The 60948-nt window shown below is 46.8% G+C and overlaps 1 protein-coding gene across 1 annotated transcript; it reads right to left on the bottom strand.

The window, feature by feature from the left end:
* Positions 1–3639: 3639 nt before the first annotated feature.
* On the bottom strand, positions 3640–25165 carry LOC144115198 (UPAR/Ly6 domain-containing protein crok-like). Its single transcript, XM_077649468.1, has 3 exons — positions 24784–25165; positions 9420–9578; positions 3640–7727 (listed from the first exon to the last, which is right to left on the bottom strand). Exons 1-3 carry the CDS (start codon positions 24842–24844, stop codon positions 7489–7491), a joined length of 459 nt encoding a protein of 152 aa, XP_077505594.1. The 5' UTR covers positions 24845–25165; the 3' UTR covers positions 3640–7488.
* Positions 25166–60948: the final 35783 nt, after the last annotated feature.

Genomic DNA, 60948 nt, shown 5'->3' with positions numbered 1-60948 from the left:
CCCTGAAGAACGACCTACAGGCAATACAAATCTTATAGAGAGTCTATAGACAATCTGTCGATATATGGCCATACACTTGAAGTAGACTTTTGTCTATATACAGTCTATAGACTATTAATAAACAAAAAGAAATATTTATAAGAAGGCAATAGAGTCTATAAGAAGTCTGTTTACTGTCTATAGACCATTTTTGCAAGGGCAGGTTGTGTATACTATAGAAGCAGAGATTTCAAACCAGTTCAAAGGCTGAAAGCACGCGACGAAGTCCCCGCGTGGCTTTGTACTGATCATGATACCGATGAGGAGGGCGAAAAATCACAATACTAGCTTTTCTGAACTCACCATTCCGTCATTGTAACTGACAGCTTGTTTCGCTGCATACGAATAATCGGCCGTAGAGCAAACGCGGCAGACTCCAATGGGAACTTCGCAACCCTTCTGTCTTGCCTCCTGCTTTCGTACATTCCAACGAAACAGCTGGAGCTGCGACAGAACGGGATGCATAGAGAAATTAATACTAATAAACAACACAATAGTGGCTCAGCTTCTCTGGGAAAAGAGTGAGCCTCTATGCTTGACCAGCATTGACTGTAACAAACGTGCACTGATGCAGGAATCACCCCGTTTGCTGATGGACTTCGAGGATTTCGCGTGCCTTTAGTGCTTTTCCTCGGAAGGAATATAGCAACTTCATTGAAATTAGTAGTGCAGCTGCACCTGCTACCAGAGTATGTTGCTGCGTGTACAGACTCCCGCGATAATTTTCGCAATGCGGATCGAGGCCACGAAAAAGATGAGTTTCCTCACTGCTACCTCACACTGCGGTGTGCAATGTGCAAGGGCATGCGCAGCCTTTAGTTCGTGGTTGTAGGATTTGGGTTTCAAGTAACACTGAGGACAAACTGAAGCTGGCCTGTATTGCCAGATTACCGCATTCTAACGACAAAGATGCTAATTTATCTCAAAGAAAGAAAAAGGCCGTAAAATGAAATACAAGTGTCGCTATCACCGGCCGATTTCGAAGGTAAGCTATATTGCACAGACACGTTTCTTTAGCACAGATCCCAGAGGCAAGGCTACGCGCCACCCAAAAATGGCAATCACGGAGTCTTTCGGTGTAGACATCTCGAGTTTGAATCAGGTGGCGGGAAAATTTCTAAACGCAATTTTCTCACCGATAAATACTTCCTTCGCTACCGGACACACACGAACATGCTTAGAAGAGGGCCATGTAATTGATTTTTACTGAGAACAAAAATGGGATGAAGTCCTCAGTGTCCCTTTGAGCTTATTCGTGCCTTACGAGTTGGAAATCTCGTCGTGGCCTCCTCGCTTTACAGTAATATGTCAGGTGACCACCTTCGCCAGGAGCAATTTTTACTCAGAAGTCACGCATTCAAACTCGCTGTCCCATCAGACCTACACCCAAGTTTCGCCACATCTCGCAGGGATTTTATGGAAACCACTCCCGTAGTGCGATTCACGGATGGCGTTTATGCGTTGTGGCACACGAGCTTTCCACTTCCAGGCCCAGCGAAACTCGCGAGCAAAGACTCCACAGTTTTGCCGAAGCTGGCAGACACCACACTGGCGCCCTTTAGCTCGGCGATCTTTGTAAGGTCGCGTGACATCCTTAACAGGCGTGGAAGGACATGAATGCCCGTTCTCTGAGGCCAAGCTCAAAGCTCTGGTTGGCAGCGGCCAAGATAGAAGACACAAAATCCGCGACAGAATAAAACACGCATGGGTTGAAGAGTTACTTGGTGGCTTGTCTTTTTCACAAAGTCCTGCCTCGTCGTGTGCTTTGTGTTGAGTCTGTCTGGCCGGTTTACTTGCTTTAAAATCCCGCACAAAATGGCCCACCAGCCAGGGGCCGTATTCGCGGGAATTATTCTTGGAAACATTGCGGGAACGGCCAGCGTGTACGATGGCTGTATGGCCTTAGCAGTCAACGAGACAATTAACAGCCCGATATCAAGAGCCGACGAGAAGCGCACAGCCTTTCACAAAACATGTTCCACGGAACTCACGTAAGAAAAGTTTTGTGAATCCAGCACCCCAATTTCGTAGTAATAAGGTTCCGCTCTGCATCACCTCACGCTCGCTAAACAATGACCAACAGCGAATACTTTCCTTTTTTTTTGTTGCAATCGCCGTGAAACGAGTCGTCGCAGTCGCAAAGGTTCAGCCCCGAACTCGATTTTGACATTGGTATTTGCCATGTGTTGCGCGTACGCTGCGCGCTCAGCAGCCCCTTTGAATAGAGCAATTCACGGCAGTATCTCAAAGCCCTTTATTTGCAGCCACGGCTAGCGCCTCCAGCGATGCTGGGCCAGTGGCAACGGCCAGCCCCGCCGCGGTGGCTCAGTGGTTAGGGCGCTCGACAACTGATCCGGAGTTCCCGCGTTCGAACCCGACCGCGGCGGCTGCGTTTTTATGGAGGAAAAACGCTAAGGCGCCCGTGTGCTGTGCGATGTCAGTGCACGTTAAAGATCCCCAGGTGGTCGAAATTATTCCGGAGCCCTCCACTACGGCACCTCATTCTTCCTTTCTTCTTTCACTCCCTCCCTTATCCCTTCCCTTACGGCGCGGTTCAGGTTTCCAACGATATATGAGACAGATACTGCGCCATTTCCTTTCCCCCAAAACCAATTATTATTATTATCAACGGCCATCTTCCGCGCCGCTGTCCCCGGGCCAACGCGCATGTGACTGAAGCGCTACTTCACGCGTACGTCCGTGAAACACTACCGTTGATATGTTCACTCAGTAGCAGAATTCCTCATCCACGCATTTAATACAAAAGTTAGCAAGAGGCAGCGACCACTGCGTTGCCGTGTGGCCCCGGGGCTCACGAAAGCCACATGCGCCTAAGCCTGAGAGCTTTTGCGACAGAACTTACACAGTTGGTCCAACGGTCCAATGTTGTGTTTGTCCTATGTGTTTCGCAAACTTCCGCTTAAAACATCAGTGGCTGGCTAGCAAAAGCTTTCTCACAATCTACGTGAAAGGGTCAACATGATGTCACAGCAGCTCAAGCAACAGGGCGCATATTTGTAGCGCACACACCATGTTTTTCTGGAAAGAACACATTTCGAAAGATTTGTTAGCGAACGTTCTTCTGCCAGCAGCACCTGAAGGATCGGCACTCGTCCGATTGGCCATACAGTATAAAGCTTTACAATACACGGGCGTAGGGCTCTGCACTGCACGTGAATGGTAAGCGCCCAAGAAAACCCGCACGGGCATCAGGGAATCAGATCCGTTTCCCACCTTTCCGCCCCTACACGTTGGACCAACACCGCTCGCACTTCGAGTTGTTTCTCAATTCACTTTCGCCCTACCATATGATAGCTGCCCCGGCAATTAGCTCAGTTGGTAGAGCGATTCCCCCGGTGCGGCGGCGGTGCCGTGTTCGAAACCCCGGATCAGAAGGAATTTTTCTTCAACTACGAATTTTGTAAGGACGCTGTGTCACTCCTTTTCAGCCGTATATGGCTTCTATTGGGTGGATGCTAATGAGGAAATGCTCCTTTATAACAGGAGTTACATACGTCTACGACTCATGCATACTATGGTCTGTGAGCTGTGCAATCCCGAAGGTAAACCAAAGCAAAATACACAACGCTTTGCAAGGAATTGAAGTCGACAACTCGAAATACACACAATTTTCTCTTTTTTACATTATTACATTGTTACATCATTTCGGCTGCTGCACGACGAGCATAAGTTGAGAAAGAACCCTTAAAGCACAAACACAAATATGGTTAGGTATGTTCTGTGCACCAGGTAATGTACATATACATCAGTGGTTTAGCAGAGATCACTTCTGGGCTAGTTGCTCATTACATCAAATAGAACTTAGCGCACCACGAAGACAAGCCGGATAGAGTGGACAGGGCGACCGCTAACAACAGATGCCTATAACTGTGTACAGGATCTCATGAGGTTAGGTTATACCGGGTTTGTCTTATTCATGTCTGATAAACATTTGAAGAATATATATATATATATATAAGTATGCAAGAATTTCCCTTTTCTTGAAATAAAGAGCAGCTAGCGCCCATTTTATCCACTCGTTTGTGCTTGTCCTCTGTGTTGTGCAAACTTCCACTTAAAACATCAGTGGCCGACTGGCAAAAGATTTCTTACAGTATATGTGAAAGGGTCAACATGACGCCACAGCGGTTCAAGCAACACAGAGCGCATATTTGTGTAGCACACGCCATCTTTTCCAAGAAACAGCACAGTTAGAAACGCTCAGTCAGCAGCACCTAAGGGGCCGGCACTCGTCCGACTGGCCATACAGTATAAAACTTCTTTACGATGCACGGGTACAGGGTTTTGCACTGCACGTGTATGGTGAGTGGCGAGCGCCCAAGAAAATGCTCACGGGCGTCAGCGAATCAGACACGTTTCCCACCTTTCCGCCGGGTAAATTCACAATTGATATTAAAGAAAAAAATGTAAAAGATAATTACGCTCACCAGTTTTCTTCGGAGCATTGGCTCTGAAACCGACTGCACGACTACAATGGCGGATGAGGGGAACAGAATACCTTTTACCGAATGTGATATTCGGTCAACTTTGCGTGTTTAAACAGGAAGGAAGAGAAAAAAAAAGGAAAGAGAAGCTTGCATGCAGGTCATGAACATTCATACAGGCATTGCTCTTGTACAATAATGCCGCTTAAAAGGTACACTGCCTATACACGCAAACAAGCACCCACCAACACACCAACGCACACACTGTTCACAGCTCTCAGGTAATGCGACACCAATGGGTACCAAATAACAATGCAATATGAAAGAGGTGGTCTCAGCGGCGTCTATACCTCGGCGATTTGTGGCACTTAGATCCTCTATGGTTGTACAAAATGGACGGAATATCGCGCCGCAATAGCGACCGCCGAAGTAAAAGGAAATATAAAAAGTATTAGCAAAATATGGTCGTACTTCTGCGCCAAAACAAGAATGGCGAAACTCTAGAGAGGTACGAAAATGTCCTGCGAAGTCGCGGGGTTTTCAACTCCGCCTCTAGGCTGCGTGCAAAAGCACAGTGGTCCTAACTTCAAGGGTATCAAGTTCATGAGCCCTTATCAGAGCTCGTCATACAAGCCCGCAACGCGAACGCTGAGCAAAGAGATCTGCGGCAGCGAGTACAGCCAACCAAACGACTTAAGCTTGCTTATCGGAAAGTTTGAACTCTCCCTCACTTGATAAAACCTGGCTTACGAAAAAAAAAAAGATGGCTATCAGAGGAGCATACTCCTACGACGACACAGTTTGAGCTCTGCGAGCTGGAAAACAGTATGCTGTCAAGTGCTCAAACGCTGTTTCAGCTTGACCAGCTAGCCACGTAAGCCCAATGTTTCAGTGGTCATGTTAAAGCAGTTGACGCAACCGCAGCACATTGTCAAAGAGAGCTGAAAGACAAGGTTCCCAACTAATCGCATGCAAACCGCAGCCGGCCCAGTCACTGCATGTTTTGTCGTTTATCCACAATAAAAAAAAACAATGAAAGAACAGGAGAATCAGGTATGAATAAGAGAAAGTTACGAGGACATAGCAAATTTCCCCCATAATCTCGCCTAACGGGAGCTCAATTTGCGTTGACATCCATACGTTTTCTCTCGTAAAGAAAGCAGATAAAAAATAAATGCTATTTTACCTAAGCGCAGCCACACGCGTACAAAGGGAAACTATGTTTCTCAAGTCTCTGTAGTCGAAGAAAATTCGTCCTGGCAGGAGGCTCGAGGATGGAACCACGGCCTCACCGGGGATTTGCTATACCGACTGACGTAAGCAGCCAGATTTGGTCGATGGCAGGTCGAGGGCAAAGGGATTCAATAAGTCGAACCTGGAACACAAGTCCAGTGTGTTTGGGGTACTCTTAAATTGGAGTTGACCCATTCAAAGCAAGGGAACAATTACGATTATTTTTCTTCTGTGTTGAAGTTTTAAGAAAGCTTCACAGTTTTTATTTGTAGACGTTGGCTTCAGCAGTGTTGATGACAACCGTAATTATTCCATCATTTGAACAAATAACGTCAGTACTAGAATTTTCCTACGTCTGCGCCTACGTCGAGCCGAAACTTCACACATTGAGCTTTCGTACGAGGTCACGGAGCGAGCCGTGCTTAGTGACACAGACGGAGTAAGACATCCGTATATGAGTGATAATGGCTGCTCATCATTTCCAACGATGGAAGAAAGTAAGAGTAAACGGGATATGAGCTTCTACCTTCCAGTGAATTCACTGGCGGAGAATATCTGCGCAGTTAGAGAGTCATGGCATTTGAGATTCTTTCCTGTGGACGGCCTTCGTTCACAAAATTTTACATAAAAACCGTGCGCATTGCCACATACGTAGCATGCAGTTGGAAGCGGTTTCTACCGCGTGAAAAAAATAACTGGTATTTGTGTAAAAGCGATCACAGTTGATTAAGGCACTGCACCAATTTCCGTACATTCAGTCGCTTCAGGTGGACATCTAAGTTGATGGCAGCGGTGACCACAAAGCTCAACAATCATTCACCTTACGGAGATGCTCTCTTAGCTTCTCGTGGGATGACGTCATACCACAGGAACTTAATAACGTCAGGGATATCATGAGAGCTGTTTGTATGCAAACGCCATAATTGAGCACTCGGTTATTTGAACACAGAGGCCAAAATTCAACATTCATGAAATCTTTCTTTTTGAGGCACTTATCAATGAGTACGAGCGCTAGAGCATGCCAACGCTTATCCAGACGAAACATAAATGCCGGCTGATCCGGAGGATGGCTGTTAAGTCGCCGTGTAACCGCCATTTCAAATCGGCCAACGGATAATAATGGAGTTCCGTGCTTCAACGTTCCGGGACAGCCGATGTAAACGATTAGCAGTAGGGTGATAAATTGAGACCACATATACTTACGCTTTATTTTGCGCTTTGTAGTTAGTATAAGGCGTTGTTACAGCCCACCAACCTTGGCAAGGAGTTAACCCTGTGTTCTCGGTGTCCGACGCTCATCGCCATCAACAAGAGTACCATAGAACGCGTGAAAGGGCAATCACTTAAGTACTAGCTCGGCAACAAGCTTGGCAGGCTATCACCTAGTGTCTATGTACTTTGGCCTGCAGTGTACCTGCAAATGCGCGCGCAAGCGGTGGCATTTCGCTGGGAGCACGATGCAGACTGGCTTTCAGCACTGCTTCCTGCTCGACAGCGCGTCCTGTTCTTGCATACCAAACAGCAACTGCCGGCATCACACAAGTTACAGCGTCCATATATGCCGTGATTTTGGTGCGCAAGAAGTAAACAGCACGAGGAGGGCCCCACGTCGGGGACACACTGCCATTCAACTGTCAAAGGGCAACGATGGAGCGCCGGTCTCGCGCGGCGATTGTCCTCCCATTGCACGCGCGTGTGAGCCTTGGGCAGGCGACGAGATGCGGAGTCCGAGTAGACTGTGTGGTCCAGGGGAGTATGCAGCGCGAAGTGGTCACTGGCGTAGCGCGCCCAGCAGCGTCCAGGTGGCGACCGCCGTGGCCAGCGCCAGGAGCCACAGAGGTCCGCCATGGTGCGGGGCGGTGTTGCAGCCGTCCTTGCTGTTGCACGTGCACGTCTCGACGAAGACGTCGTAGGTGCCGGTCCGCATGAGGCAGTAGTTCTCGTCGTACGTGCCTTCGCCGGGCTCGCCCAGGAAGGCGCAAGACCGGATGAACCGCCAGTTGCCGTTCACTGCGCACCAAGCAGATATGTGCAAAGAAACAACGTGAGACACCGTGTGTGCGAAGCGTCGCGACGTTCATGCGCAGCGTGGAGGGAAGTGCTAACGGCGGTTGATTTCAATTCAATTCTGCAGAACTGTCAGCTAACAGAAACGCAGGCCACAGTGTGGTCTTGGCAGAGTCCCCTCTTAGAAGCAGAGGCTGTTGTAGACGAGGAGCATCACAATGCTTCTCTCTTCGTTTTGTACTTATAAGTCTCGGGCCCCCAGTCGCCGATTAGCCGATGTAAATTACCAACTAGTCCAAAGATCGCAGTTAGATTCCTGGGCACCACATGATCAGCTAATTATACCACAAGGAGCACTAGCTCGCATCGGTGGAGCAGGCGCACTTGGCGTATCATCCTCACCTGTATATGATCAGAGCAATAATGCAACTGTTGGACGCCGATGAACGGTATTCCTGCAGTTTCGTTACAGCAAGCTGCTCAAGGACGCAATACAACTCGGCATAATGGAAGCCCGTAAAACACTGGTTGCGTATTTTCATTTTTGAAATGATGGGCAAGACACTGTTATACATGGAGCACCACGCGTCATTTGCCTAAGATGGATGAATCATTTATAATTGAATTCCTTCTGTCGTGCAGTTTCAGCTTCGATTTCACCCATCGAACGATGGCTGAGAGCGTTGTTGAGCGAGTCGGTCAGACATTTCAACAAAGGGAACTGCGCACACATAGACAAGGACGAGTTAGTGTTAACCTTCGCGTCCTTGTCTGTGTGTGCCCAGTACCCTTCGTTGAAACGATGGCTGTGACGTGAAGGTTCGGTATAGGTCATGTGAGGTATGAAAAAAACTGCGACATAATCGCTGCTTCGTCGTTTCTATATTTACTAAGGCAGCCTGAGTGAAGATCCGAAGTGACAATGAATTTAGAAGCAGCTATTATATGAAATTTTTTCACGCCTCACGTAACCTATACTGAACCGTGACGTCACAGCCATTGTCCGGTGGTTGAAATCGAAACCAAAACAGCATGAGAAGAATTTCAAATCATAATTTGTTTAGCAGTCGTAGTCGAATACCATGTGCTGATCAAATGCGGGCAAGACGAGCAATACGAATAAGTTTCACTACATCCACCGCGCGATTGCCGGACTCTTCGCATTTGGCTTGGCTGATGCTGGGTCGAAAACGTGGATTCTGCCACGGAATCACAGTTACGCTACGAAACAGTGGATAGATTTAGCCATCGTAGGCACAATGCTCTCCACTTGATGCGGATTAAATTACTTCATTAAGGCGTTCTTCACCTTCTTAAGAATTTTAGCGCAAAAGAGTGTTCGGAATTACGCTGGAATGAAAATTAGCAAAGTATTTCTTTGGGGTTTGCCTCAAGAAAAGTTTTACTGTTACGAATGAACGCGCGCTTTCGGCCAAACGCTGGCCAGGCCAAATACGAACACACCACTTCCCGGCATTCCTGTGGTGGACTAAGTTCTTCGTCGCCATTTTTCCCTCTAGGTAAGTGCATGAGAAACTCTATAAGCCTGCGGCAAGTCTATTAAAAAAACGTGAGACACCTTTTTCGTTTAACGTTGCTTTCAAAGGCGCGATGCAGTCCTAGGAGCAGAACTTGGAAGAGGTGTGCAGCCAGAGCATTGCGCTGCGCGGTTGAATCCTACAAGAGAGACCATACCTTTCTGTCGAATCTTGCGACACATTGTGGCCGCGAGGCCAGGGTAGTGCTGCAGCGACCTAGCCGCGCACTCGGCGATGGGCAGCGACGTGTTGTCGAAGGGGTCTGCGCACCGTGGGTCGGCGTGGGAGTTGCACTCCCAGCACTTGATCGCCTCGCCTGAGAAGCGGTAGAGAACGCATGCGTGTAAAGGGCGAAATTAGTTTGGTGCACCAAAAGTGAGACTGCAGCCTGCCTCTTGGAGGTGAGTTAGATTACTAGTCGTTGAGTCATGAACATCTCAGCCAAATATTATACCTCCACACATAGCATATAAAGCACAGCGTACCATGCTCGAAAAGTTGGCTCGCTCTTCTCTGCGACTTTTTAAAACTTTGTGGTCTATTCCGTGCTACGCATTGTAGGAATGCATGCGTGCTGTTCGTCTTGAACTCATCCATACACAAGCAACCACACAAGGAAGGTTGTCGCTAAAAAAAAAACCTCGACGCCCTCTTTTCGTTACGCCACCTGTAAGCACACACGTGGCAGGAGCGATCACGTAGCTTGTACATGTTTGCTTAGAATCCTCGCCTGTTCTTGGCGCCTGGCATCCATCCATCCGTTTGTCCGTCCATCCATCCACACACACACACACACACACACACACACACACACACACACACACACACACACACACACACACACACACACACACACACACACACACACACACACATATATATATATATATATATATATATATATATATATATATATATATATATATATATATATATATATATATATATATATATATATATATATATATATATATATATATATATAAGGCATATGAAATGAGGGGCTCGTTTGAAAAACATATTAAGGACGCCAACAGTCAACGAAACCAAGGCACATAGGGAAATGTTTCTAATCTGCATTTTTTTTTAATTTGCAGTGGCAATTAATCGGTGTTTAAAGAAAATTACTTATAAAGCAGCAGAAAAAACAACCATGCCGCCGGTGGGATCCGAACCCACGACCTCCGAATATCGCGTCCGGTGCTCTTACCAACTGAGCTACGGCGACGGCTGTCCAATCTGCTGCTCTCGTGGGTATTTATGTCTTGCTTGTAAGCGAACCTTGAGAGTGTTCACCAGCGCCACCCTCGTCCATAAGAGCAGCAGATTGGACAGCCGTCGCCGTATCTTCTATGTACTGGTCTATGTAAGATGTTTGAATGACACGACTTGTAAGCCGCCTAGAAGAAATGCTAAATTCAGAGTTCTAAAAAGCATTTCTACTAGATCTATTAAGTAGAATGTTCTGTGCCATGCTAGACGTTCCTTTCGGGGTTACTTTCAGTGTTCAGTACTTAAGTTTTCCTTCACTATCCCTTCATGTATTCCTTCAGTATTCCTTCATGTATATGTCACAACGAGCTCCTTCTTTTCCCTTCCCTAGGCAGTAACAAGGTATTCAACTAACAGAACATAGCATGTAAACCTTATCGATTCTATCGCAGAATGAATGAATGAATGACGCCACAATAAATAATTTAGACAACTTTGCTGATCGGCAGTTCTCCACATCCACTAATGGGGCCACCGCTGAGGAGTGGGATATGGGTAGGGAAGGCTAATTCGAGTGAAGGGCTGCTGCGTGCATTGCTTGTTGTTTGGTACGGTTGCGTCCTTGAATGTTTTTGTATGAGCAAGATTACGCAGAATGCTTCAGTCAGACCTGCCAGTATTATTTTAAAATAGGATTTTCGAGATATGAATACGCATTTTGCAGCATAGTAATCCGATTGGTGGCGAACGTCAGAGAACAGGTAGATGTGTTAGCTATGGCACGACGGTGATACGTAGATTTACCTGTTTAACATTATAGCTAAGCGCCTGCTTGTAAGTTAGAGGTTTGTAGCTAGCCGTAAATAATAATCGCGCCAGTTTTTAAAAATATGAAAAACGCGATTCGGCTCGTCGCGGCCGGAAGCTAATTCATACCCTCCCGATGCGTCAACACCAAAACGCGCTGTCGCTGAGTGTATAAGCAGACACGCCTACAGGCAAGCGTCACTCGACCAAGGCCGGAGGAAATGCTTGTGTTCTGGAGGAAGAGAAGACGTTGATGGCGATGAGCAAGCACCGGATGAGCACGACGGATGTCGGAACACTGTCGCTCGATTCTGCGACGGCACATGGAACAAAGACGATGGAAACATAAAAGAGAAGACGACAGCGGCGCCTTTGCTTCGTGGGTTGTCGCAGAAACGAACTTTATTATTATTCTTATAATTCTGAAATCAAAACTCTCATCCCTTCTCTGTTCATGAGGAAGAATTCACCGGTGTTGCGCTTCCACGTGCTTTTCCTTTTTATTAACTGCGTTCAGGTGAATAGCCACCCGATTCTTGGCCGATCCCCCAGTGTGGGTATGTGCCATCTTTTGATAGGCTAATAATAATAATAATAATAATAATAATAATAATAATAATAATAATAATAATAATAATAATAATAATAATAATAATAATAATAATAATAATAATAATATTAATATAATAATAATAATAATAATAATAATAATAATAATAATAATAATAATAATAATAATGATAATAATAATAATAACGAACATGTTGCGCCGACCAGCCCAGCAATGCTTTTTGAACACTGTTGCGATTCGCTGAACATTTCGTACTTAGTTCTCCTTCCGGTAATGGGATATAAAGGCTGTAATTGCGTTTCTTCCTTCTGTGAATTTCGAGCATACAGACAGCACATTGTCTAAAACAAGAGAGAAAACCGATCCCGCCATCACAAAATGCGAGCGAGAAGCATCGAAGGGGTGCTGTCCCTACGGGAAATGTTGCTACAGCCAACGTTGTCAGCGAATGCTCGTCCACTTGAGTAGGCTCACGCTGAGGGAAATAGTGAGCCAGGTCCAGGTAATAATAATTGGTTTTTGGGGAAAGGAAATGGCGCAGTATCTGTCTCACATCTCGGCGGACACCTGAACCGCGCCGTATGGGAAGGGATAAGGAAGGGAGTGAAAGAAGAAAGGAAGAAATAGGTGCCGTAGTGGAGGGCTCCGGAATAATTTCGACCACCTGGGGATCTTTAACGTGCGCTGACATCGCACAGCACACGGGCGCCTTAGCGTTTTTCCTCCATAAAAACGCAGCCGCCGCGGTCGGGTTCGAACCAGGGAGGTCCAGGTAGATAGGCGAAAAAAAGTAAGCACATAAACTGTCACATTATTCTATGATGTCGATGATGTTGATATTAACAATAATAATAAGAAAGCGCACAGGCCTGCTTAAATGGTTTGTGGCATGGAATGTATAATTGATGCGGGCTTCAGCGGACCTTCTATGCTGCTCGCAGAAAAGAGTAAATCTTGAATTTCCATCACAATAAGGCTTTCTCCTTTCCTATCTTCCTCTCCTACTTGAGTTTGCTTATTCCACCCTTTACAGTTGTCACAAGGTATGCTTGAAGTCATGCTTCAAGGTATTGGAAGTCAACATTGCGTGTTTTTTTTCTTTCTGTCGTGTGTGTTTGCACTGCTTGTTTCAAAGATTATAGAAACTATAATCCCCCCCCCCCCCCCCTTTAACGTGACCTTTCCGGTAAGAGCATCAGCCTATCGCGAAGAAAGCGATACAAGACCTTACTGTGACCGTCAAGTTCTTTTATTTATTTATTAATACTGTAAGAGCCTTTAGATGTTGTTTAGGAGATGGATGCACAGCGCCAAAACACCGAATTGTAAACAGAAGGACATGGGTATACTCGCGGCGTCCGCAACGGTGTCACCGAGTTCACTGTGTACTGTATTGGTCGAGTGTTTGCGTGCCCACGAATTGCGCTCAATAAATCAATAAATTCTGCCCCCCCCCCTCCCCCGGTGGAATGCAACATTTTTATCAGGCGGTGAATTGAGAGATGAGTTTGAAACAAAAGTTCAAATGAGAGCTTCAAATATTATCTTTCTCGGGAGCACATCTCTAATTATGATAACGTCTCCACCAACGGCTATACGCACCCGCACCCCTGCTGCAGTAGTCTCTGCCCGCCCTGCTCGGCGACTGAGGTCGGCTGTTTTGTCTCATTCATCGTACAGCCTGGAGACCGTTTCCCGGGATCAAAGACTATGCATGCGGTGCATGCTTCGCATCCGACGAAGAGGACACCGGTGCAATGCACCGTTGGTTGATGGGGGCTGCACAGAAAAGTTACGTCCTCCCTGGAAAGGGTACGCCCTGAGCTTTCATTTTAATGCAACAACGTTCAATTCTATCACTTAAGAAGCTTCAGCCCCGCAGGCAACACTTAATGGACACTTCACGTGTGTCCGACGTTGTCTTTTGTTAAGCAAGAGAATTCATCCACAAGGCGTTATTTCATATCTCTTCTTTCTTTAACCTCTTTTTGCGATTTCTGACACCGCGCACGATTCAGCCATTAAGTTTTACGTGTCATTCACATCATCACCTACCGATGCACAATAAATACCGCCTGCTGAAGGCATAAAAATCTATTTCGCCCATTCTATAGGCAGATTCATTGCAATAAGTATAGTTAGTTTTGCCCTGTTTCCTGGTGCCAACACGCAAATTACGAAGACAAAACTAGTGGGCCGAAACATCACCCCTTTGTTCCTGTCTCCAAGATTTACTCCCACAGGCGCTTACAGAAAAAAAAAATTCACAAAACACATGCAATGCAGCCATGCACACTCGCAATCGTTCGTACACTGTATAGGCGTGTCCTATGCCCGCGCGGGCAGAGAAAAGCGAAAGGCAGAGAGCAGGAGGCGAGCGGAGAAAGAAGGCTGCGCAGCGGCGAATACCGCGAATGACGATCCGGACGTTGATCAAGCAGCACATACGCGAGGCTCCGTAGGGGTTCGCCACGCGTGCCTGCCGGCTGGCGCGGGATCAAAGACCTCGATCGCGACCCCGCGCGCGGGTTACGGGCGCCATACGCTCAAGCCCCGCTCCACGACGAAGGCTGACAATGGTTGCTCCTCTGCATTGCAGCCTCTGCTTGGATTCTCGCGTCACGTAGCCCCAGGCCGCCAGCGCCGCCTAGGCGAAAACATTTTTATGAGTGTACGCGCATGGAGGCGAGGAAGGTGGGGTGGTGTTGTGAAGAGCAAAGCTATAGGCTGACCATAGCCCTGTGCGCAGCTTTAAATATTGTTGTCTTTTCTCCGCAACACCATCTCAGTGGTCGTTTATGCACTAGAATGATTACGGATCGATGTGTATAAATCAACTAATTGTGAGAGGCATGCAGTAAAGCATTTATGACGACGTACGTCACAGCCGATCTCAGTTATTCGGGGGTCCAGACGACGACGCGTGTGGATCGCGCTTATGCAGGTGAAGTGAAAACATTTACTACTCTTCACCAAGCTGCAGAGTTGCTGCACCTGTACTGTCCAATAAGTTAACTATGGTAAGCTGGTGAAACCTTTTTTCCGTTTAATATAATGGCAGGAAAACAAACTTCAAGCCGACAACCTGTTGGACAACCAAACAGTGGTGTTACCGTCGCAGTAGAGACGAATAATGCACGAAAAATATGAATACTTTACAAAAAAAGAAAGCACAATTTCTGTCTAATTAGAAAGTAAAGAAGTTAATTGCTGCCACAACAGAGCTTCCTAATAATCATCCCTTCACAGCAGCAGTGGGATTACGCCCCTTTAAACTTGCAGTGCGAGCGAAAGGCGACAGCCCGTCTACCCAGTGGCACCTAACATCTACGCCTCGTCACAACTTGTATTGAGATAATGCACCGTATTAAAGTTTATGCTAACCTCCCCCGCCCCCTCTTTCCTCTCTTTTAAATACGAATATAGTTCCAACAGACGTGCGCACTTACTGCTGCAAGCGAACTCTTGAGAGCATTTGCGCACATTTATTTTATACAGGTACAAGAAAGTAAAGCACTCATGTAAAACCTTGAAGTAGCGTTTTTGGAGGTACTCAAATAAGAAAACAATTCATACTTTAGTGAATGTTTCAAGGACATCTGCAACTCCTCTTAAACCATGTGCCTGAACACTAACTCCAACATTAAAGATTGCAGTGAAATGTAACGAACAATGAAGCACAAAATATTACCAATTTTAGACATCTGCGTGCGAAATCGATACTGCTGCAGCTAACTGCATCACCTTGCTCTAACTCTTTAGACCCTCTCTGGCACAAACCAGACACATCTGAAACTTCTTTTGGTAAATTACGCATATAATACGTATAGTATGCAGCTCATTTGGAAGGTTTCCACCAGAATGCCTCCTTTCGGAGCTGACTTTTTATTTGCCCCGGGAATACATTTACTCATGGGGTTGTCCATGGCAGAGCTTCACGCCGCGCCCTCCTCCGGCAAGCGTGTATGCGTGCAGCCAACGTATACACGTGTTGCACGTAGCAATACGTGGTAAGTTGGTCAGTGGGTCACCGATCAGATGCGTTGCGTATTAATCGAACGAAACTTGCCGTCCTTGCTGCTGCGCGAGTGTTCTGTTCTAGTCGTGCGTTTACACGAGGCCGTGCTGATTGCCCTCACCGTTACCCTGGCTCACGTGACTGGTCGCCACAACAAGGCACATAAATCAAGGCGCAGGAACTTCATACGCGCTCTTTGCAGCGCCTGCTTATGTATATTACGTCCATGAGCAGATATTACATCAACAGGCATAGCTTGCACAAACGAAACTCGTTTCCATGACTGGATGCGAAATCTGTTTTTTTTTTTCGTGCGAAACACAGTGCATATGTACATATAGGGATACACCAGCCCTCGGCTGAGGAATAAATTAGCTGGAACTATAGCGCCCATTTCGGGGTTCCCTTTTTTTTTCTTCGTCGGAAAAATTCGCGCTATATTATGTCTCCTTTAGAGGAGAAAGAGGAGACATCTGCGGAATTTAAGCCATGAGTTTTAAACAGAAGAAGCTGTGTAGAAAGAGACGCAACAAACCTGCCACTGGGAACAGCAGACACGAGGCAGTTCTGTGCGTTCGCCACCGCAGCCCAAGGTGAGCTCGAAGCAGAGGCACGCGGGCTGCTAAACGAAACCGACCACTAGCGTTGTACTTCACCCCCTTTCATAGGTTCGTAGGTGGAGATGAGCTAGATGACCCAGCACATAGTCACAGAGTCATTAACGTTGTCTACCTCATATTAAGCATCGCCGTGCTATAGCACGAAACGCTCCTCACGACGACATGACTACTATGTGAATGCCACTAAGCTTCTGACAGATTGCGGAGAAGAGTGGTAGTAAGTTCTTAAGCGTCGCTCCGCCCCTTCTTAAAAGTATTTTTTTTAAATCCTTTTCATTTTCAGCAAACGTTTACGCTACGTTCCCATTACTTTTGTAAAAAAAAACAGGAAAACCTTACTGTACATAGTCGTTGGAATAACATCATTTCATTCATTACTGGTTTCTTGCGCCCTCGCCTCCCTGCAAAGAGAACGGTGAGAGCAAGAGTGTACACACTATATTACATCACCCACCACGGTGGCTTAATGGATGTTGCTCTCAGCTGCTGAGCCCAAGGACGCGGGATCGAATCCTTGCCGCGGTGGCCTGACTGGGAAAAAATTCAATCACGCCTGTTTGTTGTGCGATGTCAGTGCACATTAAAGAACCCCAGGCGGGCCGAATCGATCCGGAGCCCCTCACTACGGCCTCTCGATCATGGCCGATGTGAAGCTTTGGGATGTTAAACTCCACATATCATAATATAGCATATCATATAGCATTGCATAACGTATCGTAACCTGCCGTTCCGTGCCGTGCCGTGCCGCACCATATACATCCCGTTGACTTGCACTGGCCTACCAAAGAGTATCATTTTTTTATTAGAATAGCCACCGAATCATTTGTTTTCTTTTTTATTAGAATTGTCTGAGTTCAGCTGATATAGTATGAAACAAGGACAACGTGGAAATTCGGGCTTGTTGGTTCATATTTAGAAACAAGGACAAGTTTCGCAATCGAGTAGCCGTAGACTTTTTCGTCTGTGCAGCGATCAGCCAAGCCTGCCGATAGCACGGTAACCAACGGGGCCAACAGCCAAATTGTGAGCGCATCACACTCCGTCGTTTTGTCTGTGCACCGGAGAGTCCCTGCGCTTAGCAACAACCCGTAACGACGCCTCCGTCAGAGCCTCCAGCTGACGGAACAGGAGCGAGGAGAAGAAACCGCGCCTCGAATATCGCACCGGAAGGATGGCATACATGTGAGTCGCATGTACCGCGCGAACGACTCGAGACGCCCCACTGTGCACGTTACCTCCGTCGGAACGCTTTTTTTTTCCTGCGCACAACTGCGAGATGTTAACTATGCATGGAGAAAAGAGCTCTCGTGCTGCGTCGTCGCAACGTATTTATAATTATGGCTGCACGATATAAAATTTTCTAATACGAATCCAACATGAGTTAATAGCTACCTTCGAATACAACAACACATATTGAAGGGAAGGTATATTTATTCACACTCAGATTATCATTTTCACCAGTTAGAACAATGAACTTTGTTGAAAGGTGGACAAATAAGCCATAACAGTAAAGGCATGCTTCTGATAAGTTAAACCACAGGCTGAAGCATCCCATAAAAAAGATGACTTCCTAGCCATAATAGCAAAAGACCTAGATGAACTGCAGAAGCATACCAGGTCGGCGCGCCATAGTTCTGCTAACAACAATAAAAAATCTTTTTTCCTAAACAAAAAAAGCTTACAAAACCTCAAATATGTTGCAGTGTAAAGAAACCAACTGCTGCTCGTGTCCGTGTAAGAGGCCTTATCTTCTAGTACTGGCAATCTCTCTAGCAAATGAAAGCAAAAGAAATGAAGGTGCCGGCGCCTGAGCTCTACCAGGTTGGAATGCATGAAGCAATGCAGAGTTCACCGCTAGTCACATGGATCACAATCCCTCCTAAGCGAATCCTCCCCTGAATATGCCGAGGCTTTCCATTCTGAAGCGAAAGCTGCTTTAGGTCCTTCTGCAATTGTCGGCAAGTGGTCAAACGTTCCGCTAACATGCGCTGACGGTACGTCACACTTTCGGTGTGTCGCAGCACTCGAGGATTTGCAGCACTGAAATCTATGGCTAGCCTGCAGACTCCTCCCTCTTCTTGCCAAGTATGCAGTGCGCGCTGTATGTGGCTGTTGTGCATACAGAGCACGCTGGCTAAGACGTGGGCGCTTTCCACTGTTATCCAGGTCTGCGCTTTACTATTATCCAGGTTCATCTGCGGACGGACGGACAAAAATATGCGGACACGAGAAAGTAAAAATGTAACCGCGAAGTGCACTTCATGCATTGAAAGGGAACCTTGTCCTCATGGAGTTCATAGATTGAGGGCCTTAATTATGTACGCGACGCAAGATGTCAAAAACAAACAAAAACGGCAGGAATTTCAGAAGCTATAGAGAAATATATTTTTAAGCCCTGGCACTAAGAGAAGCAGCGAACTATGCCTTTAAGCGCTTGTAGTTTTTATAAAGTGTATCTCCCACACGCTGAACTCTTAAGTGGCAAGCTTTTTTGAGCCTCGAAGCTTTTTTGCAACCTTTTTGAACCCTGAGAGACGGGTCAAGGTTACACACTGGCTGCTCCACCTAACGATTCGTTTCTGTGCTTCCCCTCTGCTCTTCCGCGCTCTCCGCTGCGCTGATGAAGTGCGCTTGTAGTTGTCGTCAATCCTTGCTTCCTTGTACAGACGATCAGCGGCCATAAGTCAGGTCATTGATAGCAAGCGCCAGAGTATGCGTGCACGAATAAATCTTCACGGATTCACCTCAGCCATTGCACAGACGTTGCAGCCATTATCAGTTTCTCTGCAGTTCTAGCATTCATCAGGCATTCCGCAACCGCTGTACATCGCGTCAAGCACAGTGGCGATGTTAACAGCGCTATGGCTGGCAGCCATGTGACGGGAGTTGAGAATGAACACCATTACAAGTCTGGAATGACAAGAAAGCAGGTGAAACTCACGTAACCTTCGCTAGCATGAGCAACTTGCAGGAAGTCCTACCCCTCCCCAACATTTTTCGGGGGGTGGGGGAGAGAAGTCAGTTCCCCTCTGCTAACTAATGTTTAACAACACCTGCTGACGGGCTAGATGGTGCATTGCAGATTGACGGAATAATAAGCGCACAGGTCAACACACACAAGAGCGCCAGTCCGTGTCTTCCTCTGCTCTTGTGTGTGTTGACCTGTGCGCTTATTATTCCGTTAACTAATGTTTATCTGCGAACTCTGCTAATTAACTAATGTTAATTTAACTCGGGACAGTAAGTAGGCTGCGGCAAGGCATTGTGACCAGACCAAAGATAAATAAGAGAAGCCAGTTCAAGAAAGGAGTTTGGAAGGAAAAAGGTGCACCGGTTTATAGAGGTCGATCACGCCTCTTGCCCCCCCTCCCCCGGCCTGTACTCTGAGACCGTTGTTGAATTCTAAAACCCTAGCCAAGTTACTATGTGACGAAGTTGCCTCGTCTGCACGTGGAATGCCTTCTGGAACCGCGTATTCTCGGCGAAGCCAGTCATAACGAGGAAGCGTAAGGCGCCTTTCCAGGCGTGCTCTATAGTCTGCGTTACCACAGCTGCCATTGGGCGGCTGTATAATAGAATGATGGAAACAGCGAGTGGAGTGTTATATTGCTCCTCGCGCTTACAACAGACCAGGAAGCATGTATCCCGGGTCAGAACTACACTCGCAAGAGCAATGTGCAGCTACACACCTTTGTCAGACGAGCTCTTTCGAGTGCGCACTCATGCTTTGCACTGGCCGGTCGTAAGCCCGAGCGCTGCAGTCAAGCGCTAGTAGTGGCACTCCTCCGGCGAATTGGAACTGTGTTACACAATTTGCATTTGTGCTTGCTTCAAACTGTCAAATGAAAGAACGCCCGCTCAACTTATACAGGAACGCAGTGCAGTCGCCACACAAGCGAACCCTGGCTATGAGATGCATGAAAAGGGAGCTCGAACAAGCAATGTTACAACAATCCCGCACGGGTTTGTGAAACAATCGGAAAAGCGGCGCCGTATACTACAAGAGAGACCTAGTTTTTCCCAGCAGTTTGGTGACTATAATATATGTTCCCGTTGCCACACCTTAGGAAATCAAAAGCTTCTCTTGATACCCACAGTGTAATTTTCATTTATTGTATTTTTGATGTAAGCGTACTTTCGAATGAATTCTTGAGGTAGTTGCCACTGCTGTCAAGGGTGGAATGGACTCGTCAGGCGGGAAACTGCCTTTAGCCTTCTCACCCAGGAGAAACTTTGTAATCTTGCCTCAAAGAAAGCCTACTACTATACTACTACCAACCTTCCTCTCGTGGACAATCGCGCTTCGTCATGGGCACAGTTGCAACTTTGTTCTATACTTTATCATCGGTAATCGATCGGGACGAGCAGCGAAACGACAATGCCAAACGAACGAAAAAAGAAACTAAACGACATTTTTGCTTGCGGCGAAGTATATACAATGGGGTGAGGAGAGTCTTCTCTCTTTCGCAGAACGTACAGTTTGTCTTGATTGCTGCTGTTGGCATATTGTTTTCAGTGGCTGTACGAAATAATGCTCATGAATGCTGAATTGTAATGAACCTCCTGGGATCAAGGCAGATGTGATTTGCTGTTGCTGCAAGTTTCTGCTGCTATAATTTGCTGCGCATGACTTTAGACACATCTCCACCGTCAGGCAGTGAAGATGTGACGTGTTTCTAAGCTCCACGTTTCTACAAAGGAAGCTTTTCTAAGTAAACACGCGTAGGAAAGAAGAAAAACAGCTTCCAGTCTTGTGCACGCCAACGCCGGACTGGCCTACGCTTGTGTTTTTGGACTCTTCTGTTTTTATTTTTTGCAAATTCGGCGGGCATTTTTATGTTTTGTTTCAAAACGCAGTTTCAGTTGCTTGTTCGACGCATATTACTTCCTACAGATTAATTACCGGTTTTCGGTGATATAATAGGTATTCCTGAGTGGTCAAAAGTCACTCGGAGTTCATCTTGGCTTTTTTGTCAGCCTGAGCCACGGTGGCCTGAGCATTCGATTTGCCAGTAAGTAACGCACAAATGCTCGTTAATAACTGGTAAAGCACTTATAGTTGCGTTTGCATGAAGAAATGCTATCGCCAACAAAAGGAAGAAACAGAAGTTAACTTATGAAACAACTGAACAAAGAGAAATTGGAAGCTGATTTCTAAAAGGTGGGTTGCAAAGTTATCGCTGGGTTGTTGCGCTACGTTGAGTGAGAGCACGGGGCATCATGTGGTCTGCGTGTTGACGGTCGCTCCGTCTCGGTAGCCAGAACATGACGCTTTTTCGCGATGCGTATGCATGGTTTCGCGTGTCCTTACATGCAGTGGAGAAACTTCCTTGACCAAGTAACTGTCCAAAGCGGGTGCTGACAGCGATCAACGGCGCTGCGATAGGAGACGACGGTTGGCGCCACCCAGTCTGCATGCAGGGGCGTGTAGGCAACGGAGCAATACCTCGAAACGCATAACTGCGCTGCTTAATCCAATGGTACACCATCCCACCACGGCCCTGGCTTGCACAGTCTGTTAATTTTCTCCCTTGGCTAAGTCTAATTCCTTCTCGATAGCGAGCTAGCTGATGCATGCATGTCAAGGATACTGACAATATTCTATTAAAAGCGAATTTCGATAACTGAATTCGGCGCACTTTTATCGTATTTTTTTTCAATTTAAACCGAAAAGTACAACCGCTACCTATACTGGAGGAATAAATTTAACGCTTGGAGATGCGGCCACAGGTTCCATGTAGAGGGCGAAAGCGGCTGTTATCTTCGTGACTTCTTCTGACTTGGCACATATATCTATGAGGACTTTGGTGACGAGTTTGGTGACGACGTCACCAAAGCCCATGGTTTGGTGACGAGTGCCAAAGAAAACGACTGTAGATATTTAGCGATAAAGGAAGGCTTCATGCATATGTGAACAAGATGAAAGTAAAACTAGGCTCCGCAGTATTCTTTGTTGTCTGCTGCTCCTTCCTTTCCTCTATCTTCTTTTTCGTGTCCATTGATTATATAGAAGCATATAAAAACATGGGTTCTTCAATTTAGGGCCAATCGGCCAATATATTGTTGTCGCGCTCGGACAGAAAACCGCGAATGTAGACGTCAAACGCATTCCCGCATTCAAATGGCACAAAGAGGCCCAGGGCTTACAGATTTCTGCGTTCACTCACGGGCAGGAAAATTCTCGCATAAGGCCCACGCACACCTTTTTTTTTGAAGGAACACTAAACATACCAAAGTGAAGCCCAAATAATCGTCTGAAGGCATCTAACTATAGCCTGTAACTAGCTCTTGTTCCCGCACTGCAGACGACTTCTGTGGTGGCGAGTAAGGACCTTGTGCATACGCCTCCTGAAATACATCAGGGAGACAGTGCCCCCAGCTATAAACAGCCGCAACGTGTCATCATAGACTAAACAGTGCCGCGCTGCGCTAGTATACAGTATACAACATATGTGCAGGAGTTGCCTTACGTGTGTTACCCGTGATGCATTACACAGTGAAGCAGAACGCAGACGAGGCAGGTAGCAATAATCTCCGTACACATATACACGCAACTCAGAGGCTTACGCAGGAAAGCGCAGCACACTAATATGTATTTGCATAGGAGATATGTTCTATCACAAGCACACTGTACCTTCTATGGCGAACAAGCAAAAATGGTACACAAAGGAAAATTACCCCAGAAAAGAACCGTGTTCGCTCTACTGCCAAAGGGACAGGGATACACAATTTTTTTCTCCCTGTGTGCCATTTTCGCCCTCTGATTTTTTTCTGAGAAAATGATGACCGCGAGCAACAAGCAACGCGTCCATTATATGCGTTTCGCTTTGATGAAACGTAGAAGCAGCGCGGCTTTCTGAACCCTTGCGTGGTATACTTTCCAAGCGGTTGGTGGGACGAGAAAGGCCCGTGTCGCAGTATCATCACCCTGCAATTAGCCTTCGTGTCAGGGCCTTGAGGAAGATCGGCACTGCTAGTAGAAGCGTTGGCATCGGTGTTCGCGCATAGGATTGCTCCGACTCAACAAAAACGTACACTGTGGGCTGAGGAAACCAAGCGTGCCAGTTGAAAGGAATTTGCGACGCTTTGGTTGGCGCACTTGTACTGCCTGTAATCTGCCCCTTCCTCCATGAACACAACGTTATCTTACAGTAACGCGATGGCGCGTGTTGGGGGTGGGGAGACCCCGTGGGAAAGACGCTGCTTAACACCTTAGAGCACGCCGGTATTTTTTGCAGCAACCCATCCGCTCAGCGGGATTCCAGGGGCGATCGCTCGATCCATACCGTGTCCTTGCGCGCAAAGCCGGCCGCTGCACCCTCTCCGAGCGTCGGTTCACCATCCGCGCTCTTGGCGCACGGTGACGTCAGGCCTGGGCGGTAACCGCGAAATTCCCGCGCTCCCATGAAGCGTTCGAGAGGCGAAGCCACGCCGCCTGTCGAGCGCCGGAATGTGGGCAGGCGTCCAAGCGCGATGTCACCGGGTGCCCAGCGCGCGCGCGTTCGAACGCGTAACAAGTTCAACCAACGCGGCCCCGAACCGAACGGACCGCTTTGTCGGCGCGCAAGCGGTCGGAGGGCGGCCGGCAAGAGAATCGCCATTCATGCACGGAGCTTGACCTTCGGCAAGCGGGTCGTCCGGCGGACGCACATCTGCAAGCGCTGCCTGGCCATCCACGTTCTTTTTTCTTTCCCCGCGCCGATCAACCTCGCGGGAAGGAAGCACGCTATGCGACCACTTCGGAAACACGCGCCGCCGCTGCCGCCGTTGCGTGAAACCGTTGCACGTCGTCCGGTGGCCGCCACCTGACAGTCGCCGATCGACCCAGATGCACCGCTTTCTTCTTCTGCTCACGCGTGCGCTCCTACGACAGGACACCGACGGCAGAGTTTCAACCCTCGGAGACTTGCAGCAACCTGAACTCCTGAACCGCGCAAACGCCGATCGTGATCGCATAGGCCTAACCGCCAGCCCGTCGCCGCAGAAACGCGCGACACTCAAAAGCCGGCTCCTGATATTTTCTTCCCCCTTTACTCGACGCGGCATAGCGTATGACACGCGTCCCGCGCAATGTGTCCACGTATGTAGAGCCGGCGCCTGGGTGCGACGAAACAACAGCGTCGTCAGCGCATGCATCACGCATAACGGCGCCACGCCTCGCGAGGCAACTGACACAGTTGTGCGCGCAGGTAAGTACAGCGCCCGCGAACCGAGACGATCGCGCTGGCCGTCTTCTCCTTTTTGCCTGGCTTACGAATGTCGTGGTGCGCTCGAAAAAGCCAAAGGGACTCACCAGACCCCCAAAGCAGAGCGAGGCACAACGTGAGCGCAGTCACGACCGCGCCGGTCTCCATGGCTGCGCGCGAAGCTTCACCGCTCGCCGCCACCTGTTCGGTGTCACCGGCACCACCTTCGGACAAGCGTGGTCGTCGTCATCTGCGGGGTCCCACTGGCTGGAGCGGGCCTTTGTGACACAACAGCGGCGCTGCCTCGTCAGCGGAAGGCGGTGACGCTGAGGCACCACAAACGGCCAGCGATGTGAGCCAGCGGACGAGAGCCAACTTCGACCGGCAGCGGGAGCGGCCGCTCGAGCCTCCCTTGCCACTCCGCCTCCTTTCCTTCAAAACAGGTACGGGCGGTCAGGTAACAACAGCCCGGCAGCGACGGCGGCAGCCTCGGTGCGGTGAGGAGCGCTGCGGCGGCGCGCTGTTTGCCGACGCACTCGATGGGAGGCGCTTTGGAGAGTTGTCCGCAGCTACGAGGAGAAGCCCGCCTCGTGAGCACCTGTGCGCAACATGCCTGCGCGAGTAGCGTTGTTGACTTACATCCAGCAGCCTGCTATCGGCACTCAGCAGCCATCGTCACCGCGCTAGTCGACAAACCTGAGGAAAGTATGGCTGTGCCAGGCCACGGTAGTCGCTGCTTTGCGCGCTCGGGCTAAAACAAGGGCTCCAAACCGACATAACGAATACACCGAGAAACGCTTTCCGTTAATCCGAAGTGGACTGAATGGCGTGCAGATGTAAAACAGCGTTGAGGAGGCCAAGCATTACTTCGGCTTTTTTTTGGTTATTGCTGCTCATTCGATATTCCTAGGAGAATTTTAACACCAGTGAATTAGACAGCTTGACGTAAACTCGTATGATCGGCTGTTAGTTGGAAAGGAACAATTAAGGGTTCTGTGGAGAAGCCTAAGCGTCATTGACTGCAATACTGGTCCATCGCCGCGCTGTTCCTTTCTAGCGTGCGTCTAGCTTCCAACAGCTTTTCACCCCCATTTGTGCTGCAGAGGTATGGGCAAGAAGAGATGACCACTTGCACCACCCCTGAAAAAGGAGAGATGTCTGGAAACTGTAATGTGAACATAGGCCCCAAAGTCAACGCTTAAACGGCATACAACTACAAGGTAAGCTGCTAAAAGTCTGATAACAGAGCAAAACTATGGAAAAATCAAGCTCTTAAAAACAACAACTGTCATTTAGCATGCGTTTTTATGGAGGAAAAACGCTAAGGCGCCCGTGTGCTGTGCGATGTCAGTGCACGTTAAAGATCCCCAGGTGGTCGAAATTATACCGGAGCCCTCCACTACGGCACCTCTCTCTTCCTTTCTTCTTTCACTCCCTCATTTACCCTTCCCTTACGGCGCGGTTCTGGTGTCCAACGATATATGAGACAGATACTGCGCCATTTCCTTTCCCCAAAAAACCAATTATTATTATTATTTAGCATAAAATTAAACAAAACCGTCTATAAGAAATTCTGCGAAGAAACTCTGAATTGGAGTTGGGATCTTGAGCTTTGGTTAGAAAAAAAAAATGTGCAACAGAACTAAACCGATATTTCAGAGCCATTTACTACTTATCATTTCCTCATTAGGAACGGACGCGAAACAGCGCAGTCATTGAAAAACGAGCGTTGCTGTGATGCGATTTTTTCTCTGCGCAAGGAAATAATGCAGATTAAATTCGATCAACGTACAAACAACAAAAGCTGCTAAAAAAAATGAGCATGGAATCTGCAGCAAAAAGTCGCGAGTGGTCTGAAAAAAAAAACAACTAAATATACAATTTCACAATCGAATTGTGCGATGAGTCCACGCCACTTATCGCGACCAAAAGCTACCCGTGTCACAGTATCAACGATCGCTCTGAAATGCTGCAGCAGTGCTTTATGAGACAAAAGCTTCCCAGTGCGGAACGTGGCTGCTACGTGACGCCTGCTGTGATGGTTCTGAGAGTCGTCTTCTAATGAGAAATGAAAAAAAAAAGGTGGGTGTTAACGTAGTTACACCGTACAGTTAAGAAGAATTTCTATTTGGGCTAGATGGTTCATTGTACTAAACCGAGCAGACGTGCGAAAGCATGTGTCTAGCCTTATTGGCTCATGGTTTAGCTTTCTTGGGTCATAGGCACAGCTGGCGACGATATTAGACTCTGGTTAATATCTGATGTAGGTTAAGCTCATCTGATCTTTTCGCGCCGCAGATGGAAGTTGATGAAGACGAGGACGTACAATGCACAGCGCGAGAGTGTGTTGCAGTTTAACACGAGGCGCAATAGGCTGCGGCGATGGCATAGTGCCCTCGTGCAGTGGCCACCGAACCTGATCTGTTCGCGCCGCCGCGGATTTCAACCCCGCCAGTCGCGGCAGTATTAATAAAGGTCAAGGTTAAGGTCAAGACTTCAGTGATGGCCCGACTTTTGCAGTTTTTGTCATGAAGTACAGAGTCGATCACACTTGTTTAGAGCGCTCGGGCGGTGTGCTGCGGAGCAAATGAAGTGAAATATTTTCGCAACTGCTTTGCTAGCGTTAAGGCGCTGATGCCTGTGCGGTTCACGTGTCTATCCGGCGGTTATCCAGCGCAAGCATTATCTGTGAAAGTCAATAACTGCTTCAGAATGTCGCCTTATTCCCCCATTAAACAGCGTGCGCTAACAGCACGTACACTGGCAACTTGGAGACAGAGGAAAGCTTCTTTCCTCTGTCTCCAAGTTTCCTGTGTACGTCCTGCTGGCGCACGCTGTTTAATAGAGATGTATCAACTAGCCCATCAGAAAGTTCTACTACAGCTTATTCCCCCCGGACGGCACCTCCCGAGCACTCTAGACAAGTGTGATCGACTCTGTACTATAAAAAGGAAATTTCCTCTGAGGAAGGGAACCAATACAGTAGGCGGCACTTTTAGAACATTTTGGGGATTTTCCCCTTTTATCACATGCCTTGTCGATAGGCTACACTTTGCGCATTTCTTTCACTGTCATTCAAAACCAAAAAAATAGAAGCATACGGCTGAATGTTTCTTTTTTTAGATTTAGAATAGGACGGCCGGCTTAACAGTTATATATTCGATAGACTAGTATAAAGGCGAGTGGATTGTGCATCTTGTTGTAGAATAATGAAAATAAAATGGATTCCTCCGCGGATTAAACAGCGTGAACGATGACACAGAAAAAACTTTGGCCCAGCCCCAGTTGCGCACGCATTTGAAGTGACAGGAGAAACATATCGCAGTAAAAAAAAAGAGAAAAAGGCTGGATGCAGATTTAGTGCGCAGGCCGAGTCGCAACTGAAACGAGAAACACTGCGGCGGCAGTTTCTTTAACCATGCCGCTCTCAGGCGCCTCTATCCCCATTCTCGACCGTGAGAAATGTTTCTCGCTTACCCGCATTGCCCACTTGTCGCCTCTACCTGATATGTTTTAGCACCTCCCGACACCTCTCTGGGCACTCATGCGTGTTGCTTCCCTTTCTCGTGTGCATGAGCATCTGATATTAATTACCTCGACGCCTTTTCCTTCTCGTTTTCGTGTTTCCTTTTCGTCCACATTTTCCTCCACGGGATGAAGCTGACTTCAAGTGTTGTACGTTGTAGTACCTACAATGTACTTTAGCGCCACAATCGCGGAAGCCTAGAAAAACTGCTTCCTAAAACCGCAGTCATCGCCTGCGCAACACGAATGGAGGGCCTGTCCGGCATACGCCGCTCTACCATTGCCGCTCAGCGACTCGCGCGCCGCGCCTCCGCGCGGAACCGCACCCGCAGGTGGCGGAAAGCGGCCGAAGAAAAATGGAAACGCACGAAGGCTGGGAGAGGAGAGAAGGAGGAAAAAACGCGGCGCGCTTGGAGCGCTCCGCGGCGGCTGCGGAGTGTTGGTGGCGCGTTCATTGCACCGGACGCTAACCGCAGAGCAGCAAGAAGTCCGCTGCTGCCGGTGCCTCTGCCCTTCCGGGATCGGTTCGGTAATGAAAGCAGAGTGAGAGCAATGCGGGGGGAGAGGACAGGGAGGAAGGCGCGAAGCGCATGTGTACGCACGCGGCAACGCCCAGCTGTAACGCGCGTCGCGCGCATACCGCCGTATACGTGAGTGCGTACTTCATTGCAGTTCGCAAGCTTAAGGGGCCGCTCGAGGAACTCGCCAACCAAACATCAAATCTAGGCTCCGCCGTAAGCTTTTCTGCCCGTGGAGTCGCTGAGGAGATATTAACGGAAGATCTTCCCACCATTTCACTGGCGATGCGTGGCGGTAGTCGTGCTGAAGAACAGCCGAGATCACGCGTGGTAATATTACGCGGTGTACCTCCGAGTTTTGTTTACTCGAACTTGCGACTAGTCTGCGATGTTGGCTCATCGAGCTGGAGGTTTGCCACCCTTCTCGTGTGTCTTCCAAGGAAATGTAGTCAGGTAAACTATCGGTGAATACCTTGTAAGCAGAGTACGACAAAGACTCTCAGAATTTTCTCTTAATGCTGAACAATTTTTAAGACAAACCTTAGCAATTTCCTGGCAGGTGTCCGTCGACTGAAGTAGCAGTGATAGAGCGGTGTGCGAGCAGGCAGCACGCTCCTTGGCTGAGAGCCGGACGGAATACATTTCGATTCTGTTTACCGTGCCTGTGGTCGATCTAATAAATTTAGAGAGACCGCTGTGGGTAGTAGAGTCAAATGGTCGAACTAGAGGTTCGAAACTCGCGGTCGTGTCGAGGCCAGGGTGTAGAACCGGAATATTTTCCGGTTCGGTTCGGGTTCAGGTCTTTCGGGTTTAGTTCCGGGTTTGACTCCGGAGCGAATTTCTGTTCCGGTTCGAGTCAGTTCCGACCAGATCGAAGCGGTTTCAACTGGTTCAAACGGGATCAGGCCAAAAAAATAAATAAATTCTGAACATAGATGGGTTTTAATAAACCTTGCTATGCTGTTTACTTTTCTCTGTGACATCGGTATACAGAATAAAAAATTGTTTAATGCGACATGTTTTCACTTTACCCAGTTTAATTTACGGTCCACGGCAAAAAAGGTAAGAATGTATGACAAGAGCCCCAAAATAAAACGAGCTCAGAAAAAAATGTTACTCGTCCAGGTATACGCTAGAATCCATCGAATGATACCACATTTGCCAAAGGGAACCGAGCAACAGTGCAGTGCAGTGCAGTATGTATGCTGTAACCCATGAACGTATTTTAATTTCCCGTTATCTGTGTTTTTGTTCCACTCCCCTCAGTAATGCCCGCTGGGCCATGAGGGTATTTGAAATAAATAAATAAATAAATAAATAAATAAATAAATAAATAAATAAATAAACAGGTTTTTGCATCTCAACCGTATAACGGAGACCCTAAAAACGAAAGGTGTTAAAACGTGGCTTACTCTACACAGATTCAGAGCTCAGGGGATGCCATAAGTGGTGCTTCGCAACGCGGGTAAGAAACAAATCACCGTTGCCCGGTTACTTTTGGGAAAGACGTTACATAAGGCTGGTTTATGGTTTACGGGGTTTTAACGTCCCAAGGCGACTCAGGCTAAGAGGGATGCCGTAGTGGAGGGCTCCGGAATAATTTCGACCACCCGGGGTTCTTTAACATGCACTGACATCGCACAGCACACGGGCCTCTACAATGTAGCCTTTATCGAAATTCGCCCTCCGCGGCCGGGATCGAACCCGCGTCTTTCGGCCGGGTCAGCAGCCGAGCGCCATAACCACTCAGCCATCGCGGCGGCCGCCACATCAGGCGGATACCTGGTGGATTTTGCGTCTAAAAAACATCCCGCTTCAGCAGTTTCCAAGACCGCGTAGCACGAGCCACAGGTCTCCGCTCGTGTAAGTCGAAAAGTTCTGCGCAGAGTGCACGTACTTACGCTGGCGCCGTCAGGACCTCCGCACGCGCCCTCTACGTTACCGCACACTGTTGAGAAAGGCAGCTGTTCTGTTTCGGCAGCTTCACACACGCATACTCCTCGCTGTAACCCCAATACCAACTTGCCAGTCATCCCCCCCCCCCCCCTCCCCGGATTTTTACCACATGGAATGAGAAAATTTGATACCCCCCTTTAGCCGCCCATTCCCCACCCAACAAGAGCCTCGTGGGAAAACTGGCTCTCTCTAACAACCAAGAGCTTACCAAACATATTTTATTTAAATCACCGGTTCGACATCGTCTTAGTAACTCGCCTTGTATGTCTCAAGCCCCTATAGCTCAGTATCTTCAGAAACACAGCTAATCGTGGCTTCTCGCTAGTACAGCGTAAAATTAAGACTTTGTCATATATGCTGATGACGTCGGTCTGTTTTGCCCCGATAAAAAGAGTACGATAAAAAAAAGCAGGCTTGGATGGGTTGGGAGCACTTCGTTTCAGAAGAGGGCAAATACGGGCTGGTTGGTACGTTTTTGAGGAACTGGATAAAACAGCCCGACAAAAAATTGGAGGGGACACAATCTCCGCTTAACGGTATGACGCGAAAGAGTTAATGACTTAATATAAAATATGCGGAAATGGACATTTCCTCTTTACACTGATAGATCCCTGGGAGTCTCCACACTAATCCTGGCGCAGGGGTGTAGCGGCTGCGCAGTGCGCCACAGGACGTGTTTTGGTGCTAAATAAACGAACGACTTCTCTACACCGCAAGCTTTCTTTTCAAACGTTGTGCATTCGCCGTCTCTATAATGAGGCTAATATCGCCTTGCGGCTGGTTTTATGGTTTTATTAAGTGTAGGCTGGTCATGATGCCGGTCTTCGTTGCTTGTAACATTTGTGTGTGAAAGCGTACCTGAGTTTATGCCTTTTTTCTGACAACAAAAGCATAACAAGCACGTCTTTATGCGTGTTATTTAACAAGACACTGGTTGACACTAGCAGCTAAGGTACGCATCAGGCTGAAAATCTTTTAGGTCACTGGAGTGTTGTTATTCATTACCCCCCACCTTTTTTCCAAATAAAAATTTGTGCTTTGACTCAACTCGTAAAGGCTGGTATCTTGGAATGTCACTTACTGTGTAGTAGCCTCCGTGCCAGAAAATTCAAAAGAATAAAGCAGCAGGCCAAATACGCGCAGACAATGTAGTACCGCTGCTGAGTTGCGGCACGGATGAATCCGCGGCTTTGATGGCTGCCTTTTCATCCAATGTGCAATTTCTTTTAATGGAAACCTCATGTACAGTGTGTTCATTTGGCAGATGTCAAGTTGCGAGTTTAGAGGAATGTGCGAGTGATGTGTGCCTGTGTTTTCCACAAGCATGTATGTCGTGTGCGACTAAAGAAATATAAAAGCACTTTGCCACGACGTTTACTCACTATCTTCTGTGGCGGGGCTAAGCGAGCATTGTCAGTACTCTCTCACGCGCAGAAATTTTGCTGAATTATCCCTGCTTTCACCGTAAGGGCGTTCACAACTCTGCTCACACGAGGGCCGATTTTCGTGCTATCTTTTTTTTTTCAATAAAGCGGAAATTCTAGGTCCCACTGCCAGTGCGACAATTTCTACCAACGAGAAGGTGTACCACAGGCCGGAAATATTTCCTTGTGCTATCGACACCCGACGAAGTGGCAGCTACAGTCATATCATCGCAGCTATGACTCGTCGAGGACCATGGCTATAGTGGGAGTGAAGCTATTGCGCTCTTGCGAGTCGTGTTCTCAAATGTATCGCGTCAAACAGCGATGTCATTTGAATGCGAAGTCTATTAGATAGTGCACTCGCCACAGGTGCCTTAAAAAAAGTTTCCATTACATGAGTCGGGTGTTCGGGGCCACCTCGTGTAAAGCATGCTCAAGAACGCACGCAGGCGTTCCTGAGAGGCGGCGCTAGCTCGCCTCCGGTGCCTTTCCGCGAGACTGTAGCAGCTTCGTGGGCGCCATTGTGCAGCCGCGGCTGCCGCAGTGATAAAATGGCAAGTGACGACATTGTGCAGCCTCTTTGCTCCTAACACTATCGGTAGATGACGCGCGCCACCACAAGTGCACTTTTTGTAACTGATGCTGAGTTTAAAGCCCGGAGGCAGAATTACGCTCGGCTCCTTTGTCTCCTTCGCGCTATGAACAAGCGCCCGCACTCTCCTCCTCAGTGCGGATGAAAAACGGGGGAAAATGGCTGTGTTTTAGCTCTGGTTAAACCTGGAGTGACGCGATAGCTACACCTGACCGAGTGGAACTCGCTCAGTCGAATAGCAAAGTCAGTCTTTCGCCGCCCCGTTTCGCTGGGCTGTCCTTCATCTTCGTCCCACTTGACACGGCGCATGCGCACAGCGGTTGCAGTTCGGTTTCGCCGGCCAACCACGTGACGAACCACCTGGCTGGTCACGTGACCACGTGACCAACTACGTGATCAGGGGTAGCCAAGTTGAAGGCTCAAAGAGGTGGCATAGCGTAGCTATCGCTACAAAAGTTCAGGCTCCCAGGATGCCTACGAACAGCGTCATTCGCCCCACTGGGGCCCCGAGTTTAGGCCTTGGGGCGACATCGGCCCTTGGCTGACTGGCAACTCGGCCGGCCACTGCTTCCACACTCTTAATAGGAATACACCTATATGGGAGCCAATAGGGTGTACGCTGTCCTCCAGTGCACTCCATTTTATGAAAGGATTTATCCAGGACAACAAAATTTCGCGCCATGATATGTCACAAATTGTGATCGATATGAAAAAGGTCTCTTAAAGGGAAAACTTCAGCGACCAAAAGTGATCATGCGCACCCTTTGCGTTGCGTAAGATTAGTTGTAGGGTAAATTATAAGGAATTATTCTCTCCATTCGGCATAGAGTAACATGTACTGAGTATTTACACTCATTTTATGTACTACGCAACAAAATTAAGGCAGTTTCATGCAGTAGCACTTCTGAAGCAAGCGAATACCACTTCTCCTTTACACACTTAAGGAGCAGCCTTACAATTGATGCTGTGGCTCAAAGCTTGCTGCCTTCCTCATAAACCCGCCAACATTAAGCTGCTCATAATTTTTGTTTCACGCCTACTGACGTCCTTCTGATATACGCGCTTCCTTTTAATTATGTTAATTTTGCTGCATATCAATTTGTCAAGTTGCTACAATCTCTAGACGTATTCCCCGTTACGTAAGGAATGACGATATCGCCATGATATTCCCATACCCAGTAAGCCAAATAAACGAAGCTGCCCGCATAGTCCGGACAAAGGTACTGTCACGAATCTTTGCACTATTTGTTCACGCTCAAAGCCGCCAGCACGCGACTTTCTCATTTGCTTGTGACGTGACGAAACTTATCCGTAATAATCGCAGTCACGAGCAACTGCTTCCACTGTGTTGCAGGTTACCGTAGTTCGATTGGGTCTTTATCTGGATGGTTCCTTCCCACCTTTCAACTGAGCGCAGCCGAGAGCGGCAGGCATTTTGTTCGACGACCGCCGTGTGCGCTTGTTATCAGCGCCGCCAAGTCATTGGATTCTGTGTGGGCGCCAGTCATTCCAATAAAGAGTTTCTTTTCGAAAAATTGTTGCTGTCTGCCGGACTGCGTCGCTGCATTGTGAGAATACTTGAAGAATGGCCATTGCGAGCACACGTAGTACGTATCCCTGCACCAACATGTGTGCGCGCGGACACGTGCCACGTTCGGATGCGGCCGCAACGGAAACTGAGTGTGCAGCTGCAGCAGCGTCTGCGGCTGGTGCTGTACTTCCTGGACGACGAGTATCAACGGCAGCGTCTTCTGCGGCGAGAGGCCCGTGCCGACCAACTCGGGAGAGTTTCTGGGCCTTGTCGCCGGTTCCTGCACGCTGTGAACATCCGGTGATCTTTTACAAAACGTGGCGGGTGCAGCGTGCGGCTCTAGCGCGTCCAAAAGCGACCAGAGACAAGTCATGCCTGCGCGTTTAAAACCCATTACTAAACGTAGCCATGGCACTGGGGACAGCGTGTAAAAATAGAGTTGTTAGGGGACAGGCATACGGAAAAAGTGATGTGAGAGAAAAAGTCCTGGAGATTTCATTTCATTTCATTTCACTTTAATACCTTAAAGACCCACTGGGGGTATTACATAAGGGGTGGGTACATACAGTCAAATGAACAAGTGTTATGTTGAAAAATGGTTGGTAACAGCTTCGGCGAATGTGGATGGGCATGAGATGGTAGCGATGTCATTGGAGAGGTCGTTCCAGTCGTACGGTTGTCCAGATGTACGGCATTTCGCTCAATGGTACCGGGTCGTATTCGCAAAATAACGTCGTACGGCAAATCAGTACGTCATTGATATTGGGATGCTGAAACTTCAATGCACAAGATGTTGCAGCGCATTATCGTTTGACAGAAAGCAGTAGTGCATATTTATGCCATAAAAATAGGCAGCGGCAAGTAGTACTGCGCTCAGTATAGCTTACAACGCGTCAAAGGGGAAGCAACTGAGGTTTCCGCGTTAACGCCCAATGTTAAAAAGCACCCGACTTCAACATTCAGTGTACTTTGCTTGTATCGACAGCTAACTCCAACGATTATTAGCACAGTTGTGCTTGCACTCCTACTATTAAATCTTGCTCAATGCATTTCATATTGAGCACGATAGTACGTGTTCTGTGGTGAGGACGCAGTTGGGCAGTATATCCCGAGAAGGCGAGTTGTGGACTTGAAAAACTTATTTCCGGCCTAAACAGAATTCACTAGAGTTAAAATTTCTAGATTACAAGAAACAAAGTTCGTGTGGATTGCGACCCATCTCAAATATTCTTATTTGGAGAACCACGTATGTTTCCTAATTTACGTCTGAATATAAAAAAAGTAAATTTTCGCGAACTTTGAAAGATATTTTCTTAAAAAAGTGCCCTTTTTAACAATTTTAATTTACTTTGAGCATAAGTTACAGCAATAGGTTAAAGGAGGAAAATATTATTGTGGTTGAACTATGTTAACAAATTCCACGTCATGTTTCTTGCTTTTCATTTACTCAACCAAGAAAACGCGGAAAATTTTTTCATGGTTTCGTAATTAAGTCAGGTTAAAGAATGAAATATTCGAAAATAAGATTTGTTATATTCTGTTTCAGATTTGATTTAAAATTTTGTCTTCTTTTTTCTTCGCGGAAACGTTCAAGAGCGCTCACGGGAGCAAAGTATTTCTTTTCGAGAAAAATAATTAATTGGAACTCTATTCCCCTAATAACCAACAATCTCATTTTTTTTTTCAAGAGAATCGCCAGTGGTCGCTTTGGCGCTCTAGGACGTTTCGTGTGCAAGGACCCTATATGGTCGGGCTAGTGCCTATGTGACATGTAGAACAGAACACCTTTTGTATATGTGAAGCGTCATGATGCGCGTCAGACAGTCGGCCTCTCTCAGCAGTTTGGTTTCTCCTCTTAGCAAGAATGTCGGCAGTGTAGGCCGCTGCGGCGCGCGCCTATGGAAGAGGACTTGAGCGTCACGTACATTCGTGAAGTTACCGTCGGCCACCCGTGACGCTAAAGGAACTAAAGGAAAGGAAAGGGAGGAAAGGATGACGCTAAGGGAAGGAAAGGAACGGATCACGACATAGGAAGGAGTGGATGTCTTCCTGCTCGTTCGCACACGAGTGGGCAGCCTCTTTGCCATGGCGACCAATGTATCCCGATGCCCAGTCCACTCGTACCTCGACTTGCTTGGTGGTGAGGAGTTCTGCGCAGAGGCTTCCAATGCGGTGACACAGCGTACCTGCACGGGGTGGTTTGCCTGTGCTAACGAGGGCCTCTCGACAATCCTGTCTGTAGAAGCTGGAGAGGGCTAGATGTATCACTTCCATCTCAAAGCGGCCGATGCTGGGCTCGTTTTCAGACTGGTTAGTTTGGGCGTGTCTAATTTGGTTGTGGACGTAGGCGAGAGTGGCCCCTTTTGTCTCTTTCCGCTTTGTCTGTGCGTGCTACGAGGGCGACTCTCTGTTCCTGATGGTCCTCGCGGTGGTGGCGGCGAGTTTTCATGAACGCCGGTGTGTTTTATAATTAACCGGGTTACTGTTGATGCTTTGTACTCTTTTCTGTGCGAAGTTTCTGCACAAGGTAAAAAAAAGATTTTTTTGTATGTGAGGTGCTTCGATTTTTAATCTACTACAGTCCGAGGAAAAAAGTATACAAATTTACGGCAAGAACCACTAACCCAGATAAACCCAAACATTTTGGTTGGCTTACTATGCTGCTTGCACATTTCATATTTGAGCAGCATTTTCTTCTCTACTTATCAGTCGATTTGCTTGTCTCGTGCGCCCTGCCTTTACCTAAAAAGGTCATTAGAAAACAGCTTCGTCTGCATGAAACATAGATCAGCAAAGGAGCGCAAAACGAGCCAGAACGAGGCTTTTTTTTAAGGGACAAAGAATGCTTTTTATTTGCGCACAGCAAAGTACTGGTAATGTGGTGAACTTGTGAGGGTATTAACCTTAGTTCCGTTCGTAGGGGAACAAGTTTCGTTTGTTTTGTTTCAAAGGATTTAACTTCCCAAAGCGACTCGGAAAAAGAGGAACGCTGTAAAGGGGGGCCCCGGAAAACCCAGAAGCTAGGTGTAGCTTAATTATTAGGCTCGCATAAGATCTACGGTATCAGAGGCCGCGGCATCCAAACAAATATTGAGAAAAAGTTAAAAATTGTTTTTTGAGGAAAGGAAATGACGCAGTAATTGTCTTATCTCGCGGACATCCGAACCGCGCCGTAAGGGGAGGGACAAAAGAGGGAGTGAAAGAAGGAAAAAAGAGGTGCCGTAGTAGAGGTCTCCGGAATAATTTCGACCACCTGGGGTCCCGGACTTTGTGGGGGCTCCTCCACTGAATCCGCTAACCACATATGTGGGCATTACAACATATCTGCTCCTCAGTAGGCAGACGTTCCCAGAGCAAGCCAAGGGCCTGGATAGCACTGAGGAACGACACTTCAGAAGGCTGCAAACGAGGTCGTTTCTAAGCCCTGCGATTCTAAAGCAAAGTTCTTCAGAGGTGACATGACCACCATTGCCGCGACCTTGGAATCTGAGCAGGCACCACGCCCCACTATCCTACGCCTACAGCTGAGCGAGCCCAAGGCAGAGATCCAGCCTTAGGTGAAGAATTATAGGTGTTCGCCATCTCGAGGTCCCTGATGAACGCCATGCTTGCGATGTTGTCTAGCTTTCACTCGCCAGCAGCAGGGAGTGCATTGCAGGTACTGGGCGTGCTAAATTCAGTCCTTGCAGCATTTCAGTAGCAGACACAATGACTCTCCCAGCAATACAATTTGAAATCAAAGTCAGAGGAGCATTAATTTTCCAGTGGAATGCCCGTAGACTCAATTCCCGCATTTGGGACATTCGCGAATACCTCTATAAACACAGATTTGCAATCCTTGTGATTTTTGAACCCAGTTTACAAAATCCCATCCGAATTTCTGGCTATGAAGCGTTTGCATCCTCCATGCGTGGGGGAAATAGTAAGGTCATCCTCTACATTCGAAGGGAAGTTACTTATGTGCACCATACGGTTCCCCTCACAACCATAACCAGTATGTCTGTTTAACGGTGAAATGGCGCACCCTGATGTTTACGCTTGTGGGCGCGTACTCATCTCCAACAACAAGGTTTGACGCTGACAGACTTAGGGACTTGTTGGCTGTAACACCGGGGCCTTCGGTCACCACTGGTGACTTTAATGCGCATCACGCCATGTGCGGAGGCATCTGGATGAATTCAAAGGGAACAAGTCTTGTCTGTTTCGCTTCTGACCACGACCTACAATGCCATAACGACGGTTCTCCAAAGTACATTCGCGGGCTGTCTTACAGAAGTTGTTTGGATATGGCGTTTGTGTCTCGGTGTCTTGCGAGGCGCGTCCGGTGGTTTGCCGACGCAGAAATGCATGGAAGCCACCACATTCCAACTTATATTATTGTTCCTTGTTTCGCTGGATGCAGATCTGCGAAACGTTAACAACGAATAAACTGGTCTATGTTTAAAACCTTTATGGAAGAAGCCTGCAGAGAAGACATTACAACATGCATTGAAGAGCGCATCAAGGAAGCTATGAAACGCCCGAGATGCTTCTTCACTCCAATGCCAAAGTTCACAGACTTCGATGTGGAGCAGCAGCGCCACCGATCCCTTCTATGAGGAGCAGAGAGAAGATACAGGCGCACAAAGTCGCTGCACGACTTAAGGAATGCAAGGCGCACGCAGAAGAAAATCCAGCGCGGAACTCAAATCTGAATCACTGGATCCTCCAAAGCCTCTCTCACGCATCTCGAGTGTTGTGCGTGGTTTGCGAATATTTCCTCAGCAGCTCCAACCATTCAAGTCTCTCGCACTTCACCAAGGATGTAGCGAAGCGGAGATTGGTGAAGATTTTTGCGCAAGAATAGCAGGTCCCAAGAACCAATCCACACCTCTGAATTGCTGCGAAGTGCCTAGATTTAGGGATTCGCGAAGGGATCTTTTCTCCATGGAAGAACTAGACGTCGCTATGGCCGGTTGCAGGCGGTCTTCATTGCCGGGGCCTGATGGAGTAACATACTCTGCACTTGCAAACCTTGGTCATAAGGCTCGACGTGTTCTTTTAGACCATTTCAACTCATCATGGTGTGCGGGTACAGTTCGGGACGCGTGGAAACCAAGTCGTCTGGTTAGAGGTCTTAAACCTGGAAAATCACCCCTTGACCTAGCATCGTACCGTCCAATCACATTGGCTAGTTGCGTGTGCAAACTCATGGAAAGTATGGTACTTACGCGAATTGAGTGGCATATGGAGCGCTATCAAATATACCAGATATAATGTCAGGATTTCGGCGGGGACGTTCGTCTATTGATAGCGTGATTGACCTGGTATCATCAGTTCAACATCAGAAGCATCTGAAGTGCTTGACCGCGGCGTTGTTTCTGGATCTTAAAGAGGCGTATGATAACGTCACTTATCAAGCTATTTTTACTCTCTGGATGCTGCAGAACTTGGTCGTCGCATGTTTTGCTGGGTACGCAGTTATCAATCCAATAGATCACTATTTATGCAGACTGAGGACGGACCAACATCTTCGCATTACACTTCGCGTGGGGTCCCACAGGGTGGAGTACTTTGCCCAACGCTTATAAATCTTGCACTTGCCGGCCTTGCTGATGTACTACCACCGTCGGCGAAAGTTTCAGTCTATGCAGACGATATTTGTATCTGAGCATCAGGAGTTTCGCGACCACAAATTCGAGCAAGGCTTGAAAAAGCGGCATGCATTCTTGCGGCCTACCTCCGCCTGCAAGGCCTGGGGATTTCTGCTGAAAAATGTTCCGTTGTTACCTTTACACGAAAGAGCATGTCCCATTACCCCGTGCGCATAAATGGGTCAAAGATACCCTACGAAAGAAGCCATCGCTTCCTTGGAGTAGCCCTCGGTCGTAATCTAACATGGAGCCCACATGTCTCGTACATGGAAAGGCGACTGACATTCATCGTTCACGTTCTTTCATTTCTCGGAGTAAGTCGTTGGGAGCATCAGTGTAGTCGATGCACCTGCTCTACACCGCGATATTAATGGGATTCCTTCGGTACAGTATCCCAGAAATAGCATACTTGAGAAAAACGAACATATCCCCGCAGGGGGGCGCCTGCAGCTTGCAGGCGTCGCGACGGTGAGTGGCGACACCGCGGGTTCCCGAGCATCCGCAGGGACATCCCCGCAAGGGGATGATGGTGAACAGTGCATCACCACGGACCCGAGCACCCACGCTTCGCCGTGCGTGGCATCGCCGTGTCCGGGGAAAAGGTGATCCTGGTGGTTGAGCCGATGCCGAGAGTTTGGACTTTAAGGCCCCTCGGCGGAAGCAACACACCACTTTGGCCCCAGCTTCACGTAGACGGCACCTCCGGCCTGACCCGACCGAGGGAAATCGGCAGTCGCCTTTTCCTATCCTCCCCTCTGTCTTTCACTTTCCTATCTCTTGTGTTATTGTGTTATTTACCGCGAAATTAAAGATGGTAATGATGTCTCTTGTCTTCAATCCGATATTAACAAGGTTCTTGACTGGTGTTTTACTTGGAACATGCAACTAAACATTAATAAGTGTAAACATGTACGCATTTCTCGTTTCTCTAATGCCCCTTCTTCTTATCACATTAACAACGTGTCTCTCGAAACCGTGTCATGTTATAAATATCTGGGTGTTTACGTTTCTTGTAACCTGTCTTGGAAAACTCACGTTGAATACATAATAAATAACGCTGATCGCATGCTTGGGTACCTTCGCAGAAATTTCTCACGTTCATCTACTTCAATAAAATTATTACTTTATAAAACATTGCTTCGGTCCAAGTTAGAATATGCTGCATCTGTCTGGAACCCTGGCATCGATTCACTCGTTTCAGATTTGGAAGCTGTACAGAACCGCGCATGCCGTTTCATTCTTTCTAATTATCACCGAACAAGCAGTGTAACCGCCATGAAATCAAGTTTGTCCCTACCACTTCTTTCCCACCGCAGATCAATAGCCTCATTGTGTCTCTTTCATAAAATTTACCACAACAGCTTTCTCAATCCTAAGTTACTGTCTAGACCATGTTACATATCAGCACGCGTTGATCACCGTCATAAAGTTGGAATCCCATCTTGTCACACCAAATGTTTTCATGACTCATTCATACCCCGAACTTGTGTCAGCTGGAATCACCTTCCCCACGACATCGCAGGTATTTCCGATAACAATGCATTTCGTAAAGTCCTTAATGTTTCTTTCTGAGTATGTGTCGTTTATTACTGTATAAAAATTGCCTTTTTACTGTCTACACACTGTTTTAATATATCCCCACTGCATTCTAATCTTATTGTCTTCCTGTGTTTTCACTTTTTATGTATTCCTGGTTTATTTTTGTTTTCCCTCCTTGTTGTTGCTGTTTAGGCTGAATTTTTATGTATTCCCACTCCTCTCTGTAATGCCTTCGGGCCCTGAGGGTACAATAAAAAAATAAATAAATAAATAAATAAATAAATAAATAAATAAATAAATAAATAAATAAATAAATAAATAAATAAACTCTCCTACTCACTTCTTAGTTTTTTTCACTTTTCATAGGCGGCGAGGGTTAACCTTGTGTGGCCAACCACCCTGAGTTGTGTCGTATTTGGTTATAGTTGAGGTGTACAGCTGGCGTGGGCAGGACTTGCGTTCAAGTTCCTGTCCCGTCCCCTTGTTGGACTCCATGGTGGGTGACTGGCACCATGACTGAAAAACTTCATTTTTTATGGCTCCCCCCTTTCAAAACCCGATCGCTCTCTCAAGAGAGGGCGGAACGAAGCAGCAGACTTTTTTTTCAAAAAAGAAACCGACATTGACATTCACCAAGTTCTATGTTATCCACAGCGAAAGTAATGAAAAACAAGCACGAATAATTTCTCCGTTCCTTGTGTCGAGATGCCTAACAGATACCCTGGGCCCTGGCTACAAGGTGTCTAAAATGGCCAGCGGAGACTTATTGTTAGAACTCCTTGACAACATCCAGAACTCGAAAATCGCAAACATTGCATCCATCGGAGAAATCCCAGTTTCCTTAACAGCGCACCGATCCCTAAACTCAGTCCGTGGTGTCATCTCTGAAAATGACTTCATACACCTAACCGAAAAAGAATTGCTGGAAGGCCTGTCTGACCAAAATGTCACAGATGTGTACAGAATCAAAATCCGGAAAGACAACAAAGAAATAGAGACAAAACACTTGGTTCTAACATTCAATACAAGTACATTACCAGAAACCATCGATGTAGGATACTTAAATGTAAATGTCAAGCACTATATTTCAAATCCACGAAGATGCTTCAACTGTCAAAGGTTTGGCCACGGCTCACAGAGCTGCCGCGGCCGCAAAACGTGCGCAAAATGTGCTTCCAAGAATCACGTTTCTGAGGAATGTGACGCAGCCCTGCGCTGCGCTAACTGCGAAGGAGAACATGCTGCATACTCCAGGGCCTGTCCGTCCTGAAAGAAGGAAAAAGAGATTATCACGATAAAAACCAAGGAAAACATTTCATTTAGAGAAGCAAGAAGGCGATTTGTCGTTACCAACCAGTTCTCCTTCACAGCAAAATCCAGCTTTGCTGATGTGGTGCGCAGGGGCGGTGCACCACACAGCACCCCGGTGCCTGCCGAGGCCACTTCCATCGAACCAATGGCAGGGCCACTCACGCCCCAGGCAGGGTCAGCGAAAGCTGCCCTGCCAGTGTCAAAGCAGGGAGCGCCGGTCCATGCGTCGGCATCCCGCAGGACTTCCCCCTACCGGGGGAGAACTGAAACCCACAAACCCGCGGCTTCCCCGCGGTCCTCCAGCGCCTCTCGTGAGGCGATGGATACAACTGCCACTCCGCCTGCTTTGCAGCGGCGGAACAGCTCTCTTGAACGAAAAAAAGACAGGCCCCTAATAACGGGCCCACTACCTAAGTAAATCCCCTTTCATTTCCTCTCAAAAACATAAACATGGCTTTTTTAATCCATTGGAATTCTAGAGGACTTATGCGGAATTACAGCGACATAACACATATTTTAGGGTCAATGTTACCCACAGCTTTATGTCTTCAGGAGACCAATCTTGGTCCACAACATGTATATATCCTGAAACATTACAAAACGTTTAGACGCGATCGAGAGCAGGCAAATCGGCTATCGGGAGGCGTCGCGATAGTCGTTCAAAGCGGCGTCCCTGCTCAAGAAATTAAACTCAAAACAAAACTTGAGGCGGTTGCAGTCAGTATCGTAAGCTACAAAACACTAACAATCTGTTCCGTATACATTCCTCCACATTTTACGTTAACACTCCATGATCTACAGCAACTGATCAGAGAACTTCCGGAGCCATATCTGTTACTTGGGGATTTTAATGCTCACTCCTCCCTGTGGGGAAGGGAACGCTGTGACGCTAGAGGTCAAATAATCGAAGATTTTATCCTGACGAATAATGTATGTCTTTTAAATACGAAAAAGGCCACATACTGTTCCCCAACGTCTGGGAAAATGAGCAGTTTAGACCTGTCTTTTTGTTCACCTTCTGTTTTTAGCGATTTTAAGTGGGACGTTTTGAGACAACCCGTTTGGGAGTGATCACCTACCAGTTTTTATAAGCCTATCATCCTCACCTGCAGTCATCCCAACCAAACCACGGCGATGGAAGCTACATTTAGCTGATTGGGCGTTGTTTAGAGAAAAGGCCAGATTAGAAGAGATTTACTAGAAACACTTAGCATAGATGAACTCAATGAAATTCTCACAAAGTGTATCATCGATGCTGCACGGCTAGCTATTCCCCTGTCCACAGGCGTGGTGCGCCAGAACCACAAGGTATGGTGGACGCGAGAATGTTGGGAAGCCAAAAAACAACAAAATAAGGCCTGGGGTGTATTTCGTAGGTATCATACTTACGAAAATCTAATAGTTTTCAAAAAGGCAAAAGCTAAAGCCTGATATATACGGCGGAACGCGGAAAAAATGTCTTGGCAAAATTATGTGTCTTCAATAAACAGCTCGGTAACATCAAAAAAACTGTGGGAGCAGGTCAGAAAAGTAAATGGCAGCTATTCCCCATTCACCCTTCCTCTGCTGACGGATCCTGGTATTCAGACAAGTATTGAAGAACAAGTAGACATTTTGGGGCAACATTTTTTAATAGTTTCTAGTTCTTCCCACTATACAAAGTCATTCTTAAAATACAAAAATACAACCGAAAAACAAAGGCTCCCTACGGTAGGCAGCACAAACGAGCCTTACAATAATTTGATTACACTTCAAGAAATACAGAGTACTGTCTATAGGTAAACAAACTGCATCAGGCCCCGGTGAAATTCATTATGAAATGCTGTCCCATCTATCTGAGCAATCTGTAGAAGTTCTGTTAAAACTTTTTAACAAAATATGGGTAGTAGGGAAAATACCAGCTGCTTGGAAAAAAGCCGTTATTGTTCCATTTCTAAAACCAGGAAAGCCACCAACCTCCCCTAACAGTTACAGGCCTATAACCCTTACAAGCTGTCTTGCCAAATCTTTTGAGAGTGTTATAGATATTAGATTATGTTTATTCTAGAATCCCGAGAGATTCTTGATGTCCACCAATGTGGTTTTAAAAAAAATGTTCCACAGTCGACCATTTAGTCCGCCTGGAAAACACAATCCGAGAGGCCTTTATACACAGGCAACACTGCCTTTCAGTTTTTTTCGATATGGAGAAAGCATATGACACGACCTGGAGGTTCGGGATTCTTCGCGACCTGGCAGAGCTTGGTATCCGCGGGAGGATGCTGAAATATTTGAGCGACTTTTTATCCAACCGTTCTTTCCAAGTTCGTCTCGGCGCAACCCTCTCAAATAATTTTACTCAGGAAAACGGCGTTCCTCAGGGATGCATTTTAAATACAACATTGTTCATAGTAAAAATGAATTCTTTAACCAGTATAATTCCGCAGTCCATTATGTACTCGGTCTACGTTGATGACCTTCAAATTGCATGCACATCTTCTAGCCTGGCAACTTGTGAGAGACAACTACAACTCACAATAAACAAATTAGCACTTTGGGCAGACAGAAATGGATTTAGGTTTTCTCCACAGAAAACTGTTGCGGTTCTTTTCTCGCTGCAGAGAGGACTGCAGATTGATCCCACCCTCCACTTGAACGACACCACACTTCCAGTAAAACAAGAACACAAATTTTTAGGCTTAACTTTTGACAAAAAGCTAACGTTTCTACCACATATAAACACCCTAAAAAAGAAAGCCACCCAATCCCTGAATACACTCAAAGTACTCTCACGGAAGCGTTGGGGATCCGATAGGAGGTGCCTATTGCACATCTATCGCTCTCTAGTACGCTGTTCGTTAGACTATGGATCCATAGTGTATGGGTCTGCGAGGCCATCATACCTTAAAAAGCTAGATCCAGTACAAAACCTCGGGTTGCGCCTTTCAACTGGTGCTTACAGAACATCACCCATAAATAGCCTTCACGTAGAAGCAAATGAACCGACCCTCACCAACAGGAGATCAATGCTTACCTGTGCATACGTACAGAAAATAAGGTCGCTACCGAAACATCTTTGTTACACCATAGTTACAAAATGCCCATTCAGAACACTGTTCACCAACAAGCCTCAAGCTGCAGAACCATTGCTCCTCCGCTTTGAAGAAATATGCCAAGAAATAAACATACTAGATGCACTTCCTGATGTTGGCCAGAGACCCGATAGGTTGCCACCTTGGTACTTGTTTCCTGGGGTATGCGATTTCGCACTTACACACATTTAAAAAAGACATACCCGACTGGAATATATACTGCAAGAGTTTCTTGGAGTAAGTGAAAAATACAAGAATTGCACAGATTTCTACACAGATGGATCTAAGACAGCACTCTATGTAGGGAGCGCATAGTGCGAGGAAAATGGGAAAAAGTAGTCAGGCTGCCTCAGCAGAATGCTACGCCATTGCTCTAGCTGTAGAACAAATATTGAATAAAAACATACAGAAGAGTGTTATCTACAGTGACTCCCTCAGCGTAATTACAGCAATAAACTCCAGAAATGCAACCGAACCCTTAATAGAAAACATAACACATAATGTAATACGAGCTGATTCACAAGGGCATACAATAAAGTTTTGCTGGGTTCCCAGTCACGTGGGCATCAGCGGAAATGAGAGGGCTGATGCAAGCGCCGCACTTGCCCTTAACGCAAAAATAAAACCAGTAAACATACCGCATAAGGACTGCATCAAGTTAGTCCAGAATAAATTGAGCGAAAAATGGCAGGCTTCTTGGGACAACGAGGTTAACAACAAGCTGCACTTTGTAAAACCTGTCCTGGGTGAATGGAAGACCTGTAGGCACCAGGAACGATTTATTGAAGTAATTTTATGTCGTCTCCACATTGGACATACACACATTACACATAATTTCCTACTAACGAAACAAGACAAACCTCGTTGTGAAAGATGTGGAGACGAACTAACAATAAACCATATTTTGTTCTCTTGTGCAAAACACGAAAAACTAAGAAATAAGCACTTTACGAAGTTTTATAATGAATACATTCCTTTACACCCAGCGCTGCTCTTAGGCGAAAATGCCATTGTTGACATATCTTCCGTTTTTAGCTTTTTAAAAGAAGCAGGTGTTCTTCAGAAACTGTAAATTTTGATCCACAGCTTTGCTTTATAATATGATGCATTTCAGCCATTTTCTCATTCCATGAGAAGAGGGCTGAGGTGGTTATTTGAATGGTTGGGAGCCTCAGGATCCTTGCCCAGCCAAGGATGGCTACTGAGGTTATCTGACCTTCTTGAAAGCGTTTATTTTTAGCCATTTATAAAATTTCTTCTTTCTCTTATTACTAACAGAACGAAAAAGCAATTTAAGTCCTCTACACAACCATGTTTCCTCCCACCTACAGAAAAGTGTTCATATACCTTGAGCCTGGCGCATGATAGCCTTAGCTGCTTATGTGCCATTAAACCCAACACAACACAACAACACAAAACGAACATACGGTGTCTGCAAGGCGTTCAGGCTCAAGCTCTGCGGACGTGCCTAGGACTCCCAAGATGCGCGTCTACAGCTGCAACAGTACTAATTGGCCAGGAGAATCCAGTGACTGCCTATGTCACAATCGAAGCCTTGAGAGCGCACATTCGTCACCTCTCGCGGATTCCCGCACACCATCTTGCCAATCTTTCTGCTGATCGGCCAAGTGCATCGTTTGCGAAAATTATGAATGTCCATCGCCACTTCCTACCAACCCAATTTACACCAGCCTCTAGACCGTCTTTTCCATTATGGAGTCTGCACCAACGTCGTGTGCTTCTTTCCATACCGGGCATCAAAAAGAAGGCTGATATATCGTCGACAGCACTAAAACAGACCACTCTAGAATATTTACATGAGAAACACGGACACCGACTGCACATATACACCGATGGCTCAGTGACCCCTTCCAGTTACTCGGGCTCTGTAGCCATCCCCGTAAGGACCATAGTTAAGAAAGTGAAAACATCACAGCGGACTTCATCGACTCGGGCAGAACTTACTGCTATTCGTGTCGCCATTGAGAATATCAGTGAAGAGACACCCCAGCAGTTTTCTGTTTTCACTCATTCAAAGGCAGCCCTCCAAGCGTTACAATCTGCTCTTCGTCATGGATCCGATGAACGACTTGTCGCTTAAATCCAAGATCTCCACCTCACATCTATCAAAAAAGCGCACGATATTAATTACAATGGCTGCCAGGACACAGCGGCATCGCAGCAACCACCACGTGGACGAGACTGCGCGAACTGCTTGCGTTGAGGGCGATTGTGTGTCCATCCCCATCTCGAGGGTCAACGCAGAGGGTAGGCTTAGAGCACTATCGCGGGACATCACGCTTGCCGCGTTGAATTCCGGCCAATTCTCGCATTCGCGTTTTAAAACCTTGGACCCAGATCTGAAGCTTCGGTTTCCATCCGGCCTACCTCGACGTGAAACAACTTTGTTGTGTTGCCTGTGGCTGCGTGTAGCTTTCACCAAGCACTACTCCTTCTTAATATGCATGGCTGACAGCCCTGCATTTGCCATCTGCGGGTGTGTTGAGACTATAGCCCACATTCTTTGTGAATGCCCCGCCTACACCACCGAAAGACAGTCTCTCTGCCGTGCACTGGAGCATCTATATCTGCGCCTACTGACGGAAGCGAAGATTCTCGGCCACTGGCCGCTGTGATCGTCGGCGGTGAAGGCCTACAAGGCACTGCTCTTCTTTTTTTAGGAGTTCTGACCTGCACGATAGGCTGTGAGTTTACTGAACACTGTGACTTTACATAGTGACTTTAAGTGCCTGCAACTGTCTTTCCTCATTCATATTTTGCTCCCCTCACCCCTTTCCCCCGTGCAGGGTAGCAAACCGGCTATTCGTACGGTTAACCTCCCTGCCTTTCCCCCTACTCCTCCAAGACCCCATTTTTTGGGGTACTGTAAATTTTGTTATATGTGGGCAGACGCATAACATATGGTATGGGCCTGCCAGAAAAATTCGCCAATAAAGGGAGGAAATCAGCACACAAGAGAGGGCTGGGAGGCGACCTTGTCCGGCTGCTTGGACATGGAGTCCCAGAGGGCTCTCGTCCAAAGAGCGCGGGCAGCGGCTAACACCAATGGTGTCCCGGAAGGAGGACTACCACCCTGGTAATGCATGGAGCGGTGAAAACTTCCACTCTCCTCTAAAACCCACCCCAGTGCATCCAATAAAGTTTAACCACCACCACCACCACCTGGGGATCTTTAACGTGCACTGACATCGCGCAGCACACGGGCGCCTTTTGCGGTTCGCCTCCATCGAAACGCGGCCGCCGCAGTCGGGTTTGTACCCGAGTACTCCGGCTGAGTAGACGAGAGCCTTAACCACAGAGCCACCGCAGTGGGTCCATATTCAGATTGGAGGTTCGGCATTGAAGACAGCCTCAGGTGTGACCAGCCATGTAACTCTTCGTCACGATTTTTTGTTTGCGGTCTTAGAGCATGCAAGTACTGGAGATATTTTGCTCAGGGGCACAATATTGTGCTACAAGGAGTCCAAGACAAGGCTAATTATTAAACAACAGCTAACCAAACCTATACCACTGAAGTTATCTATTCGCCCAGGCTATTTACTATTCTCTTCGTTTTTTCTCTATATTTTGAACCCTTTTGCTTTAGTATTATTAACAGCGGAACTTTCCGTGGCTTCTCCCTGGCACAATGTGAAGTTAAGATTTTAGCCTATGCTGAAGATGTCGCCCTCTAGTGCTTTGACAGAAAGATTTCACTTGAGGTATTACATTTTACTGAGCAGATATGGGAGGTATCAAGAGTGGCTCTTAATAAAGATAAATCCAAGAGATTTTGGTTGGGTCATCGAGGTACGAGGCCAAGTCATTTTGGTGGCATAAGCTGGGACTGCGGAGCCCTTTTGTATCTATGGGTTCCTTGCACCAAATTCGGAACAGTGGAGCCTATAGTGATGAACAGATATTGTTTATGAGGTGACATACCCAAGCCTCAATGGGGAGGGAACTGTCAGTGTTTGCTCGCGCTGAAGTCTGCAACATGTTTTGTGCAAAACTTGCCTGTGCTGCAGGTTTTCCACTGTGCGAGAAAGTCCAGGTGATGCACAGAATATTCGCTACCTTCGTATGGCGCTGCCAACGGGAACCGATGCGTCTGTACAACCTTTCTTCGCATGGAGTCTGACGGAGTAGGCCTTATTAATCGTCCATCAGTTTGGTTCGCGTTTTTTTTCCAATCGGAAAACCATTCCGTTTTAGTAGCGGAGCTTATTAGGCGTCAAAGTGCATTTGCCTTTCCTATTCGCACCGACTGGAGACAATCGCGAGCGGCCTTCATGGGAATTCGTTATAAGGAAGTTGCGGACACCTTCAATTTCCACACTGTTAGACTACCTGTATAGCCTCTCCAGAAGGCATATGATTCAGGAACTTAGAGTATTTGTAACCTGTACCGTGTTATCGGCATTTTTTCTGAAGTTCCTTTACACCAGTGTTTTAAAACGTGTTAAGGCAATGTGCACTTCTGCTGCAAAAACGCTCCTTCATCTGCACACATCGATGCTACCTGTCAAGGCATGACTGCTAGCTATGGAGATTTTTGCGCCATGTATGGTGAATTGCCGCGTCTGCAATGCGTCAGACTACTACTGACCATTGTTTGAATTCTGTGCAATGATGGTATGTTCTTTTGCAACATATTACAGCGAACACTTAAGAACGATATTGAAATAATACTACAGTATCTGTTTTTTGCCTGCAGAGAAAAACTTTGTGGTCCCATGTGATCTATTTATGTTGCTGGGACTATTTATATAGTCTCTGGAAGAGCCGTGTGATATAGCGCCACGCCGAATCACTGCGGTCACCGAAATCTTCACCGAAGGTCACCGAAGGTCAAGGTCAATGCTTCAGCGATGATCCGGCTTTTGCAGCTTTGGTGTAAAAGTACAGCTTTCGCTCTAAAAAATATTTAGCCTTTAGCTTACTGTTCTTTTTTATGGGGTACTAGCGATGGTAATCGCCCACCTCTCTGTGCCCGCGTATTTTCGCCCGTCCATCCGTTCACACAACCAGAAAAAATGTATGTTTCCTACAGGTACATTGTCACTGCAGCGAGCAGACAGAAGGCGTTTGAAAGCATTAGATGCAAAAGAAAAGATTAAAAGAGTAGGTGCGTCGCAGCTACCGTGTCTCACGTGCAACTGCTACAACAGACGCCCCCAATGCCTCCCTTTCATCTTGCATACAGGTCACAGAATATTACAATAGGGTACCAGGCCGTGTGATATTTATCTTGCAATTAGTGCGACGTTAAGAGCAGCAGCATTGCTAAAAAGAGGCGCTAATTTTTTCAACGCATACAGCACACGTTGAGTGGCATATGAACCAAGGCACTGACACGTGGATAATCAGGTCCAGAGAAATTGTTGCTTATTTCGCACGAAACGTGACCACAGAATGAAAAAAAGCCAATTCAGCAGCGAGAAGAGGTAATCGGTGTGTTGTGGGTGTGAAAAATAAAAACCATTCAAGGGGACAGAATGCCGAAAAAACTCCGGACCATAATCAGCTCGGCATTCTTTCCGGCTTTTCGCAGCAGTGCCTCGCGGGAAGTCTTCACGCGACCACACGTTCCCTTTAACAGTGTATACAGTACAGGGACTATCGACAGAGCGTATCATCAGAGCGTGTCCGCAAGGACTGTAAATCATCCATTAAGGGGTAGTTAATAGATGAGTTAAGTATAATTACGTAACTAGCATGAAATAAAGATTAAGTCACCAAAATGGCTGATCAGTTGAGGAATCAATTGGGCGAAGCAATTATTCTGTTGAAATTTGTTGTGAACGTATCGCGAGTACTACTGATCCGGATATATTTTACAAACTGATGTCTGCTATTACTATCGCTTCTTAACTTTTTGCGTTGTTTCATATCAATGCATTGGGTATTTTTGCCTTGTATTTTTATTAATGATGATTCAAATTGTTTCACTTTAACGTTGTGGTTTCAATGAAGTTGTGTAGATTATAGTCCAGGGAAGAATTTTTCAGTGTGCTGCTCTGTTCATTTATTGATTATTTTGTTATAATTATTACTGCCGTGTATTTTATTCCAATGTCCCATAACAACTGTTTTTCTCATCTGTTTGTTTTTAAATTTCTTTTCCATCGATTCCCTGTACCTGCCTATGTAATAGCCTCAGCCGTGAGGGTGTTTAGAGGTAATTAGTATTAAAAATTAGTAAATAAAAGTATACTTCCCAAATTAGTCGGTAATTTTATCAAATCGATGATTTATGTAATCGCTGAATTAGTTTCAATTATATTCAGTTAAATGTACTGACATAATTAACTAGTCAATTACTCCACAATCTGATAAGCAAGCTAATCCAAGTGATTAATTACTTTATAACTGAATAAATTTACCAATTAAATTAGATTACATTCATTTGTTCATTTCATCGTGAAGAGTTCGGATCTGTGCTTCCAGTCCACGACTAAGGCATAAAGAAACAAAAACGCAGAAGTGCTTTCGCATCACTGCACATAAGACAAGTACGCCCCCGGAATTTTTTCCTTTATTACGTGATTTCGGTATAACACGACATTTTTGGAAAAACAACAGGCCACACATAGCAACAAGGAGAAACGAGAACAGCGCGCAGAATACAACGTGTACCACGTGTTGCGAAAACAAACTGATTGAAAACTGACGGCAAAGACTTCAACGACCCCTAGAACACACAGAGAAACAAGTTGACAAGCCGTGGCACCACAAGCGCGCACTTTCCAACCGGAAATAGAGTTTAAAGCCCGGACAGGAGTTACTCTCGGCCCCTATGTGTCTATCCGCGCTCTGAACAACGGCAGGAACAAGTTCCTGCCCTCAAGTGACTTGTAAACAGCGTCAGGAATGCGGTTACGCGGGTGGACGGGGAGGTGGGACTCGCTGGCCGCAGTCGGGGCTGACCTCTGGTGACTCTAATACCCTAGTTACACGGCCGCCTTAACCGCGGTTAACCGTAACCGTGGTTAGGAGGAGATAACCTTGGTTATCGCTAACCTCAGTTTGTCGGTGTTACACGCGAAAACCTGTCCCATGGGCGTGTTCGGCGCTGGTAACGTCACTGCTTCACCAGACACAATTATAAGGCCCATTTTATTCCCGTGATATATTAAGCATTTAACAAAACACTGTGATAAGAAGTTCTTTTGGTGAACTAAGCTTGGTATCGCCTGTGCATCTAAACTTGTTGCCCGAGGTTGCTCGAATTCAGATAAAACATGAAGGTAGTCTTTCAACAATGGGGGCGGTCGACACCGTAGCGGATTCTAGAGCCAAGGCAATCCTCCCTGGCTGCTTGCCATCGCCTCGGCACTTTGAGCTATTTCGTTTTCTTCTCGCTGTTTGCATTTTACTCAATTTCAGATTGTTTCTCGTGTCATAATAAGTTCACTTTGCTGTTTTAAGTATATTTTCAATTCTATTCCACCATTTTCTTCGTGTTTGAAGTGTATTTTAGTTCGTGAAACGTGTTGACAGTGGTGTGCGTCGGCGGGAAATGGCTCAGAGCAAGCCTATGTTGGGCGGCGAGGGAGAGAGCAAGTTCCTCGTTTTGTTCGCCGCTTATCAAATGGAAATGCAGCAGCTACGTCTGCGACAGCTCGCCATTCTTGGTGAACTGGAAGACAAGCAAGCCGAGCAAGAACGAGCCGGACATACGTGCCGGCACCTCCAAGCTCTGGCTGCAACGCTGTGCTCTCGCGAGCGGAGTCTGTGGGCGTATCCACGCGAAGTTCATGGTACGAAGCAACGCTTCCGCACTTGCCAGAGGCTCGGTTTAGGGAGAACTTTCGAATGACAAGAGGCACATTTAATACATTTTAAATATGTGTGACTGCATGAGGAGGCTGGACACAAATATACGGAAAGCAATACCGCTGCATAAACGTGTGGCAATTGCCTTATATCGTCTTGCGACTTCCGCGGAAGAAAGAACTGTACCAAACGTCTTTGGAGTCAGTCGCTCCTCAGTTAACATCATCGTTAAGGAGTTCTGCTATGTTGTTGTGCGACTTCTCGAACCTCGGTACGTGAGAATGCCGAGGACGCACGAACTGGCCGAACACCTGTAGCAGTTTTCTGCAGTTGCAGGCTTCCCTCAAGCTGTTGGAGCACTAGACGGCTGCCACATCGGTCTGTCCACTTTCCGAGCATGCAGTGGACTACATAACTATAATGGGTGGTATAGTGTAATACTTTTGGCTATTGCTGACCACAGGTACAAATTCCTTTACGCAAACAGTGGATCTCCTGGGAGGAACCATGACGCAGGTGTGCTTGAGGAATCGAAACTGCCAAATATTCTAAGCAGGGAATTGTTTAAGTTGGAAGCCAAAACAATCGAAGGAGTACACGTTTCACCTCGGCTGCTGGCTGATCAAGCCTTCCCACTCCAAAAAAACATCATGAAGCCATACCCGCATTTTGGCACTACTGATTCTGCTACGCAGCCATTTAACGTTCATCTTTCAAGTGCCAGGTGTGTGGTAGAAAATGCCTTCGGGCGGGTGAAGGCACGTTTTCGCATACAGCTTAAGGGCCTTGAATGCGACATTGTCAATGTGAACAAAGTCATTCGCTGCTGCTGCGTACCACACAATATTTGTGAGGAAATGACTGACAGATTCAACGCCAACTGGCTGGATGCAGTCCGTCTAGAGGATGGACGATGACCACAGCCTTCTTGCACAAGCAGGCAAGAGGAGCCTTCGGGTGGCTGTGAGAAATGCCCTGGCAAAGCACCTTGCTTCACAGTGAACGGTCTTGCATGTGTAGCAGCAGCATGATCGGCATGATCGAACGCTTCCATCGTTCGCTAAAAACATCCCTCAAAGCCCAACTCGACACCACCCACTGCACCGCCTCCTTACCACTGGTTCTGCTCAGCCTCCGTGCTACGCTGAAACATGATCGTCGTTGCACTCCGGCAGAACTTGTCTTCGGCTCACCCCTGCGTCTTCCTGGTGAATTTTTCGAATATACCGGTTCGTTGACAAGTTCCAACCCTACCGATTACGTGACACTTGCACGCACATCTTTGTTCGCCGAGACTCTGTCCGCAAGCCGCTTCAGCACCCCTAGGATGGCCCCTTCTATGTACTCGAAAGAACATCAAAGTTCTTCATCGTCGACATTCATGGACGCATTGACACCATTTCAATCGACCGCTTGAAGCCAGCCTTCACAGAGGACGCCCCGCCCACTGGACCTTCATGTGTGCTTTTTCAAGTTGTATAGCATGATGAAAAGTAGCGTCTTTTGCAGCAGAGTTTATCATGGCATTGTGACGGTACACCCATCAATCAAAGCACCTGCCCACTTCATAGTATACCTATTCATTACACCGCATAAAGTACTGAGATGTAGCCTCAGCCTAGTGCTAGCAGCATGTATGTGTATGTTTTATTCAGTGCTTCCATTGTGTCATGTTGTGCAAAATGGCATTGTAGGGTTATAAAGGTTTACGACTTGGATCTTGTTCAGTTGCCTACCCATTTTATAATTTTGATAGCTTGTCGTATAGCATGTATATATTATTAACAATGTTGGCCACAAAATATTTTGTTTTATGTTGGGCAAAGGCTTGTTTAATGTTTGCAGGATAAAAGGACAGTGATAAGCATTTTTAAGTTTAAAATATTTAAGTGAGTGCCGCATCATTATTGATGTGGACAAATTAGACGGTAGTTAAAAAAGATTCGGCTTAAGCATTTGACCATGCTGCACTGTCTGTCGCAGTTGGTAAAACATCACTTATTTCAGAGGGGACAGATTATTTCATTCCTGATTTTTATTTGGTGTGAAGTACGATTTCATGACATCAAGCATTCCTCTTTGAATCTCGTTGCTTTCCTTCTGCAGTTCCAAGAGCTGCTTTCTCAGCTCGGTACTTTATCTGGCGGTCTCGGCTGTCCGGTCGTCTGCTTGCTGCTGCATTGTCAGTAGCTCCTGCAAAGGCGAGCTCGGAGGTCTTTTTCGGCGCCTTGTTGCGAGAACCTTTCCAGCTCCATCTTCAGGACCCTCTGGCACCAGCGAATACCAAGCAAAAGTTAAAAACTATAAAGATGTATGCCACATAGCTGCAGGATATGAAACCTAGCTGCTAGGCAAGGCCCAAAATACAGATTTTTGATAACTTATCAAGAAAGCTCAGAGATATGACGAGGATAAAAAAGGTAGAAAAGACGACTTCCAACTCAGAAGCCATTTTATGATGGGAAATGCAGTGTGGATTCTTCATTTTGTGAAATATTTGACATTATACTTAAAACCTATGCAGTAATATAATACGGTTGCCACATGTTTTGGAAAATTACAAATACTCTCACCCTATTCCTTCAACTGCGGCCAGCTGCTGCAAACAATGGACACAAGGAAAGATTTTGGATTAACCGGGGTGCAGATAGTGTTGTGCAGTCCCATTATGCAAGACATTTCTTGTACCGCAATTTGTTCGTCTTGGAGAGTATCAGTACAGTCTGACAGCAAATATTTTTCACAGCGCATAGTGAAGTGTGTTGTAATTGTGTTATGTGTGATGACAAACACGATCAAATCATGTGCACCTTATTGGAAACACTTCACAAACCTATGCATCACCTCATCTTGTTCACCTTGTCGTTTTACACAGGTTTTCTTTGCTTGTTGGCTCTTGAACATGTTCAAATTCTTTCATGTTCTCTTCTCACTGCCTGCTTTGGAGCAAAGTGCATATATATTAAGATGAGTTTATTCTATTGTCTGTAATAAAACAAAGTGAATGAGACATGCCTTTTCGAAGTTTTAGTCACTTGCTTTGTGTTGTGTAGTGTTTTCGAACTACATAGCTGTGATGGCTATAACACGTCATCTTGCCGAGGCAAAAAAACCATCTCCTTCTTGCAGCGTTGCTAGTCATGATGGATTACAATACTTGTGAAGAAAATATACATGCTTGCAGGCATTGTAATATTTAGTTTTTCTGAACCAGGGAAACTAGATTACCTCCACACTTTCCTGCACCAGGCTACTGTCATTCACTGGCAGCGCTCCAAGAAGAGAGTGATTCAGCCAGTAAAATGGCCATTCAATGCCTTTTGATCCAGTGCTTGAGCCAGATCTCCTCAGCTTCCTAGAAACAAAGGTAGTTTTATTCCATGAAACTTTGCATCAGAAAATTTATAGGCGGGTAGAGTTTCGTTTAAAGACAAATAAACAAACAAGAAAGAACCGGCTACCCACATGGAAGAAGTACATATCCCGCCTGTTTTTGTTTAGACTGAAACGGTGCAGAATCGGAGGAAGAGCATGCTGGTCAGCACATTCAGCAGATAAAGTAGTACATCTCAAGTGTCAACCGTGCTAGCGCAGGTACCTGATTTCACATCGAGATTACCTTGCCGTTTCTACCGTTAATTTGGGACGGAAAAGATAAAGTGAATGCCAGTTCTATACAGCCTCCGAGTATTTACTAATACCGTGCGAACGCCGACAGGCTGCGAAAAACGTAGCAAGCTAAGCTAGCTCGAGGCAGGACCTTCTACTGTTGCGCGAACTCTCACCATTAACCCCGGTTATCGTCATCGGTTATCGGTGCGTGCAAACTACGTCAGCGACGTTCGCACTGCCAGGTGGATGCATGCGATGCTATGTGCCCCAAAGAGCATTAAGAACGAAACAGACCTGCGTGCTGCTGGCGCACATCACTTTGGACGATATAGGAGTCAATTCAGGAGACGCTGCCAAAAACACTGCGCTTGACGCGGTTACCATTAGTAGACATGCAAGTGGTCAGTTCAAACGAGCCGAGTACAGCGCAGTAACGATTCGCGCATATCACAGGTCAGCCAGAAAAAAAGACTAATGTATTCTGCAGCAAAGTAGCTGTCATGCCGGACGAAGCACCGTGCAGCACGGCGAATGTTAGTGCGCACGTGCAGCGCACCGGATACCAGCATTAAAAAACACTAAAATAACTTGTAAACTACAACATTATATGAAATGGCTTTCGTACTTACCGGTAGTGCTTATTGAGATTTTCCAGCTTCTGCCGAATCTGTTTTGCTGATTACGGCCCTTCGCCTTCCGGCAGGCCTGCGTTCAGGGAGTCCGCCATGGCGCTGTATATTTTCGCATTGCGCGTATTTGACCGCAGAGCCGAGTGATTGTCCTCCCAGATGCGTATCAGTGCTTCTATTGTGGCAACAGACCATTTCACACGCTTCTGTTCACTTGATGTGGCAGCGGGCATCGCGAGCTCAGCCGACATGGTGGCAGCCATTTTGTCAGTAGCCGCTTGATTGAGGTAGCCAACCTCACTTACCGATAACCATGGTTAGTGGCATAACTGCGGTTAGGCTCTCCGTCTAACAGCGCACAACTGCGGTTAATATTAACTGAGGCAAACTTAATTGCGGTTAAGTAGGCCGTGTAACTAGAGTATTAGTCGGCCGCTCCAGCGCTGCATAGCACTCGATGATGACCGCGCGAGGGTCGTCCGCGGAGCGCCTCGCATTCCGCACTACATACGGCCTGCCATTCAGGCGAATCACTTTCAACACTACCCGTGGCACTCCCTGCTGTTGGGGCCGACAAGCGCAGCAGTGGCTGTTCGTGCAGCAGTTCCCCCTGCAGTAGTGACTGTCGATCCTGTTGTGACGACAGTTCCCCCTTACAAAAATAGCTATGAACTTTCTGTAGAATTTGTATGAACTGTCTATGTGCATTGGTAACCTTGTAGTTACATTTACATTCTGTCAACAATTGTTGATAGAAAGTTGGTAGAAAGTTACTTCTTTGTATGTACTCCTGTCAGTAGAAAGCTACTAGAAAATAATTTTTACATTCTATGCACCTTTGTTAATAAAAAGGTAGTAGAACGTTACTTCCCTGTATATACTGCTGTCAATAGAAAGTTACTATAAAATACTGGTGCAGTTCGACACATTGAGAGAAATGAGGGACAAACTGCATGGGGTTCAATGTGATTAAAACTCTTGTTCGCATAACCGTGACATCTCACTTGAGTGCCCAGTGACACGGCCTCTCGATGGAGGCGCACCCAGCGCGCCTCCATCGAGCGGCCGTGCCAGTGAAATCTGTTGCAGCTAGTCAACAATTTCATTATATAGCGAGGAGCGTCCAGCGTTTGTCGCAGCAAATTCATTCGGAATCAAGTCAGGATACAGAAATGTGTTTTCAAAACTGAAGATATTCTATTTTAATAATTTTTTCTTATTGCTTTCAATGCCCGGTTGTGAGAAAAAATATACTAGAAACCGAAAAAACACGTTTAGTCATGCGAATAAAAACCTAAAATAATCATGTACTATAGCCGATCACTTCAAAGCTATTAAAGCAACCTTAACACGAAATTAAGATTAGCAATCACATTCTGTTAGCTTAGCATATTCTATTAGCCTTTGTTGATAGGAAGTTGGTACACTTTTCTTACTGCTTTCTATGTACTGTTGTCAGTAGAAATAGACTAGAAACCGAGAGAGTTTTTATCATGCGAAGAAATGCCTAAATAAAGTACTGCAGCTTAACAGGACAAAGCAACTAAAGCAACCTTGGACACGAAAGAAATATTAGCAGTCACAGTTTCTTAGCCGAGCGTATTCTATTAATATTTGTTGATATGAAGTTGATACAATTTTCTTACTGCTTTCTACGCACTGCTGTCAATAGAAATATACTAGAAAAAATTGCTTTTCAGGAAAGGGGATGACGCAGTAACTGGCACATATATCTCGGTGTACACCCGAACCCGCCGTACGGGGAGGGGTAAAGGAGGAAGTGAAAGAGGAAAGGAAGAAAGAGGTGCCGTAGTGGAGGTTTCCGGAGTAATTTCGACCGCCTGGGCGTCTTTAATGTGCACTGAAATAAAACAGCACACGGACGCTTTTTGCGTTTCAAAGCGACAGAGGAGCTCCTATTATCGAAAAAGCTGTAAGAGCTTCCGTCCCATAATCTAGAATGTGAGCAGGAACCGCTTTGAGCACAGCTAAAGCACCGTCGCAGTGCGTCTTCTGCAGTTCCAGTAGCATCTCCTTCAACGCAGACACGGTACGAAGATATGTGGCAGGGAAAATGCGGTGAGAATTGTATTTTCTATTTTCCCGTACTGCAATGACTCTAAGGAGCCCGAGAAATAACTGTGGAGTTTTAAAGTTTAAACCAAGCAGACGTGCGAAACATGTGTTCATTCTTCGCCTCTCCTTACTGGCATCTGCATATGCACACAAACGCGGTTCTCGATCGCTCTTCACCTTCACACTCTCTGCTCGGCAGCAGCGGGCGTGACGTCCTCTTCCCATTGGCTATACATGGCTCGACGCTCCTACGAACTAAGCTGATTGAGCTTACTCGAGTCACTCCAAGGCTTCACACTAAGAATATATATATATATATATATATATATATATATATATATATATATATATATATATATATATATATGTGTGTGTGTGTGTGTGTGTGTGTGTGTGTGTGTGTGTGTGTGTGTGTGTGTGTGTGTGTGTGTGCGTTTTGGTTTACTTTGTTTCCCTGCTCGCACTTCCAACGTGGTAAGCAGCGTTACTTAAATACTGCCTTCCTTTCCCTTGATTCATGATTATACGCACTCCTTCGAATAGCAAAAATACTGCATATTGTGGGGCGGACGTGATGCAGAGCCGGAGACCACGAAAGGCGGAGGAAGTAATTAAGGTAGCGCACTAAAGACTACGGTAGCGAGACTGCCAGGGGGCCTCGCTCGAGCAAAAAGCGTGCAAGGCGCTCAATGACGATGCACGCGCGCTCCAAACAGAGGCGATGCGGCAGCGCGGGCTTGCACTGTTTTGCATGTCGCTCTAGGGCAGCGCGCGGACGCTCGCGTTCTCAGGGTACACACACGTACACTAAATGGCATGAGGCATGACCGTGGCGGTCGCGTTTCGATGGAGGCGAAACGAAAAAGGCTCCCGTGTGCTATTGCAGAGCCCTGAGCTACGGCATTTCTTTCTTCCTTTCTTTTTTCACGCCCTTCTTTATCCCTTCCTTATGGCGCGGTTCGGGTGACCAGCGAGATAAGCGAGACTGTCACTGAGCCATTTGCTTTCCTCAAAACGAATGTTCATTTTCAAGCTGTGCAGAGTACAGCAAGCCACACAATATGCGAAAATTAAAA

Source organism: Amblyomma americanum, chromosome 1 (genome assembly GCF_052857255.1).
Source record: "Amblyomma americanum isolate KBUSLIRL-KWMA chromosome 1, ASM5285725v1, whole genome shotgun sequence".
NCBI classification, from domain to species: domain Eukaryota; kingdom Metazoa; phylum Arthropoda; class Arachnida; order Ixodida; family Ixodidae; genus Amblyomma; species Amblyomma americanum.
This window is presented reverse-complemented; position numbering and strand designations above follow the sequence as displayed.

Bases quoted from the DNA above. Each gene is read 5' to 3' on its own strand.
- LOC144115198 (XM_077649468.1), bottom strand. From the start codon at position 24,844: ATGGAGACCGGCGCGGTCGTGACTGCGCTCACGTTGTGCCTCGCTCTG. The intron at 9,579-24,783 runs GTGAGTCCCTTT...ACCGCTTCTCAG, and splicing joins CGCTCTGCTTTGGGGGTCTG to GCGAGGCGATCAAGTGCTGG. The intron at 7,728-9,419 runs GTATGGTCTCTC...CTTGGTGCGCAG, and splicing joins TCGCAAGATTCGACAGAAAG to TGAACGGCAACTGGCGGTTC.